This window comes from Centrocercus urophasianus, unplaced genomic scaffold, assembly GCF_019232065.1.
Source record: "Centrocercus urophasianus isolate 14NV4802_14NV808 unplaced genomic scaffold, USGS_Curo_1.0 seq_73, whole genome shotgun sequence".
Classification (NCBI taxonomy): domain Eukaryota; kingdom Metazoa; phylum Chordata; class Aves; order Galliformes; family Phasianidae; genus Centrocercus; species Centrocercus urophasianus.
Genome location: NW_024885344.1, coordinates 1697091 through 1767499, shown reverse-complemented (window position 1 = coordinate 1767499; position 70409 = coordinate 1697091). Strand labels below are relative to the sequence as shown.

Sequence of the window (70409 nt, the reverse complement as noted above, 5' to 3'; positions counted from 1 at the left end):
GATAAGGGCAGTAGGATGGTCTTTTTGACTACTGGAGTATGACTTCCATTTCTGTCTGATTTGTTGGAGCGAGAGCAAGAGCGAGGCTGGCCATTAGGATTCCTCTGAGTAATTCAACCATCAGAAAGCTATCCTGATTAGCTAAAATCCTTCCTTAAATCCTTTCTTATCCATTTATTTAGTTACTGCTAATGCTTATTTACAAAGAGAGAAGCAGACTTATGACCTTGTTGGACAGATGTTTGTCAAGTATTTCATTAATTAAAACTCTTTTTATTTTTTAAGGATAAGACACTAATAAAAAACCTGATTCCTTTAGGTTATTAGTACAGATTTGACTGAAACTGAAAGATGAGGAGCATTGTGGCTACAGGACACTTGACAACTGAGAGTTCACCTACATGAAAAAATAGGTTTTAGGGAGAATGTTTGCTTGGCAGCAGTTGTCATCTCAATCAGGCTTGTTTATGAGTAAAATAGGACCAGACTTCCCCATTGAAAGACATAAAAACTGCAATGTTAATTGGGTCTCTCATCCATTTTCACTTCTCAGACCACACATAAACAAATGTGAGCTGAATAATAAGGTTCCCCAAGTCCATACCTGCCAGTGTACCTGAAATTTTCAATGTTTCAATGTTAGTATCATAATGCATCACCAGTGCTTTAAAAGGTAAGCTTGTCCTTCTGCTCTCTTCTATCTGATGTATGTAAGCTGTACGACATCCTTTATTGCAGAATACATTCTAAAATTCAGAGTTTTCATTGATGAAAAATGTTTCTTTGGTGCCAGCTGACTTTTCTCATACATTTTTAGATCATCAATCTCTCACATAACCCTCTGGATTAATCTTTTTTTTCTCTGTCTTATTGGTGTTTATGCCTTCCATTTGATTTGCTCTAGTCCTTGCATTAGTCAGGTTACAGCCTCTATGCAGAATTACCTATTTTACATCTTTCCTCACAGATAAGTCTCTCTATGCCTGTAATAATTTTCTTTTTCTTGCTTACTTTGGTGTTCTTCCAGTTTTGTTGTCATTTTTTAGTGATAGGTATCTGTTATAGTTTCTAAACTGTTCCTGGGATATAAGCCAGGAGTGATAAATCTGCTTGAGTTTGCTGCAGTCCAAGACAGGTGTGTATCTATTCACATTGAATTTAGGTTTGAAACAACGATTTTAAATCTTAAAGAAAACCAACAGATATGTATATACAATATGCCTGCAGCATATTTCATATTAAAAACATTTTGAAGCGTTTTATAGCCATTCCTCACAACATATGAACCCTCCAGTTTCCCCTACTGGAAAGCTTAATGCTGACCTCACCTATGTGTCCACCTGTAGGCAGGATAGGAAGCCTTACAATGACATTATTTTCTTTGGTGTTGGTTTGTGTATGTTCTTTTCCTCCTTGCTTCTTCCTACAATATGCTAGGGATATGGTCCTCTTCCATATTAACTCTAAATAAAGGAATTACACTGCTATTATGTTAACTGAAATGATTAACTGCTCCGTATTACCATCAAATACTGGGATACTATAAACTATAAAATACTGGGATTCTAATGTATCAAAATGTTGTACCAGAAGTCTTCTGGAGACAAAGGAGTCAGTATTAGTTTGAATTACTATAACACATTCGGGAATTATGAGGAAGATGAAATATCAGTACTCACATTAGAAGTTGTCCAGAATTGTATGTTAAAACTGGAAAAAAATTCATCATGTTAGTGAGAACAACTTCCAAATTTTTCAAAGGATAGTAGTAAAAAAAAAAGTATATGGGATATATAGTAAGGATGTTACACCTATTACATTTAGCCTGCCATACAGTTTCCTAAGAATGTTGTGATACTGAGAGCTACAGTGTATGGGAGAGGGGAAAAGGCAGATTCATGAAGGAGAGCTCCATTGAAAGTTACCAAACTTATATGAGCCTGGGAAGTTCCTGAGATAAAGTGGTTGGGATCTGGGATGGGCTTTGGGAGAAGAGTCCCAGTGTGTTTCCCTTGTGCTTACCTGCCTCCAAAGACTTTCGTATGTGTCCACCACTGGGGACAGGATTCTGGAGGACAGGATACTGGAGAGAACATTTCTTTTTTAAGAGATATTATTTTCCTCTTATTTTCATTGGTGTAGTTTATGATAACCACACGTGTGAAAAGTGGAACAGTCAAGTGGAGAGAACACATGTGAAAAATACACCAGTTAAAAGAAAGACTGACTACCCCTGGGAAAAAAAATCTTTTTGCTCACTACAGGAGGAAATTTCCACACAGGAAACTTCAGTCCTTGTTCACTGTGACTTTTTATTTATATGCTGCTCTTCACTTCATATATGGGTTCTTTAGGCTGCATATGGGCATGCTTGTTCAGTTGTACCTATATTTTACACTACTACTCTGTGATTGAGAATCCTAGTTGTTTTGCATGTACTAATTATTGTTTTCTTCTGCCATATGGATTATATCAGACTGATGAGATGCTCCACCCATGGAGGCACTCAAGGCCAGGTTGGATGTAGCCCTGGGCAGCCTGAGCTGGTGGGTGGCAGCCCGAGCCCATGGCAGGGGTTTGGAACCAAATGACCCTTGATGTCTCTTTCAACTCAAGCCATTCTGTGATCCTATGATTCTGGCTTTTTAGGTTCCATTACTTCCTAATAATTCATGTAATTGACTATTCTTGGTTTGCCTGATAGAAGGTCATATTCCTAGGATCAAGATTCAGTAGCTCTGTTTTCCAGTGCGACTCCTCTGGTAATTGGCTGAAAAGCTGAAAATAGCAAATAGCTACAAGAGATACCCCAGACACCAGAAGCAGGTCACTCATAGCCCATGCCACCAGTGAGTTTTGGGAAATCTGCAGCTTGCATTGCAAATAATGTGGAAAAGAATGTGAAATGTCTTGAGCAGTATGACCCAAAGGAGATGATCCATATGGAAATCAGCAATAGGTGTTTCTGTGCAAACCCCTAGTGAGAGTTAGGCTCAGATTACCAAACACACAAAAAAAACTAGTGCTAAAAAAGGAGGTCTGTGTATCGTAACACCTTCTAGCAACTCTCAAATGGATACTTACAGCAGGAAAAAAAAAGCTGTTAGTCCCAGTGGGAAGCCTTGACCCTGGGTTACCTTAACATAGAAATATGTTAGAATAGAAACAGTTGGTTTTCTTTACAAGACGCTCGTGAGTATCAGCCATTTGTCATAATTGACACTCTGGTGGTGTTCAAACTGAGATGGATAAGCCCATGTAATTATTACCACAGGAGTTATATTCTAGGAAAACGGGCACAGCAGAAAGATGGCTTCATTACTTATTCCCCTTTGTATCAGGCTGCTGGAAGGGGAGCAGTCAAAGCATTCAGATCAGGGTAGGTGGCTTTTGGGGAAATTAGACCTCTGTTTTAGCAGCTGGAATCCTGTGGTAAGCCAAATTCTGTTAGTTCTTCTCTAATCTGCTATGTCTTCTTTCCCCCTTATGCTTTTATAATTTATTTCAGAGCTGTTAGCGCACAGTGCAATGGATTTAAAAGTCAGAAGTTTGTAAAGGACTCATATGTTTCTGGGTAAACATTAAGTGGGAAGAATTCCATGGCAGTGATGCTTGAACGGGGCTTTCCCTGCCAACCTCCAGGTAGAAAGTTCCCAGTTAGAAAGTCTATAACTAGCATCAGAAATGAGCAGGGTTACGTCAGCTCTTTGTTCGTTGTCAGTATTTCATTAGAAAACAGTTCTTCCACTTACAGGATTGGTAAATCTTCTCAGGCTCAGGTAACGATTTCAATCCCTCCAAGGAGAATATCAGCAAATAAAAGTCATTGTTCTGTAATATGGTTTGGTCATCCTAATGAAATGAGTTCAACAGTCCCAGGTTGGTTGTTAATAGATGCACACAAAATAAACATGCTGTCACCAAAAGAATGTCTCCATGTAGTTCTCAGACCGAATCAGACCCAGCCACCCAATTCCCCTGCACTTTCTCTCCTTCTTCCATTTGGGTTGCTGTTCTCTTCTGCCAAATCTGGGATTCCCTTGGGTGAATGTCAAATTCAGAATTTGAATTTATCTTTTGTAACACACTCATCCTCTCATCTTCTGGGGAGAATGTATGTCAAGGATTCTCTAGCATCTTCTTAAGGGTAATGGCCATTACTGGTGGACCACAATTTCTTACAACTCCCTTTTAAACACTACTTCTTATAGTGCGCTCATCATCTTGTTGATATTTCTCTGTAGAGGGATTTCTTTTTCTTCTCAGTGATGCGAAAAAAAAGTTATTTTTATGATTTATAGTATTACTTGCAAAAAAAAAAATCAAATAACTTTATTGGGCTAAATCATTTTGTAAGAACTACTATTAACTTTTTTTTTTTAAATTTATTTATTCTGCACATCTGAATTATTTCTTATTACAGACACATTTGCTTCCTTAGACACTGGTATACTGGTATTCTGGTATTCTTTCTCCTTCCTAAAGCAGTTCAGAGTGGCTGTTTCTTATGTAAATCACCTTACTATAAGGCTTTTTTGCATCTCACCTTTCAAAACACTGTGAATATTCCTTGTCCAGGTAAAAGCAATTTTGTAATCTAGGAGTGGAGCATCAAATGTAACGTGGTACAGAACTGAATGATATGCAATGAAGCTTTAGGTTTGTGCAGAGATGTTTTCACAGTCACTTGCAGGAAGCAGCAGCTCCCAGAACCTTTGGGTTTTGATCTCAGCAGGACAGGGAAGCTGCTGTCTTGAAGAAGAGTGAGATTGTTTGAGTGAAGTGTTCATTAATACCTTGCTTTTGCACAAAGCAGAGGCTTGCAAGATACAAGCAATGTAACTTTTGTCAGCGTATTGCCTCTTTGAAATGAATCATCTCTGTTATTTTCCTGCACTTCTGATGACATTTCTACCCCTCACCTTTTGAAAAAGAAAACAAATAGCAAAGTGTACTAAAAACTGCTGATCTCTGAGCTAATGTACCTCATGTAGCTTCATACAGGTCCTTTACTACTGTCTGACTGTCTTGGATCCTTGTATCCTTTCCCTTATTGTTGCTTTGGATCTCCATTGTGAGAAGTACAGCCCAAGGTAGTTTCACCTGGGAGGAGCGCAGGGATCTTCCCTGTCACAGAAGGGATCTGTTATGTGACCACTTGTGTGCCACTGAGTTCACACAGTGTACTGCACAGAATATAGAATCACAGAGTCATTAAAGCTGGAAAAGACCTCCTCGTTCATCTGGTCCAACCTCCAGCCCATCCCCACCATGCCCACTGACCACATCCCTCAGTGCCACATCCACACGGCTCTGGAACACCTCCAGGGATGGTGACTGCACCACCTCCCTGGGCAGAGAGGTCTTCTGTCAACTCGATTTCCCTTGCCTTTCTTTAATAGGGCTGGATTTCTCCCTCATTATTAATATTATTAATAAGCGTGTATATTATAATAGCGCTTAAAGCAGTAATCTCAAGAGGCAGGGGAAGGAAAGTGGCCCTTCTCTCAGGAGACAGAAAGTTTGCTAATGCCCTGTGAGGGAATGACAGATGATTTCTCTCTCAGGTTACACGCGCTCTAAATCCTCTTCACCATTTCTTTCCAGCAATGGGGAGAGCAGATGCTACTGTAACAGCACAGAGCCTGTGTGAGTCCCTTACAAGGACCTTTTATTACTGCAATGAGTAAAAACAAGTGGCTTAGATGGCCGCTCCCTATTTTTAGAGATGTTTACGTTCCTGAAGGATGTATTTGATCCCCTTACTTGGCTTTGGCTAGTTTTCCATCGTTGATTTTACTTTGATTTTTTTTTTCTTTTCTTTTAGTGTGATATGGGAGGATGAAGGTGGGAGAAAGCTAACGTCTGTTTCTCGGAGCTGTTGTGTTGGAATTTGTTAACCTGACATTTTGTATGCTGTGATGTGCTTAGTTCCCTTCCTAGCTGTTCCTAGTAGCCATGGGGATACAGACAGCAGAAATCACACCTCTCTCACACACTTTCTCTTCTGAAAAGCAAAACTGGTGAAAATGATAGACGAATGATTGTGGAAACAAATCTTTGATGTGACCTCAGATAAAAATGCTACGAGGTTTTTGAAGAAGAAATTTGCTTTCATTTCACCACTTTACTGTAACCCAGTGTGCAATAACTGCTTTTATACCCAGAGAGCAGTAGCCTTAACTCAGTTGCCTTTTTAGGACCTGAGCCATCTTCTACATTTGTCATTGAAACTCCTTCTGGTGCTTTCCTTGGAGATTTGACCAAACCTCTCATCCAGGGATTTCTATAGAAATTCCAGTGAGATAGGGATCGGTTATCAGCTCTGGATAATCACACTGTGGACAGAAGGCTGATCAGATATGAACTTGATTGAGACATTGGTCAATGTTGATACTGATCTCTTGTTAGATATTGGTGGATTTTGAGAACTTCTGATAGTTTATATCACAATTACTGTCCTACAGGTGGAAAGTTGCTACCTTATATCTCTTCCTCTTAAACATTCTTTTTTATATTCGATGTCTTTTTACATTTTCTTAAAAAGATTAAGATTCTTTTCCATTTCCATGTTTTGTTGGCTATTTTTTTTTTTATTATTATAAGGATATACAATAGTCCATCTTCAGATAGAGAAGTGCACAGCTCTGGAATAATAAGGAAACATGATATAGAGACCTCAAATCTAATAGGTTATTGATGTTATTTCAGACTGAGTATTTTACTACTCATCTTAAAGAGCAGGATGGAGAGCCAAGTTCTGACAAATGCTTTGAGTGTGAGAGCAGCAAGCGAGGGAATGATTGATTGGGTAAGGACAAGGTCTGAGGAACAGATACACATACACAGAGGCACACACACACACATAGATAAATACTGTTCACCACAAGTGTGGGCTGGAACAGACGTCTTGAGTGTGCATGCAGCCTCAGTGTGCAAAGACCTGCCTTCTCCACACGTGATGCACACACTTGTAGAGGAAAGTGTGAGTGTTTATGCACATGTACACATCTGATACAGAGGTAAATGACAGACAGCTTCAGTAGTTCATTTCTTGCTTTTATAAAATCAGGAAATGGTGGCGATCTTGAAAAATCTGAGGAAGCTTTGAGAAACCTTTGGAGAAAAGCACGATTCTTCCGACTCTCGTTAAGTAGAACACTTGGAGCTGTCTGCTCCACCTCCCCTACCACAAGTGCATCTGATACACTGTACAGAGATTTCAAAGTTTAATTTAGCTTAACTCTTGGCTGCAATCAACTGCTGATAAATTTAGTTGGGGGATTAGGGAACTTAAAAGGCTAATAGCTCCTTAGAAGGAGCCTGAAGATGAGAGAGCAAAACAAAAACATCTGCTAAAAATCTCCCTCAAACGGTGGCACACCACGCTCTGCTTACAGAAAGCCATCATTTTACAGAAATAAATGGGTGGTTTTCAGGGGAGAAGGGCTTTCTGTAGGTACAGACGCTTGGAGGAAGAAATCCAAAGGTGCAACTCTTTATGTGTTGTTACTTTTATGAAGCCATGGAGGTGATATCTTGATTGGAATCAATAGCGTGTAGCAAATACCCTTCCCTAGCTCTAGATACTTTGCTATCCCAGAAGAAAAAAGCTGTTGGTAACTTGTCGTGCCTACTACATCTGATGTGTAGACTGTCACGTTTAGATAAGGTCTTTGCACTTCTGTGGCAGTATTAATTCAAATGAGAATTCATAAGCAGGGCTTCTTAACACTTTCAGTGGATAGCAAAGGGGATGCATTGACCAGTATTTCCTATGTGCAGTCCAAAAAGAAGACTCAATCCAAATCAACCCATGAAAATGTGCTCAGCTATTCACTTGGAGAATAGCTTTGTTAGAAAAGATTACAAGTTTCTTTTCCTAAGTGTTCCTTCCTCATTTGTTTTTATATTGCATCATATTATGTAGATTCAACTGTAACCAGGGCCTTTCGTAAGTATTGCACTTCTGTGTCTCACAGAGAGAAACAACTCTTGTGCACTGTGATCGTGCATCTCTGAAACCTGATTTAGGATTTAAATGGGAATGGTCAGAAACTATTTCTTGCCTCTCCCTTCCTTCTTCTGCTATCTCAGCTATGTTTTCAGTTTTTCCATTGTCTGATGGCCCAGGAAAGGACTTATGTGAGAAAAGGTCAAAAAAAAAAAAAAAAAAAAAAAAAAGTATTTGAATAATTATTATTCAAATTAAGATGGAGTAATTATTCGATGAAAATTAAATCTGCTTAAAAAGAAATGCCCCTTCACACAGAGTTTAATTATCTGGTGACTTTAGCAGCTGGATGGCTATTATTCCAACAAAGGGTTCATTGAGATTTGAAAAAGGATTATATGTAAAAGTAGCATATCTGCTGTTTGCCTATCTAAGCCTTGTAGGCTTTGAAAGCATCAGTCAATCATCAGTAGGACTAAGTATGGGAACTATGCTGGCTGAAGCAGCCAAGTGTATTTTGTTATTTTTTTTCCCTGCATCATATAAATTAAGGCACTATTGGAAGGAAGAGACTCAAAGTAGGATTACAGGTCAACTCTTAGGAATCAAAAGATGGATTCAAGAATGAGAGAAGCTAAACATTTTGTTAGTACAAAATTTTCTGATGTTCATAAACTCTTTGCAGAGTTACATCATGACAGAGGTGGGCTGGTAAGCATTACGTCTGGCATGCAAACATACGTGAACAGTCATTTCTGATTGGACTGTAGATGTAAGAATCCAATTTTAAGCTGCATAACTTTTCCTGCATCCTTTTTTTTTTCAGCGCATCAGACATGTAGCCAGGCATGCTAGATTTATTTATATGATTTTATTTCTTTTAGTAAGTATCTTGATGTCTGAAGGCAACTGCGCTGGCAAGAATAAAGAGACTTATTAGTAGGAGCCAAACTACTTTGACAAAAGAGTATCTGAAGAACTACATTTATTACTGATATAACTAGTGCAGATTTAGTGCTTGTTCAGTGCATGTGTTTTGCCTCTATGCATTTTCACAATGGCTGTCTTCCACTCCTGCCCCATTTGCAACTGGGTTTCTAGCCAGCTAGTCAATATCTCTGTTTTTAGGATCATAGAATGGTTTGATTTGTAAGGGATGTTTAAGATCACCTATTTCCAAACCTCTGCTATAGGCAGAGGAAACCTCCCATCAGGTTGCTTAAAGCCCCGGCTCCAAAAGCATTATTCCATGTAAAGCCTTGTAAGCATTTAGTGGTGAAGAAAAATAATTTCTCATGACCTAATGGCTATTTTTTTGACAATTAATGAAGCTAGTCTTGTTAGTTATCATTAGCCTTCATCACCACAAATCACCACTGCTGACTCATGCTCAATTCTTGAGCATGAATTTTCCATCAGGCCCTCCCAGGTCCCATTTTACAGGGCTGCTCCACGGCCAGCTGCTCCCCACACTCTTTCTAACCTGGGTGCAGAACTTTACGTTTGCTGAATTTCATGGTTTTGCTGTTGGCCTATTTCTCCAGCTTGCCTAGGTCCCTTCAAAAGGTGGCTGTGCCCTCCTATAGGCCAACAGAATGCTGCAAAAAAAGTGCTTCCATGCAGTCAGGCAGGAAACAAAATACAGATCTGAATAACTGGAGGAAATGCTAAAGCAACCAAACACAAGTGCAGGCATCTTTGACATTTCCCTATCTTGGACTTGCATCCTTTTTTGTCAGTCAGAAAAACCACCTCTTAATAGTTCTCGTTTCCCAAAAGTACTCCTCTTAAAATAGCCCTTTTCCAGTGTGGAATTCAAAGAAAACACAGGAAATCAAAACAGAGAACATTGAGAATAATGGCAACAAACAGAAAACAAGAGAATGAGAACATAATTCAGGACTGGTTTCAGACTCTTTCTAAAGAACAAATCAATAACTAAAATATGAGAAGACAAACGATGAAGGTGTATGAAAGGAGAGGATTAGAGCAAAGTCGGTCAGCATAATTGCTAGCATCACAGAGCTGAAGGAGGGAGGAGGAATGCTAGGCAGCCATGCTGGCAGGCAGTGGAAAAGGGCTCTGATCTGCTGGCTTTAATAACAGGAAGGTCTTGGCAAAGAGCATTGTCACCTCAGGGTACCTGAGGCAGATTTTTGGGTGACAAGAGAGAATATCTCAAGCAGAAATAATCCAAGGAAGGAAAGGGAATGGTTCTTATTCCTCAGTTTTCTCTTCCTTTCTCCTAATATAAATTATCCCGGCTTATCTAAGAGAAATAATTTATTATCAGCCTGCAGGCTGGTCAGCTTCAGGTCTCCCATAAATTAGATAGTCAGACACATGTGGGTCAAGTGCGGAAATGCAAAGCTTGTCTTCAGAGGAGGGATGGATTCTTCTCAATCCTTCTTTACTTTTGAGTGTTCTTACACATCTCTATTTACTGCCTTTACAAACTTATGTTCCTTTTTCTGCCCACTGCCCTTTCTTCTCTTTTTATTCAGCAAACACGTTGACAGCTACATCAGCTCAGTATATCAAAGGAGCTGACTTCTATGCTTTTTGTTTATTCCATATTTTACATATGGAATAAAGAACTATGCTCCTCATCCTGGTATTTCCCTCTTTGTTCTCTCATCCTCTTCACACTGATAGGAGCTAAAAATGAAGTAGTCTGGAAATTAAAGCTCATTATACTTGATTGCAGCTGGACACCAGTTAGTATCTCATTTCTTTTAAAATTCTCAAGAAAAAATTTCTTTAATTCTCAGCTATATCTCTGAACTATGACTGTACAGCTGTACAGCTAAGTCTGCCTTCTTTTTCCTTGAGACCCGGTCTGCATTTAATACTGCAGGTCAGTATAATTATACCAGAAGAAGCATTTAGTGGGGAGGATATTGCACCATCCAAAGAAATCTTCAGGTAACACAGTTTATTTTGTTCTAACAGAAAGTGTTTGCAGTACAAGTGATAATAACTTTTTTTTTTCTTACTATTTAACCTGTAATTCAAGCAGTTTGCCTGCCTATTGGTTGATACAGTCAAGACAACTTAAAAATGGAGATGGGAGAAGAGAATGGTGTGGGATATTCTCCTGGTATTATCAGCACCAGAGTAGAAATAAGCAGTATTGAAAATTAGTCTAATTCAATGCTTTCTGTACTGTGGAAAGGGATGATTTCACTAAAAAGGTTCAGCAAAAGTTGGTCCAGTTGGCTGGAAGCACGAAAGTGTGTCTGGCACAAAAGTTTTTCTACTCAGTTAATGGGAACATATCCACTTCCAATTCCTTTTTGAGTACGATCAGGCCAGGTTTTGAAGGCTATTGACCATTTTGATTTTGATAGAATCTTGTATAATTCAGACTCTTGTCTGAGATGCACAGACATCAACTGGGGTGGGGAAAAAGAGACAGCAGCTTCTCTTTAAAACCTTTATTATAATGTTGCAGAAATTAGTTCTTATTCTGTCTCATTGTAGAATTAAAAAAGACTCATGGCCAACAGTCTGACTGAGTATAACAGCAGCTTCATAGGATTTAACATCGGCAAAAAAGGGGAGAAGAAAGAGCCTTGAGTTGACTTTTTGGAATTGTTGGCAGACCTATTGGATCAATGTGTTGACAAACAGCACAGGGGGAGATGGTGAAAGATCCCTTGTATATCTGAGAGCCAAAAATTAGCCAAACAGCTCTGAGAAGCTTGTTGCTTGTCTGGCTCATTTCCACCTCCCTTCCCCCATTTCTCCACAGCAGAAGTGGTGTTGGAAGGTGTGTACTCTGGCTGGCAGGCTGTCGGAGGAGACTGGCCTCAAATTACACAGCATGAGAACTCTGTGCATAAAATTAGCAGCAGAGTTCTGTGTATTAGGCGCCAGGGAAAAATGTCACATTCAGCAGAACGCAGAGGCGAGAGGTGGAATAGAAAGAACTGGAATGGGGCATCATATCCCCCGCCACTTCTGAGTGTTTCACAGCAGGATGAACCGAGAGTGTCCCAGCCAGACAGCCTGAAACAAAATTGTTCAGATAGCAAATACATTTTATTGTATTTCATAGTAAAAAGATTGATTTTTCCTTTTTTCTCCTTCGCTTACTCTTTTTCCTTTTATCTGCAGTGTCTTACTTTATGTCTTTTTGCACAAGGAGATCCCTCTTCACTCATGAAGAAGAGCTACTGACATTTGGTTTTCTGCCCTCCTTTCCACTCTCCTGTTATCTGATTCCCAGTGAGAAACCCACTGTGGTGGCAATAAATTCCAATTCTATGGCAGATACTGCAAGCTGTTCGTAGTGGAATCTGGCAAACAGGGCAAAGGCATTGAAGCAGAGAGACACAGCTCTTCAAGGACTGGATTCTCCAGATGCTATCTCAGTAGCAGGTATGTCATTCAGAAAAATCATTGCAGAAAAGGTCACGGCTGAGGTTGTGTTTTGGCTCCCTCCTTACATCATAAAACCAGGAATTTTTTTTTGCTGTGCCAGTCTTAGATTGCCCTGAAGCACACGTGGTGGATGCTGCATTTCAGTCTGTATGTAGAGGTGAATCAGCAAGAGATGTGAGGTGTAGGTGCACCTTTGCCTGACTGTTTGGAGATGTAAGTAGGTCACTCCAAAAGTAATGCTTCCTATTTATTTCCATGGAAACTGCTACAGCTACAAAGAGCACAATAACACTAGTTGATAATGCAAATTCTCAGATACAAAATACTGTTTTTCAATATTGTCACCACCATGAGCAATTCATTTTCACCAATGATGAACAAGAGCCACTGTCACTATTGCCACAGCTGAAACACACCACCCACTGCCTCACGGTGCTTGCATCCACTGTTTGGTCTCCACACATGTTCAGCAAGCACTGGTGAATGTCAGTGGGTGCCATTTTTTCCACATGAAAAAATTCAGTGACACACTTTTGCTTCATATGCACTTCCATGGCTGAGGCCGTTCTGTCAGACCGCTGCTCTGCTGCCATCTGTCACACAACTACAAAATGTAATGTAATGTTGGTGGGAAGGCTCAACTTCTACTGCCATTTCACCAACATCTGCAAGTGATGTTGTGGGCCAACATCATAAAATAGAAGGCATTACTTTCAGAGCAGCCCTCGCGCATGCACACAATACATACATTCACTCTGCAGTCAGAGCGTGTTTTTATAAGACAAAGTCGGCAGCAATGTCAATTTGATGCATTTCTCCCCTTTTATCCATATTTATTTCTATATTGTGAGTTGATCTGAGAAGCTGATCTGTGGTTTATTAAGAGTTTTCACATCTGGATCCATCGGCTTTATACAGCACAGCCTCACATGTGCCTTCCTGAGGGGCAGGAAAGAGCAAGACTATGTGAGGACAGGGTATCTCCTAAAATACACCACCATATACTCATTTCATGAAGCCACATCAGCCAACAGCCATTATTTTTGTTGGGCTCAGATTACTGCAGCAATCCACAAGCAGGCTGATGCCACTCTTGGGCAGAAAGCTATTCCTCATTTCCTTTTCTTGTTCTCCTTTTCTGTAGTAGAGCAGGCCCAGTGGCTACTGCTGTTTAACAGATGTGATATTTTAGCAGCTGTATTACTTTGTAATAGATCAGGAATCAGTTCTAAGACCTGACACTAGCACATACGTTACTGGCACATTTTTAAAGAGCGCTGTTTCTGTATTTTCAATTTACGTTTGATTTTGAGAGCAGGTGGGCTGCTAAGGATGATAGTTGTGGTTTACCACTTTTCACCTAGCTTTCCCAGAAAATGATCACTCAGTTGAGTTTTTCCCCACCTCACTATCTTCTCATGAAAAAAAAATATTGCTGTCAACCCTATTTTACAGGTGACAGTGTTAAGGGATAAGGAATAACATAGCAAGTCAGAGGCCGAACAGAAAGTATTTAATTATGAGCTCTCTCATTTAGACCCATTTTTTATGTAACGAGGCAGCGTTCTGCCTGTTGAGACGTGGAATACAAAACCTCCAGCTTTCACACCTGAAATGGACATTCTGGCAGCTGACTTGGGATGAGATTGCTTACTTTTACAGCTACTTCTGGGCTCATTCCACAAGCTAAAGGCATAAAGGCTGAATTAATGGCCATTATTTGAGGCAAGCTCTAAGCGTACACCATGAGGAATATTAGCAGAGCAAAACTTTGAAATTTATAGCATCTTGATGCTTGTAACTTCTACATTTGCCACTCGCTTCCCTATCCTAATCTTTGCTCACCAGTTTTATTGGGGAATACTGTCCCAATTTATGAACCACAATCTCTCTGTAATAAGCAGACTGGATATGTCTGCGTCAGAAAATTATGCTTTTTTGACTATATCATTGTAGCTTAAGTAGTACAACTCCCCTAGGGTAACGACAATTATACCAGTGTAAAAGTGCATATCCAAATATAGCTGAGTCCCACATGGGAAGTTACCTTTATACCAGTAATAACTAGGTCCACACTGAGGCACAGATTTATATCCCTAACCTTAGGAACCCGAGGTGACCAAAACAGGAATATGGTTATTTTATAGTTCACATATATTTCAAGGAGCTATATAAAACCTTTAGGGATGGAGTTGGCCCACTTGAGGTGTGATTTATTGACCAGAGGTGTGTGTGTGTGTCTCTTCATTGTCTATTCAGAGAACTTCCACTTAACTAAAAAAAGCATTCATCTGAAGTTTCTAAACTAAGTTAAAGGAATTTAGTCAAAGGATTTCATCAAATAGATGGGGAAGTTTAACAATTAGGAGTGGTGTAGGATGGTTTGAATGCAGCACCGCAAATCCTAGCCCTAGTTTTGAGATTTGGGGAGGTGCAGTGAAAAAGAAATTGAGTAGATCTTTTGAACTAATGAAACAGATGAAGTAGAATCTTCTTTTCCTTGAATAGCAATAACTATGACTGACAAATTTCTGACTCTTTAGAGACACTTAGGAATCTAAAACACAGAGAATCTCCTGCCACAAAAGGTCACTGCTGCTGTGCACTTGGAGCTATTAAGCTTCTGGAGGAATGGCTGTAGGCATATGGTTACCTCATAGAGACATTCTACTTCTGTGCCTGCAATGACCATTTACCAGTTTTGACACTGGTAGTTAACTGGACTATCAGTCCAGTCCACCTCCAGCTCTTATCTGTCCTACACAGTATCAGTGACAAAGTCTGCATATTTCTTCTCTCTTTCTTCTCCTTTTGCCTCTTTATCCTGTAAGTGACATGCTAGTTGGTTAAATAAATGCTTTGTTCCTGTTTCCAAGCTTCCGTTTATTCTCACTTAGCCTAATCTTGGGCATGAGTACATGTCTGAGCTCTGCAAGAACAAAAAACCCACCCATTGCTTATCAAGAAGTTACTACTCTGGTGGTAAGATTTTCTTGAATTCTTGCTTTCTTAAGCAATCTGTTGTATCTTACCTCTATTTAAAGATCCACGGTAAAGGCTGAATTGTTTTCCACAGTGAGATGGCTACAGCACCAAGAACTAACAGAATCCAGAGTGATTCTGAGTGATATGCACTTGAGTGCATATATACAAAATAGCTGATAGAGACTAAAGAAAACCCACACTTTTGGAGGGTGCTTTTTATTCTTCAATCACCATTCCTTCATGAGTTGCTTTTGCTCAAGCAGTTAAGGTGCAAAGTGCGAGATTTAATTATGAGATCTGATTTGATATCCCAAAAACAGTTTCATTTTAAAAGATGGCCACTGTTTCTTTAGTATTTGTCTCTGCAGTATATATTTGTCTTGAGTATTAATTTCTACTATAAACTGCATGATCAAACTCACTGTCACGAAGAGTGGTAAATGTTCACCTTTACATTTCTTTGCTTTGAGATGGATTGTTTTGATAGCTTTGGATAGCTTTGTTATGTCAGCAGGGCATGATCATAGTCTTTTTCTGCAACTTTCTACTTTTCACCCCAAATAGGCTGTCATGGAAACTGTAACCAGCTTTAAATCAAAGCATATTTCCTAAACTCTACATATCTGTTTTCCTCTACTTTCTTCCTCCCAATTCAAAGTGCTCTCAGCCAACATGGATCGAGCCATTACCTGATGAAGAATATAAAAACAATCCAATCTGTTTCTTTTTCATCTGTCTTCAAAGCATGTATCCAAGGAAGAGAACATTGCTGCTGACCAGTAGAGCAACTGCCTCCTAAGGATTTAGTATCACTACCTGCAAGAGAACACTGACAGTCACAAGAAGGCAAACATAACAAGCTTATTTTATGTAACTTTTATAAAAAGTTTTGCACATCCATAACTCAGTTATTGGCACAGGATGCCCAGGGAGGTGGTGCAGTCACCGTGTGATGTTCCAGATCTGTGTGGATGTGGCACTGAGGGGTATGGTCAGTGGGCATGGTGGGAGTGGGCTGGCAGTTGGATCCTACTGGTCTTTTCCAAATATTTTAGAGGTCCTTTAATGATTCTCTGATTCTATAATTAGTGTGCTATTATAATAATGATAAGAAGTTTGAATATAACTGTATCTTAAATAATGTAAATGTGCATCAAGGCCTTCCTGAAAGAAGATGGTGACTATAAAAGCAAAATCCATACAAGTATGTAATATGAGTATAGCCCCAAATCACTTTTTCCCAAATCAGTTTGTCGGTTACAGCTCAGCCTCAAGCAACCACTCAGCTACTAATGTTCTGGTGCGACAGAAACAAATATTCTATATATTTTTCTAAAACAATAGATTGAATGAAAATGTTGTGCAAAACAACTCTTCTTTTTGTGTTTCTTTTTGCTGTTCAGATTTCTTGGACTGATTGTTGCAATATTCTTTCCTTTATAGATTAATACGTGATGGGACAAAATATCTTTTAATCGTATTATTCTTGTTCACTTTGTTCTGTCACTTAATACATTCTTTCTATGGCTTATGATTGAATGTGGTTATGCAGTACTTTTATAGGAAGGTGTAGAACAGATAGAAGTTATGTTTCTAGAGCTTACTGGTGTACACAACCAAAACGATACATTAGCTGCTGATGCTCTAGTAGTGTATGTAGCACTGTCATCAGAATTCTTTCACATCAAAATTTTGGAATACATCAAATCTTAGCATCCTTCCAGCCTTTCTCTTCTGTTGAAGTTTGCCTAGTTCTCGTGCCTTCTGCAATCTTTTTGCATATAAGGAGAGTCCCTCTTAATTTTCATGAGTTTATATACACTGATCTTGTAATTAAAAGTTCTGGTCAAGGTGATCTTCTTCTATTTCCTCCTGAAGGTCAGGAGATAGCAAGAAGATTGCAGTTAGAAAATTTCATTATGGTCATTCTCATTCGGGGCAAAGGAAAAAGAATAATTAGTCTGCCCTCAGGTTACATGAGAACTGCACATTTAGCAGGCCTAATCAAGAAAATGAAATACATAGCAGAGTGTGGAGATCTGGGAGATACTTACATCCAACATCAACATATTAAAAGTTCACAAGAAAGAGATGGGTGAAGAATTTGTTTCATTAAAACGCAGTAAAATGGAGCTTACTCTTAAGTCTGATGATTACAGTTGTCAATAAATTTTTACAGTGAGGGATGCTGGTTGACTTTTGTTCCATTGAGATGAGAATTTTTTGATGCTTGATGGCAGAAGGATAAGAAGAAACAAGGCATGCACTGAACATGGAAGAGAGTTAGAGGCTGAAGTGTGGAGGCAAATGTATTACAAATGAGAACTTTTTGGCTAGGGTGGATAAGATTTGTCACAACTTATTCCTTGCATTAGGAAATGATGGTTTCTCTGTCACTTCATTCCTTTTATTTGCTTCTTGGAAGATTTTAAACTCACATTACACAAATACTGCCCTCTGTGTATGAGGCAGAATGGTTAGGATTCTCCTTAGGTGATCTGTGACCTTGTCTTTGTGGATGGCAAACGTGGATTGTTTGGGACATATGAAGCTGAAAAATCTCTGGTCTTTGCAGGGCTTATGTCTTACTTGTGTTGATCACTCCTTCAGAACTCACTTTCTACCTCCTGTGCCTGATTTCTTGGCACCTGTGTCTTTGACAAGGTTGAATTTCCTGACCATCCTTTCTGTTCCCCCTCAAAAATTTATTCTTCGGCTCCACCTCCTGGCTCATGGTCTAGGGGAAAGAGGATCCTTGGGAATCACAGGGGCTCAAGAAGGGATCAGAGGTATTAATTCTAGCATATATGCCTTGTTAGTGCAGTGACGTTATAGCTGGGGCTATGCTGGCCTACTCATACTGGCTTCCAGAGACAAGTGGTGAACAATGAAGAGGTGAACAATGTCTCACAGTTTTTGCGTTTTGCTGGGCTTTTGGTTTCTCAACAGTGGCAGTTTCAATACGTAACGGAACTCACAAAAGAATCTTTCTTTCTGACTGGTTTTACTGCAGTACTTCCTCAATTCAGTGGGGGTGGGGAAGTACAGAAGACACTGACACTGAAACATTAGAAAAAAAGATCTCTGAGGCCTTGCAAAGGAGTCTTGATTCATACAGGGACAAGCACTGTGAGCAGGCTTCTCATATTCATTCAAGATCTACCTAAGAAGTAGAGGAACAGAGCTTAGCCATCTGGATTTGTGAAGCTGAAAAGCATGTCTCTTCCCCGACAGCTGCGAGAAAAGAGGTAACATGTCTGTCCTTCCTTCCTACAAGCCTCCATGTAACCTCTACGATCTGCACGTTTAATTTGGCAGCAAGCTTCGTTGATGAGTCTAACAGGCTTCTTGTTACCATAGCTGCCTGGCTATTAGGTTTCTTAGTGTTGAGCACGCTATGTAAAAAGTTGGAGTGGACTTTCTTTCTCCTTTCCTAGGAAATGTTCACGACCTGGGACAACAGTGAGTCACTATCCTCTTTATAGCCACAAACAGTTTTGCTTTCACTGGGATTTGTGACATGAGTGTTTGTAATATGACTAGTTCTATCTCTTGATCTCCATGGCCACATCCCTCTTAACAGTACGTGGTGGTATTTACGGTATTGTGGGTGGTGTTGATTCATGCCATTCTCCTTGTACAGCAAGGTATCGCAAGACTTTGCATCATTACTTCAGCCCTCCAGAAGAGCTATGTGTTGCGGAAACCTCTGCTTGGAATGTCTCATAGCAGAATAAATTAAGCTTTTCTTTTTTTTTTTTTTTCATAAGACCAGAAGACGTAAGATTACTTCAACTTGGCATTCCCTAGTGGATCATTTTACAGTTTGTTTTTTCTTCCTATCTCGCTCTTGATCCTTTTTATTTAAGTGTTAATATAAATATCACTCAAACAAGTGGTACAAGATGGAAGCAAAGGCAAATGTCTTCTGTTCGTTGAAGATTTTGTGCCAGTGACAAGGTCCCATAGGAGAAAGCACCAGACAGTTCATTTGTTTTATTGTGTGGACAATGTAGACAATAAACATTGGAGTCTGGTCACACAGCTGCTCTTTAGGTGTTCCTTCAGGGATCCCCAATCCTCTCCCTCCTTCCTGAGTGACTAAAATCATTTCTTCTTGCTTCACAGTGATTTTGACCAGCTTCCAGATGATGTACCTGTTTCAGCTAACATTGCAGATATTGAGGAGAAGAAAGGCTTTACTAATTATTATGTAAGCAAGGAGATTTATCTCTATATGTTCTCATCTCTGACTGGTTTGGTGAACCTGGTATAGCTGCTTTTTGGCATGAATAGTTCCATGCTGAAAACATCTCAGTGCTTGTGTTTTCTGAAGGGGAGACTAGTCTATCACACATTTAGTACATTTTTTTTTGCTGGATGAAACCTGACAAAGGTGTCCTCTAATACTTCTTAGTTTCTAAATTCTCACCTAATTGCTGATTTATTTCCTGTTAGAATGTTGTAACCTTGGTGAATATAGGGAGGAAAGGAATTCAGACAGTGTAGAAGGGGAGGGTATTAGCTCCATCTTCCCATGGTTCTGGCAAGTTAGGATTCTGCCATATACATGGTCTTCCATATATTTAGGTCTGACAGTGAGTCATGAAAGTGTGCACAGAAAAGGAATAGTACGAAAAGGGTGGAGATTTTCTGAAGAGGGGTTTTGCATGAGACCAGCTCAGTATGACCTCTGCAGACTGTGCTTTTTTTCCTGGAGACATTGCTCATAAAATCTTCCCACAGAAGTAAGCAGCTTTTACTTTAGAATGTAGTGATATTTTGCTGCTCAATCTCTGTGTTTCCTGATGGATCCAACTGCAATGTGACTCAGAGGTCAGTGCATGGAAATCAAGGACTCTTACAGCAAACAAGTTTGGCAACAGATAACACCATAGGAGTTTGAGGGAAGTCATTAAAAGTAAATAGTCTAAGGTGTTTTTTTATTTGTTTGTTTGCTTTTGTTTTTCATTCTATCCTTACTTGTGTTCAGATTACATAGACCAGAATTTCTGAAAATGTGTACTTCAAAGTCAAAGAGAAAAATGAATGCCTTCTACTTTGAAAACCAGTTCATTTACATTCCTGTCCAGAGATAGAGATGTACATTCTACTATTGAAAGTGTTGGCTTTGATTCCTTGGTGTCTTCATTGTATTTCAAATGACAGTATTTATATTTACCTCCTTAATACGCTTTGCTCCTCTCTGAGGGAAGGTGTGTAAGCACAAAGTGTCATCTATTTGTTTCTGGTTTTCATGTGATAGAAAGCAGCCACAGAATATGATGTACAGGAAAGTTGAACCCATACTTATACCACGCTATGTGGTATTAAGCTGTTAATTTCTAGTACTTAAGCGTGCAGATGCTTAACTGGAACCTTGCCTTCCACTCTGCCTCTAAGGCAATATTCCCACCACTGTAACACTGCCTATTGTATGCCTCACTCTAATTTTTAAACTATTTTTAAGTCTGAATGTCAACCTGAGTCCTCTCTCTGTTTCAGATGTTTGTCATTGAAGTAAAGATTAAAAGTGGTGGCAGATACCTGATTTTCCGACGCTATCGTGAGTTCTATGCCCTACACACCAAACTAGAGGAGAGATATGGGGGGGAGAACAAGAATAGCCCTTTTAGCTGCACACTCCCCGTATTGCCAGGTAAGCTGTGAGTAGCAAATCTGCACAATTAGTAGCTTTGTCCTTTCTTAGTCTGTCCTTGCGAGGAGGGCGTTGTATGGAAGTACGCAAGATAGCTATCTGGGACAAAGAATTAGTTCCCAGCTGTGGAAATTAGAGAAGTCAAGGCCATTGATGTCCCTCCGCAATGTGGTAAAATTCATATGGAAACCTAAAATCCTTTAGAAAATATCTATTTTCTTGGAGTTCCTGCTTTCTCTTAATTGCATTATTTCTCTGACAGCTTCCTTTTTTTTTTTTTTTCCCCTTCAATAACTGCCACTGGTTTTATGTTTCCTAGGGAAAGTTTATGTTGGGCTCAAACGGGAAATTGCTGAGAACAGGATTCCTATCCTAAATATCTACATGAAGGTAAAACTTTGTTATAAGATAGAGATAGCACTGAACACTGCAGATACTTTACCCCTTGAAATCAACAGAAAGAGATGTTACTGTTATAGTCCTTCATATCTGCTGCTCTCTGCACCTTTTTTCAGAAGACACAGTGTCCACACCACGGGACAATCTGCAATCCTAGTCGCCAGATTGTTCAGACTGTAGGGATCCATTGGAATACGCACTCCACAAAGGAAGTGAAAACCTGCCTTCATGTCTAGATAGATATATTTACAAAACAAACAAACAGGATGTGTTTGGTGAATCTTAGGTGAATCTTAGGATGTTGCATGAATACGGGGTTAAGTTCACCTAAGGGATTAGTAAAGCAGAGTGAGCTTTGGAATATACCTGCTTCACAGTCAGGATAAAGCCAGCAACTTCAAGGTGAGAAATTATTGACTGCAGGTTAACGGGAACTCTGACTTTAAATCGGTAATGGTCTGAAGCATAGGTCAAGTCTGCCAGTACTTAAGATTGCCCTCTTTCCACAGTCATTCATGTTCTGAAAGGAAACACAAAGGAAACAATTTACTCCTGCAGTAAATCAGGCACACAAAGAGTGAAGCAATATGTTGGCCAACCCTAAGAGTAAACAGGAGAAACTGTCAGCTGTTCAGCCTAGTCCTGCTGAGGGAAAAGGGAGAGGAGGAAGATTTTTCTGGCAGCAATAGTGATCTTGTAGATCAGAGAAGCATATTTGGTACATGCAAATAAATAGAGAATTGATCTTTCCCACTGTTATTACTCCACTTCCTACTTGCTCTTGGCACAGAACCTACTCTGCCTACCTGTTTGGGTGTTGATGGATGAAGAGGTGCGTCTGTTCTTCTACCACTCCAATTTTGATAGTGAACAGGTGCCCAGAAGGCTGAGACGACTTCGCCCACGGACGCGTCGAGTGTAAGCGATTGACATGTTTTTTTCAGTTTGATGTAGGAGATGCTGTCCAGTTTTGTGAGGAAAGAGAACTGATGATCATCACTGTGTTTCCCAGAACAAAGGCAATCCATGAAGTCCTAATATAAGGATTTCTGTGGGAGAGCAAAAGAATGGCATTTCTTGCTTTCAAAAATGTAAAGTTTTTAAAGCGCAGGTGGTATTTCATTAAAAGGGAAATTAAAAATTGATGTTATAGTTTGCTTTTTCAAAAAAAAAAAAAAAAAGCTCCCTAACCATTGATAATTCTTTAGAGGTAATATCTTGTGGTTTTAAGTTGAAGGAAGGAAGATTTAGATTGGATGTCAGGGGGAAGTTCTTTACAGAGAGAGTGGCGAGGTGTTGGAACAGGCTGCCCAGAGAGGTTGTGGATGCCCCGTCCCTGGAGGTGTTCAAGGCCAGATTGGATGGGGCCCTGGGCAGCCTGGTCTAGAATTAAATGGGGAGGTTGGTGGCCCTGCATGTGGCAGGGGGTTGGAGATTCATGATCCTTGAGGTCCCTTCCAACCCAAGACATTCTATGATTCTATGATTCTATCTATTATAATGTTCAGGCCAAGCATAAGGATGCAGGCTTGCAACACTAAAGTCAATGTGAGTTTTGACACCAAACCAAATAAGATCTGGTTCAGACAATAAATGAAACTGAATATTCAGTCTGTTCTTGTCTTTTGTCTGAATACAGGTCTGTCTTACATGCCAGTGTCAGCACCCTTTGCTAAGTAGATGTTGTACCTCATTACCCTCCACAGAAATTAATTTGCTTTTCAACACAGAAAAGATGGACTTTCTTCCTTTTCACTTTCCCCAAAAGGTGCAAAACCTGTGAGTGTGTATGCATTCCTGAGTGTATGTATGACAGCAGTTTGAACTGAGTGCCATAAATGCTAGAAACAGAAATGCCCAGAAGGTAGAGTGGAGCAGCTGAGCAATGCTGTAAAAGACAGGTCCAGCATACTGACTGTATTGAAAATTCCATCTGTTCTCAGCAGCAGACATCATCAGATTGCTGCTGCTCTGCACTGAAACCAGGAGAACTAGGGCAATGTTGTTGCATCCATATTTATTTACTTCCGTGCTGCACGCAGTCATGCACTTTCTCCAGTGATCTGTGGCTCGTCTGCATTATAAATAATGATAATGTGGACACTGTACTGATCACGTAGTGTTTCTGATGACTAAAAAGACAAATTTACCTCCCTGTTTTCTCTTTCCAGTAAAAGCATTTCATCCCAACTGCCTGTTTTGGACCGTGTAACAACTCCTCGGGCTGAGGTGAGTAATTCGCACAATCTGTCATTGAGGACAGAGATTAACTCTGTTTTGCTCTGGTATCTCTTTGATCAAGATGCCTTTTCCAATTAGAGCTTTGGGAAGAGAGGGAAAGTGAAATCGACACAGGAAAGCAATTGCTTTTAACAATAAGGAATGAAACACAGAATGGAAAGAAGGGCTCTGTTCCTCGTTACATAAATAATAAGAAGGGCTGTTGTGAAGTCAGAATAACAGGAGATTCAAAACTGAGAGACATGTACTGCCAAATGGTCCACATTTACATAGTTACACCCATAAATTACATTTAAAGCAAACTGAAGCTTCGGTCTCATTGAATTCAGCATATGTTTGAAAGCTTTGCAAGTGAGGCATCCTGGCAATTTATGTAACATTAGAGTTCTACTGAAAGTGCCTGTACTCTTCTCTTTTGCTGTAAATTGTCTTGGTATTAGACACATACAACTACCTTGCAAGTGGTGCTTGTGGACTTGCTTTCCGGAACACGTGACTTTTTCACGTAATGTTAATAAAAAACATGCAATTGCTTTGAGGTTGTTTTGTTTCTATGCTGACGATAACAGCTGTCAGATCTGCCCATATCTCTTGGGTTTTATGTATTCTTTTATTAATATTTAATCTACCTACCAAAACTTTTCGATAGATCAAAGAAAAGCTTTTGAAGGAGCTATTAAATAGACATATGAACTGCTAGCATGATAGTTATTGTCTCTTTTTATTAGGAGAACCGTAAAAGACAGCCTTTAGAGGCTCTGAAATTTGGCATTAACAAGACCAAAAGAACCATCACAACACTGAATAATAGGGAACATCTTTTCATTTTTGCTCTTCTAAGAGCATTTAAATGACTGCTGTGTTCTCAAAGGACAATGGGTAGATGCGTGTTTTTGATAACTCAGCAATTTTAATTATTCAAGAACAGCTTGTTAAGATGGTGGAATATGTTTGCCTCTTTTTTTTTTTTTTTTTTTTTTTTTTTTCCTGAAGGGGGCATCTAAGTTCCACTTTAACCACACATTAGTTTCATGGACTTTCCCAAATCTCTCAGTTCAGCACACAGGCCTGAAAGCTAGGTGTAGAAAGAACATTTAGTTACCTTTAAATTAGGACACAATTCCAAAACTCCCTAAGGCTCTTTGTGACATTTTGCAGCAAATCACAAAGCTGTAAAACTACAGAAATAATACATTTTTGGTTTGATTCTCAGGATTTCAAGTTGTCAAGATTTCAAGCTGTCAATCGTTTTCAACTCTGCTGACTTACTTGCTTTAATGTGTTTTCAGTGTCTTCAATTCTCTGGTGCTCCATGTCCTGACACTTCTAGAATCGTAGCATGTAGTCCTTTCAGAGCCACACTTATCCCGATGCTCTCACTACTCCCACAGAGCATTTCTGTGTGTGCAGAGCAGGAGAAGGAATTGTGAGAACTGCACACTGCAGTCATTTATGTGACCTTAGTTCAGAAATAGATCTGCGCTGACAAAGTGCATGCTATTCTGCTGCTTACCTTCTGTCTGTGCACTTCAGGAGCAGATTAAAAAAAAATAATAATAATCACATGTATAACTGTGAATTAATAATTTCAGTGTTATTGCTTTCCGTAGGCACTATTTGATTTCTCTGGAACCAGTAAACTGGAACTCAGTTTCAAGAAAGGAGACTTGATCTACCTACTTAGCAGAGTAAACAAAGACTGGTTGGAGGTAAGGCTGTGGCAGTGGTACTGAATTATTGGCATACCTTTACATGAGTAGAAAGGGGCTTTCCTAGTCCTTGGGATCTTTCTCCTTCTTTCAAGGGGAAACTGTATCATAATTGTGTGTCACAGCCAGGAAGAAATCCTTGACTCCATATTTGAAATTGTTTTCTCCTGTAATGGTTTTTAGCTTACAAATTTCCTGCCCTCTACACTTCAGTTTTCATTTGCATTTTCTTCTGCTGGAATGTCCTTTAATTCTTTGGAAGTGATTAGAGCACAAAAAGGCCACAGAAAGGAGATGGAAACTCCATTTCAGCGATTAATTGGTTTCTTGCCTTGGGGTGAGTTGCTATATACTTCATGCTTCATACCGCAACACACGTCAGCTTAATTACAGAGAACTTGGGCAATGCAGCAGTGTTCTGAAAAAAGGATGAGGAGAACATACTGTGTGTTTGTTGATATGGCATCTCTGCTTGCTCGAACACCACAGCATTCCCTAGTAACCATCTGATGTTCATTTTTTTTGCACTCAGTTTCACTCATCTGCCTTTTTTTGGACTATGCAATTGTGTAATCCTTGTGTAGAGATAGCGTAAGGTCACTCCCATAGTCTGTCTTTTCTTGCTTATAGAAGAACAATTCTTACTGTTGTTTCCATGGTAATTAATTAAATTTCAGAACTTATCACACGTAGCCAAAATTGCAAGTTTTTCTTCATGCTAACCCTTCCTGTAATTCCAGGGAACAGTTAATGATGCCACTGGGATTTTCCCATCTGCTTTTGTGAAGATCATAAAAGATTTACCACAGCAGGAAGACACAGTTAATAAAATACGCTGTTATTACTATGATGAGACAGTAAGCACTATCAGGTAATAATAAAATAGTCTTCCCGGCTTCTGCTGAAGAGATGCCAATATTCTGTTTCATGATATGCAATTATTAGATTTATCTGTGTTACAGGGATATATCAGTGGAAGAGAATCTGAGCAGCATTCCATTATTCAAAGATCTTATGGAACTGATAAAGTAAGTGGAAGCAGCTGGATGCCTATTTAATATCATTTGTCAAGTCCCTTCCAGTCCTAAATTTTCTACATTTTACTTGGCCATCACCATGTTTTGGATGTGAAACTCTTTTCAAGTGTTTCACTTAAGAGTGTGTAATGTGATTTGGCTGAGGCCCATCTGTGCAGACAGCAGTTTGCTTTGGGATTGTCAGCAAGTGTTGCATGCCACACACAAATGCCACACATGTTCTGGGCAGCATTTTCTATTTCTTGCTGTAAGATCAGAACCATGCTCCCAACCAAGGGTCTGTTGTCTAATATACTTGTTTAGGATGCAGGACATTACCTTATAATTTGTAAAACCAGTGTTGAAATAGTTTGAAGTAGCACTGAACATCAAAACGTTAGAATATTGAATATCAGTATAGTGATATGTGTAAATATTCTTCCATTCCTTAGCCTGCCCTTCTCTCATAAAAGGGAACAGCAAGCAGGCAAAAGTGGTGAGTAACCACAGTCAACTCATATGTATGGGAATTTTTTCCAGCTCACAGAGTAATCATGCTGTGCACATGGACTTACTGGAGATGGTTCTGTCAGGCTTCTTAGCTTAAATATAACCCAGCATGAATGTGTCTGTAGAATTTTTAGTACTAGCTGTATTAAGAATGCCAAAACACCCAAGGCTTAATGTGACTTTTAGAAAAATTAATTAGATTGCCTGTATATCGTTCATCATGCGTCACCTCCCAGGCATTCCTTGACTTGTGGAAATCAATTCATTTCTTTTCTACCAGGCAGGAGTTTGACCTACATGACATTGTTTTGAATTACCGGGACCTCGATGGCGATCTGATCCGGCTGCTCTCTGATCAGGACGTTGAACTCATGGTGTCTCAGAGCAAGAAGAGGTCTGCTGAGAAGCATTTCTTCCCTTGGAAGTTGCACATCACTCACAAGGATGACTTCAGTGTCTACAGCACTAGTCCAGGAATAGGTGATACACAAACAGTTAGGGCAACATGAGTGCTGTAGGGTAGCAGTTCCAGTAGGTAGCTACATCATCCCTCAGGAATCCTTCTCTGCAGACAGTTTCTTTTAACAAGGCTTTGAACAGAGCTTGAAAAGAGTCAACTTCCCTTTCAATGTAAAATCTGTGCTTAGCTTTTTGAGCTGTTTAGCACTTCTCTGTAACAGAGATATCTTTATGCAGACCAGGGAACGAGAGGAATAGAGAAGTAAAATTACTGGATTTGTTCACAAAGCAAGCCAGTGTTACGCTGCAATAAATGTTGAGTGTCCTGAGCCCAAAATCTGCTCTAATCTCCATCCTTGCTTCTAGAGCCAATTACTTGCCCAGAGTGTTTTCATAAGCTTTTATTTTATTTATTTTATTTTGTCCCTGACTGCAGTTCTGGAAGCATGAAGAAAACTTTATTTCAGCAAAGAAATTACAGCCTGGTTTTGCTTTCTTCTTTCCTTTGGCCCATATTTTGAATTCTGTAAATCAAATCTAGTATACTTGCAGTGTTACTTATTGACTTCTCATAATTGTACAGTCTATTTGCTTCCACATTCTGGGATAAGTGATGTGATACCTGTCCAAGTAGTAATCTCTTCTTGGTCTCTCTTCTTCTGCTTTCTAACCCCTCACAGCAAAACAGAACTAACAATAAATGACTGCATCAGATTTTTCCATAAATAAACTTATGCATGTGTTTATTTTATCAGTTTCTGTTACATTTTTAAATTTTTATTTTTGGAGGGGGTGAAATAATGCTCTTTTAATTGATTAGTTAATTAATTTTGTTTAAGAAGGGAACTTGGAGAAAGAATTTAAATGTTACCTATTTAGCTTTTCTTAAGCAGGAGTTTGTTATTTAAAAAAGCCCCAAACCTTCTGGTCTTTTATTTATGCATATTAAATAAATAAATTTATGCAATTAAAATGTTCTTCTTGAACAAATTTATTGCTGCTTGCTAGAATAAGAAGTTACGTATGCTTTATGTAAATCCTAGAATACCTAAAATACTGTATTATAAAAATACCATGCAGTCATGGTGCTAAAAGGATACCACCATGCGTAAATATAATCAGGAAGAAGTATTGTACTTTAGATTCATTTCTTAATTTCTGTGGCATTATACTATACTTCCCCACTGAACCTCCCCCACTTACGTGTAGCTTTACATTAGTGCATATTTGTGCTGTAAATAATTAATTTATATTGAAAGGCAAGCATTTAGTTTCCTTAATTGAGATCAGTAAATTTCTTACTTGATTCTTTATAAAGTATATAGATCCAGCAATATATTACATGTGTACAGACCTGTATAAGAAAATACTCCTTTTCCAAAGCACTGTTACATGCTGCAGGACACATCTGCTTTTCAGGCTCAAAAGCTCAATCTGAAGAACCCACGCATGTTCAATTTCAGTGCTAGATTATCTATCACAGAATTGTGAGGGTTGGAAGGGACATCTGGGTATTGTCTACTCCAACCCTCTGCTAAAGAATCTTCTCTACATTGAGCCTACAGTAGGCAGCTTTCTTAGGGAAGAAGCCAGGCAGATTTTTAATATCTCTGTAGAAGGAGATTCCACAACCTTTCTGTGAAGCCTGTTCCAGGGTTCTGTCACTCTCACAGTAAAGTAGTTTTTTCCTCGTGTTCATATGGAACGTTCCATGTTGCAGTTTGTGCCCATTGCCCCCTTGTTCTGCCACTGCACAGCATTGGGAAGAGCTTGGCCCCATTTTACTCCCACTCATTAGATATTTACACGCAGTAATGAGATGCCCCCTCAATCTTCTGCTCCCCAGTCTGAATAGTCACAGGGCTCTCAGCTTTTTCTCATAAAGGAGGTGCTCCAGGTCCCCATCATCTTGGTGGCCCTCCCCTGGTCTCTCTCTAGAAGTTTCCTGTCTTTTTTGAACTGGGGAGCCCAGAACTGGACACAGCACTCCCGATGTGGCCACAACAGGGTAGAGGAGTGAGGGACAAGAACTTCCCTTGACTTGCTGGCCATGGTTTCTGTAACGCACCCTAGGATGCTGTTGGCCTTCTGGGCCACAAGGACACACTGCTGGCTCATGGCCAACCTGTTGCCAATCAGCACATCCAGGTCCTCTCTACAGAGCTCCTCTCCAGTAGGTCAGCCCCTCACCTGTATTGCTGCAGGAGGTTATTCTTCCCTACGTGTAGCACTCTGCATTCCTCTTTAGGTTTCTCATCAGGTTCCTCTTCTTCCAACTCTCCAGCCTGTCCAGAGCTCATTGAATGGCAGCACAGCCTTCTGGTGTGTCAGCCACTCCTTCCAGCTTTGTATCATTAGCAACCTTGCTGAGAGTGGACTGCATCCCTTCATCCAGATCATTGACAAAGATGTTGAACAAGAGCAGGCTCTTCCCTGTGGAGAACATCACTAGCTACAGGCCTCAGACTAGACTTTGTGCTGGTGATCATGATTCTCTAAGATACTCATGAGAGACACAGATTGTCATCTTTTTTTCCAGTGATGTAAGATTTTGATGGACATTATTTTATCAAAATGTTATAAACTGTAACTTCTCACTTTTAAGGCAATGTAGCAATAGGGTTTGGGATGGAGATGAAATGACATGCAATGATAATGTTAATAATCTTGCATTGTGTGATATTCAAGAGAATACATTGTAATTTGAAAACTAATTGGCAAATGTGCATGTAAAAGTTCTGGCATGCAGGAACACAAGTTATTTGTGTAAGGAGTTCAACAGGGCTAATAATATCTGAAGGTTTTCGTGGGCAGCTAGATGCTAGTGTAACCAGAGGCTTATCAAGTCTGTTTGAAGATGGAGGAGCTGAGGAAGAAAAGAAAGGAATAATGTCTTCTGGAAAACAAGAAATCTATTTTCTATGGGTAGAGGAAGAACCATAAAAACTTACTGGCCTTTGAAAGTCAGTGCAGGAGAATAGTTTTCTGCATTTGTACCGTAATGCAAAGTAAATTCTGCTCTTCCAGTAGAGTAATGTAACTACAGCTTTTATATGAACACATCTTAGTAGTCAAAATGACACAGTTTCCTCAGATTCTCTCACAACCTCCTAGCTCTGTACTTGCTTCCCTTATTCAAGGAATATATATTTTTCCCCACTGCACACTGAAGTACGTAAATACGTTATATAGCTAAATCTGCAAAGTATGGTTTTGATCAGAGTTTTATGGTCTAGTGGCAGTGCAGAACAAATAGACTTAGGAGTCCTCTTCTGTTTCTGGGGACTCATCTCAGCCCCCTGAAGTTTACCCATAGAGTGCAAGCCTGAGTTTTTTTCACAGAACCACAGAATGGTTGAAGGAACTTCTGTAGATCATCTAGTCCAAAGCCCCACTGAAGCAGGGACACAGTCCATGGTACGATGATAGATGACACAGTACCAGAAGCACAAAATCCAGAACCACGTCCAGGTGGATTTTTAAGATCTCCAAGGAGGAAACTCCACAGCCATTCCGGGCAACCTTTGCTGGTGCTCCATCACCTGCACAGTAAAGAAGTGCCCTCTGATGTTCTGACGGAACCGCTTGTGTTCCAGTTTGTGTCTGGCACTGGATATCACTGACAGGAGCCTGGATCCATTCTCTTTGCATCCTGTCTTTAGTTATTATACACATTGATGAGGTCCCCCCTAAGCCTCCTTTTCTAGAGGCTGAACGGTTCCAGCCCTCTCAGCTTCTTCACACAGGAGAGATGCCCCAGTTCCTTCATCATTCAATTAGAACTCAGTAGGGACTGTTCACAACCCTCTTCTACCAGTACTACAATCACTAACACGTGGATTAGCAACGACATATTTCCTTCCTAATTTAACAGTTCCATCTAAGTAAGTACTTTGGGGCTTAAAATAGGAAGTACAGAATGCAGTTACAGGCAGCTGCTTTCCCTGAAAGGGTGTGGTCTGCTTCTTAGAAATTGGCATTTCAGTGTATAGCAGGTATATAAAAAGTATAGTACTTATTTTAAAGACTTAATTATCAGGAAAATCTTGTCATTTATAGATTCCTTTGCAGGGAAGCAGCTGGTTGCTGCATCAGAAGATTCTCACACTGCTGGGGAAGCTGAACAGTGAGGGTCATCCATCAGGTTTTATCATCTGCCTCACAGACAACTCTGGATGCAGGTAAGGGAACTGCTTCATTCTGGAGAAGGCAAAATAGCAGTCTTCTATCCTGGAAAGTCTTGAGAGCTCTTAAGGGAAAGCTTTGCAATGATTATGCGAGGGCTCATACCGCTGTTTCTGGTGTCAATAAGCAACATTTAGGAATCTGAAAGTCAACAGAGATTTAAAAGGAGATCTCTCCATGTTCCTCTACAGTAGAAAAGAGCTAGAGACTGCATGTTCCCTGAGTACACGGGTCTCAGCTCTGTATATTTATCATACTTTGGAGAAAGCAGTGAGAGATGGCCAGAAGAGCTAGTATTCTGGTACCAAAGAATGTGGGCCATAGTCTTTGAACTTCTCTATGTACTCTAGATCTTGACAGCCCCCAAAAGAAGAGAAATAATTTGTTTGAAATTGTTGCTAAAATTTGCAGCTTGTCTGGGGAGTAGCTGGAGCAGTTGCATGCTGAAGAGAAACCTGAAAGCAAATGAGTACAGCAATTCAATCACAAACTAAGGAAGTATGTGGTGGGGAATAAGTCTTTATGAAAAGCAAGAAAAGGAATTAACTTGGGGGTTCATTAAAAAGAATATAAACATAAAGAAGTTAAGGATGAAAGAATTTGCAGGTTGACATTATTCACAGGATAGGCCACTTTCTGATTAGTTCTAGCTGAAAGAATTCCTGTGCTTCCTTAGATATACGCATTTTTACTTCTTCATTCTTTGCTCATGTTGCAGGAAAAAGAAAACTGGGTTTTTGTCTGTCAGTAAAGGCTTTGTAGACATTCTGTCTGAATTTTTACGAAGTAAATACGTGGAAGGAGGTCTTTCTGAATGTCACTCTGTAACAGTGCAACGCTTTAAGTTCCCTAATTCAGTTTTACTTCTCTTTACATGAAATGAAAACAAGAAGCTCCACAACAAGACAAAAGAAGAGTGGGCAATGAAAACGTTTATTTTTAATGAAAACACAATTTCGAAGGACAGTGTAAAGATGAAAGGGTTTTTCATCTTTTTGCTAAATCTGTCATTGGCCTTCAGTGACCAAGCCATTAATGGTGAGTTTCGGATTTATAATTTCTTTTATTTGACTCCTGCCTTTTTCCTCTCTTCTTTGTACCTGACTCACTCTTCCCCATTTTCTACTTTCTTTTGCTCCTATCCTCTCTGCTGTAGGACAACAAGCATTCTGATCAAAAGCAGTCAGTTTGTGGCAGGTGCAGGTGCTGGTGCAGACAAATAGGTGAGAGTATGGAAATTGGTTGCAAAGAAGTCCCACAGAGATGAAATAATCAGCACATCCCCACTAACTGTGATATTCACTATGCCCAGAAAGCTGTTTCTGCCTGGAAGTGATACTTTGGCCAGAAACATGTCTTGCAGGCTCAAAGGTCTCGCTTCACCGTTGTTGTACTTTGGCTTGACTCTTTGGTATTGTGGAGATGTGGGGAAGGAACACAACTTCAAACATATTTTCACCAAGGGTCATTATTTGGTGCCATCAGAAGAGTGCTGTTCTTGACGCCTTTCCCATTCTGATGGCAGAATCACTGTCCTTCCTGCTAGCTCTCACTATTTCCATTTGTAAGCAGTGCATCTTTATTTTGGCTGGCATCCATTTCAGAAAGCGTTCCGATGGAGAGCTTGAGGTGCCACAATGACTACAGCTCACTCGTGACGTGCACATGGAAGGAACACTCCGAGGCTCATGCCCTCCTTGGTTTGACTCTGTACCAAAGGAATGTTATTAAAAAGTAAGTACCTGAAATGAACTCTGCAAGAAGAACATCCAAAGGGTGTTTGGCCACAACACTCTTTTGGAATCTCTGGGCCGGCAGTCGGGTTTTCAGAAAGTGACAGCTGTTCTTGGGTTACAGTCAAAGTCGCGCTTGCTTCTGATGCCTGTCCTAAAAAGGGAGAGAGAGGACTTCTAATCATGTGCCAGTGGAGTTAATTTGATCCTAGTTTCAATAATTTTCCCATAAGTTTGTAGCAGAATCCTGGATAGGATATAAGAAGGGGCACGCGGATGGCCGTCCAACGAGGTAGAGAAGATAGATTGAGAAGAAGAGCGGGCTCAGGAGCGATTCATAAACCTACCAGGCAGAGACGTTTCCCCAGTTATTTTGCCTGTTTAGGGTCATCACTGAGAGTATGGTGTTGATCACTTCTGAAGACCCTGAATAGGCTATGCTTGTGAAAGTGTGGGTATGGGTAAGTTCATCTGTGCTATCAATCTTCCTCCCAGAGATACCGGTTGTTTATGAGAGTATCTCTATGCTGCATCTGTTTCCTTATGAAAAGGGAACAGCATCAGCAGACTTGATCAGCTGTGAGGATAAGAAAGGCCAAATAGAGAGGAAGTTAAAGATGGAAAGCCGAGAAGAAAATGTATTAGCATCTTGGGATACAGAAAGGAAAGGGAGAAGAGGGAACACTTGATTTTATTGTAGGTAAGAGAGTACTGGTACACCTAAAAGCAGGTGAAATGAGCTGAAGGTCTTTGGAAAAGGACCTTGAGGGCAATTATTCTGGAAAAAAAAAAAAAAAAAAGAGAAGGAAAGAAAAGATGAAAGAAAATTGCTCTGCTGTTGGGAGTCTGCTCTGGAACATTGTTTTATGATGGAGGGTTTTCAGTGGCTGATACAGGAATCATGACCAATCAGTCCCTCCCTTTCTTCAGAAATATGCCTGGCTTCCTCACTAGTACCCAACTTTGACAGCTATCAGCACTGCTGAACAATGCCTGCTGACGTATGGTTGGCTTGGAGACCTCATGCTGTCCTGAAGGACAGTAGCTGAGCTCCGATCGCCACGGCTTTATCTGTACGGGAACAACGGGCATGGATTCATAGGCTCATGCAGAAGTTCAGAGGGTACAAAAAGGAGAACTGCATCTCTTCAGCAACTCAGACCGGTGCAAGCACACAAAGCTTGCCTACTTCTGACTACCATAATATATTGTTTTTAATCTTGATGATGCTTTTTGGCCTGGAGGAAGGCCATCTAAAGTGATGCCTAGCATTCTGGAGGAAGTTAATGAATACATCAGGTCTCTTGACAGAACAGAACTGCTAAGGCTTGAGAAGTACATTTTGGCTGAATTAAAAAAACGCTTAAGTGTCTTCCTGGGACTGCCAAGGGAATTCCTTCAAGAAGCTCAGGAGCGTCAGAAACTTCCTTGCCTTTCACTCAAAGTAAACAATGCATTTCTCTGATGTTCTTTTCCATCAAACGACTTCTCACATAGAATTGTGAGATTATCAAGGCTTAGACTGGAAACTAACAAAACTAGCCTGACTTGAGAACAGAATATTATGTTGCGTACTTTGAAATGAAAACACATTTGATAAAAGATTAATGGTGATAAAAATGTTAGTAATGGTAATAGGTGCAAAATGGGGCTATCAGTGGTAATGAGGATATAACTTCCCACATAAATTAGATAATCATTAGGGATTGGAATTATCTGCTGACATTTAGTTTTGCCTGAACTATATAGGACCAGATCAGACCGTTATAGATACTTTTTCTATTCACACAGTGACAGTGAGGAAATGCATTGTCAAAAGGAGCTGGAAGAAGACTTACCTGAGGCTTCAGACCCCTACAGCCATTGGATTTGTTGGAAAACAGTAGAATATTTTGGAATAGGGGTGGATGACTATTACAGCTTCAAACCCAAGCAGAATCTTGAAGCACAACTACAAGTTCATCTTTTCCAAAATGGTAAGGAATAAATTCCAAGGCAAACTTTCAAATGCTTTTGGGGGATCTTTGAGAACATTTTTAATGTTCAGTTAGGAGATGAATCGCGATGATTTTGCAAAAACTGACAAACAGTTCTGCCTTGAGATTGAAGAGGGCGAGTGTGGGAACAGGTGAACGTTGGAGGGACACACAGCAAGCAGCTTCCTACTGCAGGAAGTGATAAGATATTGTGAAAATGGGGAAGTTGAGGGCGCTTAACTTCATGTTTTGTTCCCCTCTTCATGTTTCTCTCCTCCGTATCACATCTCATGTGTTGTATCTTCATCTTCCAGTTCAGCCCCTTCCCCCTCAGAACCTCTCACTCCGAGAAAGTTCAGGGGACTTCTTGCTGACATGGACAGCACCTGATGGAAGCCAAGGGCTGAGCAATGTGTTGGAGTATGAAGTTGCTTACAAGCGGGACTGGGAGTCCTGGGAGGTAAGAGCAGGAAGAGTTGGCCTCACCAGGCCATGGCTGAAGCCTTGTGGCTGGTTGAGAACTTATGGTCAGTGCCATGCAAATGGGCAGCCTTTCTGTTCTCAGGCACTATGAAGAGTTGCAATAAATGCTGATTTAGGCCATGTGGAAGAGGCTTTGTTACTGTCTGCAAGTGACTTTCCTGGTAAAATACCACTAGTCCTGACTTGAATGCAAAAATCAATTCTTCACTGCGAAAAAGCAGTGCAATTGGGTTTTGAGTTGGAATTTATTTAACCCTGCATCCCTCCATCATGAATTCAAAGCACGTTTGAAGAGCAGCCTGTGGGCTCATGGGGGAGAAAGGCAAAACACCTTGGAAGTGTTTCACGTGCACAAGACAGCTTGAGATGCATCTGTGCTCCTTCTCTGTCTTCCTTCCACCCCTCACCACTGATTCCTGTTCTCCCTCCTTTCCCCTGCTGACAGAAGGCTGCTTCACGCCTGCTCTCCAACATCACTCATTGCCACCTCAGCCACCTCATCCCAGGAAGCAGATACATCGCCCATGTGCGAGCCAGACCAGAGCAGGGCACAGGTTTCTCCGGGCAATACAGCGAGTGGAGCACAGATGTGTCCTGGGAGACCCCCGAAGGTAAAGGGGATGGAGTAGGGCTGTGCAAGGGTAGGAGGTCACCCTGAGAAGCCAGGGCAAGGCAGTGATCCTTGTGGGTCCCATCCAAAGCCAAAAGTGGCAAGGGAAGCCCCACCTATGATGGCTTTCTCTCAGGGAGCCTCAACACTTGTTTCACTGGGATACTCCAAGCAATAATGAAATGGCTGGGGGCTGTGCCCCCTGCAGGAGGTCTGAAGCCCTCCATGGGTCCGGATTGTGACTTGGGATGTAGGTCATGAAGAAGTCTGCTTACTGTCTTCCACTGTGGTGCTGGTCTTGCTTTCACTTGGAAGGATTGCTATGTCCTAGAAGGGCATGGAGAAGTTTGAAATGGGAGCAGGAGCAAGAGCCTATCTTGCCCCTTTCAGTGTGCTTTGTGTTCCACCCCATTGTATGGTACCTGCTCATGCAAGACAAAGGCTTTCACTGGACTTTTCCTGCCTCTTAGCATGCTGTGATCTTCTCTGTAGGTGGCATTCATCCCAGGAACCTTCGATGCCTCTTCAATGGTGTGTATCTGAAGTGCAGCTGGGAAGTGAAGGAAGCGATTGCCAGCTCTGTCATCTTTGGCTTGTTCTTCAGGGCCACTCCAGCATCAGCGTACGTGATCTGCCAGTGGCAGCATACTTACCTCTGCCCGTGCTGCTGGGCTGCTGCTCTGTGCCGTTCCTGCTGATCTCAGCACCACCTTCTTTTCTCCCCTCAGGGAAGAGGAGTGCTCTCCCGTGTATGAGAAGGCTTTGCCCCATGTCCCATATGTGGTGCAGAGCTGTGGGATCCCTGTTAGCAACATCAGCAGTCAGAGCCAGTACCAAGTGTCTGTGCGGACCAAGATGGAGGAGAAACTGATAGAAGCCTACAAGAACAGTGAGTTGCTTTGGAGAGTCTTGCCTCTCCTGGGATTTTTTTAGGAACAGTGCCTGTGTGGGCAAGACGTGATGAGAGCAGTGGGAGTGAGGAAAGGTGTTTGGGAGGAAGAAGCGATGTGACTTGGTAAGGGAAGCACGTGGTTGATGATGTGGGTCAGACCCAGAGGAGCTCCTGGGGTTTGTGAGGTGATCCCTGGAGCTCAGCATGAGATAGGGCTGATGTGCTGCGTGAGGTGTGCCAGGTGGAGCGCCTGTACATGTGAGAATCTGGAAGTATTGGTGATGTTTTCACAGACAGGAGCTAGGGAGAGGTTCTTGCAATGGTAGAAGCTGGGTGTGCTTGTTGATATGTACTCTGGGATATTCTCTGTGTTCTAGTTAAGGTGCTGCCACCTGCAAATGTGTCTGTGGAACTGATGAGAAATCAGGAGTATGAACTGAGGTGGAAAAAACACACTTTACGGTATGGTTTCATAAAACAGCAGTACGAAGTCCAGTTCTGGAAGCACAACCAGTATGAAAAAGTGAGTGATAGCAAGTGCAGGAGTCCTGGGTTTCTCTTTGCTTTGCGACTGGGAATGTCAGTTCCTCTCACCTCTTTCATTTGTGCTTCTTTCCTCTCCCCAGACCTTGAAGACCATAAAAATTACCAATGATGAACCTCCCTTCATCTTCACTGATCAGATGTTGTCAGCGTCTACCAAATACAGGGGAAGAATGCGTGCAATGGTGAATAATCAGGATTACCAGGGATACTGGAGTGAATGGAGTGAGGAGTTCACCTGGGAAACTGAGAATGGTACTTTTCACCCGGGCGGATTTTGTCAGGTTTTTGTACGGTTCGTGGATGAAATTCCTGTAGAGAAACACCTGCATTCTTGTGATGAACGTTGCAGGCAGATCCAGCCATGTAACTGTGGTGGGGCTGCTTAAAGTGGTCACTGTTCTGCTTGCACCCTTTCAGTGCAGCAGGAATGCTAACAAAGGCAGTGAGCAGGATGCAGCTCGTAAGCACCTTTCCTGCTTTCCTTCCCTAGGCTAATACAGCTAGCTGTAAAGCTTTCCACACGGAGAATCAAGAAAAGATCCTAGCCAAAGACCACTGCTGTTTCCTGATCCCAATAATTGATTCTGCTTTAAGGAACTGAAAAGCTTGAGAATGCAGGAAGACAGGCTAAAAATCAGCCTTTCCATTTTACAGAGAGGCCGTGGAGTTGAATAAAAGACACATTGGAGTGTACTGGAGATGCACACCATATCATGTTCTTGCAGTTTCTGGAGTTAGAAGCAGAATGCCCATGATTACTATGATCACATGCCCAAAGATATGTGACATTCTAGAATTTGTCCCTGGGCAGCTTGAAGTACCAAGATGTTCACCTCGATGTTCATCTACATCCATTAGCGGAAGGAGCTCAGGAGAATCTCTGAGATTCCCATCTCTCCAGGACTGTACAAAGTCAGGCAACCTAAGACCTTTGTAGACCTCTAACGTTCACCGTGAATTCTGCTACCTCACCAGGCTTTTGCTGGGATAAATTATTTTCCCTGTGGAGTCAGTGAAGACTAGAAAAAGAATCAGTGAGGGAAAAGATGACTTCCTTTGGTCATCAATAAGGTATTCAGGACACATTTCTTCTCTTCTACTTCCCAGATATGCTTTCACGAAGAATCACCTGAATGCAAAACTTCTTATGGGAAGGGATCCTCAGACGTTGACTCCCCATTTCTTCTTTCTCTCTTTCAGTTCTTTCACCAGTGGTTCTCCCATTGATGCTGCCAGTTCTCATCATCACTTTGCTCGCTGTTGCTTACTGCAGCTTTAAGTACTTACTCAGGTAAGTTTGTGCCCTGAGAATGCAATTTAGCTGTGTGTTGGCCACGGGGAGTGGATAAAGGGTGAGGCACTGCTTGTCTGCTATGAGAGTGGTCTATGCAAAGAGAAGCCTTGGTGTGCAGTGTCAGCCTTGTACACGGCTGGACACTGGTGCGAGTTTGCTGCTGGCCTCCCAGGCAACCATGCAGAGCAGCATGGTGCATGAGGTGCAGTCTCTTCTTGCCACACTGAGACACTAACCTTGAAAACTCTGTGTTGCTGCAGGCAGAAGAAGCTGTGGGAGGAAAAGATTCCAAACCCCAGCAAGAGTCTGCTGATCCAGAGCTACTTGAAGGTAAGAGGCATCTGTATCTTTGAAGGTTCATTATTTCTTTCTTCTTTGTGAATCCCAATAATTCCAAGAGCTCTTCTTTGTCACCTAATCTGCGAGGAACGTACGCTTCAATTAGTCTGTTCCTTCTTGCTCAGTCCATATGTAACAGAAGCCAGATTGTGCATTTATACCTGCAGACTGATTAGTGTTGTGCTTGTCAGCATGACAGTGATGGAAAATTAAACTAGGAAAATTTCAGTATTATATCTCCTGTGTCTGAAGATAAACTGTTTCTGTTTCTACTAAAGACTTATGTTGTTTTTTACATGATCTTTCAGTAAAATCTGATTTTTCCTTCCCTCCACATTCAAAGAAACAGCTTAGCAGACTTGTTTTTAATCCTTTATATGTTTCTCTATTTGTAAGTGCTGTCATTTCATGGGTTTGAATTTGCATGAAGCCATAGCTCTGTTTATTGTAGTGAGATCCTGCAGCGTTTGTACGATCTTTCAGAGAACAGCTCCAACCACCCGAGCTATATAGTGTTATGTAAGGTCAGTAGAAAGGCAATTTGGCTTTGAATCAAGATTCTTCTGGAGAAATGAAAGCATCTACCAGTCATCTTATTGAAGTTCTATCCAACTTTACTAGAGTGCATTGCCAGATGCTTTCACCTCTGCTAGCTATTTTCCTTCTCCATGATTCTGCTGCTGATAAGACACTTATCTTTCCCCATGTCTGCTTTCTATTATTTTTCCAGAAAGTTCCTCTAGGAAACAGGCATGCAAGCAGCCAGCTGGATTTCAACAAATGCAGCCTTATGGAGAACGTGGATCAGCCTAGCTTCCTTCAAGTTGTGGACAGGTAAATGAAGAGAACATTGTAGTCACACTGTGAATGACATGTTCATAGAGCTCCCTAACTCTAGGGAAGCCATAGCCAAATGTTCTGTCACCAAAAAGCCCATGGCAGTAACTTTTGAGCTTCGGATACAATTCTGTGCGCTCTGGTGTAACTTGCTCACCTGCACAGATCATTCTGACCATATGCATAGCTACCTCAGTGTTCTACTAAGCTTGTGTTTCTGCTTTGTGTTTACCACAAATACATATCTCATGAGCAATTTTAACCGTCCCTCCTTCAGGCAGAAGAAGATTTTGGCGGAGTCCCCTGAAGTGCAGACTGAAAGGACAGAGGTTTCTTCTCCTGCATTGGACCTACAGAACCCATACCATGCTTTAAATGTGCCAGAGCATGCCCCAGTTGTCTGCCCAAGTCCGATTCCTGGCTATTCATATTCTGTTTCAAGGACAAACTGTGCTGACACAAGTATAACTTCCCAGACAGCAATCACTTGCTTTGCTTTCAACGGCCCATACTTGTACAGCCCAGTGAGGTCTTCTCAGCCTGAGATGCATCAGACCCTGGAGGTGAGCTTGAATCCAATGGGAAATCAGGAGAAAGCAGTGTCCCTGCAGTACGTGACCCTTCCAGACAAAGCCAGCCCCCAGGCTGCACAGAGGCAGGAGCAGCTGGGAGCAGGTCCTCTGCAGCCCTTCCTGCTCCCAGAGCAGAAGGAAGCGACGCAGTACCTCAACAAGAAGGAAGTTTCACCACTTCCCTCCACCTGTGGGAAAAGCACAGACATGAGAAGAGAAGAGCAGAAATGTCCAGAGGCTCCTGGCTGTCCGGCCTTCCTTCAGCAGTGTCCCTTGGAGTACATCACCACAGACAGCCTGTCACTGCCATCAGCCAGCGGCACCACACACCTGCCACTCGCCACTGCTGGGGGGAAGCCCTGTGATACACAGGAGCCCCAGCCCTCCAGTGACTGCTCTTGCCATGAGGTTTCTCCTGAGCAATTTGGTGTCATGCTCCCCCCTTCAGGCCAAGTATCAGCCTCTCCTGAAATGCACCTGGATGCATTTGGAGACTACCTTGATGTCCGTTCAGGTCACCACGGACCTTCAGAACTCTCAAAGATTTCTTTGCCCTTTCAGCAGAAGGGAAGCACTCTCCCTAAAGAGCAGCCATTGTCTGAGGGTAATCTTGTGGTGTTAAATCCTGACAGCACTGAGCCAGTTTTCCTTTGCCAGGTTGGTGACTATTGCTTCCACAGCCTGAAATCTGGTGAGAAGATGCATATGAGTCAGGAATATCCCCAAATCAAGAAACCTTCTGGAGGCAGGACAGTACCTGGGAAACCTGTACCAGATGATGAATTCATCACTGGCAAGGAAGGGGGTGTATCAAAAATGCAGGCCATTCAGCTTTTCAAAAGCCTCAAGTCAGATGATTATTTCTCCTGGCAGCAATCTCTGAGGATCACAGAAATCTGCTAAAGGAGAAAATATCAATGAATAGCAAGGCTAAGAGTAACTGAAAGAGGTGGCAGCTATCTGATATAAACCAACTCAGCAAATAAACAGAAATTCCTTTTCTGTCTTCCAGTGCAACATGTTGAAAGCCATGCCAATCAATAGCTTGATCTCATCCTCGATTTCCTTTGCAATTTTGTCATGAAAGACCATCCAAATATCATCACTATGAGATAGTTCTTGTTTTCTTAGATTCTTGGATTATCTACAAAATACACTTCAGCCTTCTTATGGTCCTGCACTGGTTGCATTCATTTTACCATAGCCCCAGACTGCCTGGAGCAAAACCTGTTGGAAGAAATGCTGACTTGAGTTTGTGAAATGATATCAGGTTGCAAGCCATTTGGAGACCTTTGTTATATAAGATTGTTTCAAGTAATTTTATAATCTTCTGTGTGTGTGAAATAGGTCAAAGACTCATGAAGGACCTTTAATTATTTCTACGTTTTCACTACTAGCATAGGTTAGGTATCATCTCAGATGAAAAATCACCAGACAGTTATAGAAGCATAAATAGAAAATGAGAAAAAATGGCCAAAGTCCAGGAAAACTTTCTTAATTTAAGATGCGTTGTATCACAGTGTATTCTTAGGATAAGAAGAAAACATTACTGAGATACATGAAATAGGCTCTGGGGGACCATAGGGAAGATACATCACTAGAAGAAAACCCAAGGACTCATTCAGTGCAGAGAGGAAGGGAAAGGGACAATAACAGAGAATGACGAGAGAAAAGCTGTGAAGGTGCAGAAGCCTGTGTCTGGTGGGGCTTTTCTATTTCTCATTGTGTGATTTTCTTTTAAGTTCATCAGCTGTTCAAGCACGATATAATTCATCTTAACCATGTGACGTGTTCTTTCTTTTCTTGTTCTTCCTAAGCTGTATTGGAAAAGGAACCACTTTTTTATTTATTCTGCTTCTGTAAAGAAAGTGTTGCAAGATAGGAGCACAGAACTGCCACTCTGTGATTAGTAAAAGGCTTTGGTTTTAGATCTGAAGATAGACTTGCCATTCCAAATATATATATAATTTTATCTAATAAAATACATTATTTCTTCTTACAGATCTCTTCTTGCATGCCTTAGGAATGTTGTACTTACAACATTACTATTAGCTCTTTTGAATGGACCTTAAAAGATTCTGTAAGTTCAGAACTGTCACCTGCAAGTTGACCTTGCTGTATTATTTGGCAGACCTGATGAGAAGGAGTTCTGTGTTTGTGCCTGCTGATTCCTCCTGCTGATTTAATGGGACAATGCTGATTCAGAAATTGCAGAGAAATGCATTATTTTTCACAATTTAATTGCTTACTAATTTAAAGGAGGCCAAATTCAATTTTCAAATTCAACATTCTTGATGGGAATAGGCATACAGTTGCAGCCTCTAACAGAGAATATGGAATGAGGAACACCTTAAATGAGTTTCAAGTTTTTTTAGTCTCTTTGGCCTTTTATGTGTAAGAAGGCTAATTTCTTCTAGGCTGTATGGTTGTGCTCTAGCTAGGCTGGTACAAAAAAGGAGATGTTCAAATTCATATGCAAATCAGGTATCTGGATTCTGATCTCTGATATGCATCACCTTGGAATCAAAGCGTCCACAGGCTTTGTTTTTGTCTTACATTCCTTCCTGAATAAGCATCTCAATTAATAGTGTAGATCACCTTTTGCAACTCTCTGATTCAACTTCAAAGATTTCTGCCTGTGTTTTGACAGTAAGAAATTTTCTCTTTCTTACTCTTAGGTAATAACTTCATTATTGCTTCATAAGAATAAACCTCAACCAGAAATGTATTACCTGACTTTGCATGAGATTAAGTTGCAAAGTACATTGTGACCTCAATAGTTCCAATGCCAATCCATGTGGAACGAGTCAGTTGTTGTGTTTTTGCAAGTCTGGGGGTTGTCTTTTACATGAAGAAGGAAACTGAGGGTGAATGGTTTAATAGAAAAGGAAACAGTAATGGAAAGCCCACCGAGGTCTCAAAGAACAGCAGCTGGATAATTTCTGAGAAAATTGTATCTCTACAGCGTAATGCAAAACAAGCCCAACCCACCCTGACAATTGCTGTAGACTTTCTTGTTCACACAATGTCAAATGCATTTGTACACAGTCTTTTTCCTATACATGTCCAATGATTAATCTCTGATTCCTCTCACTCCCTATGATGCTGTTTCAGCACCTAAAGACATTGTTTTCTATGTGGAGGAAAGTCCGTGATATAGGAACACAGATGAACACAACGGGGCCAAACAGTCATTTCATCCTGTCTGATATTCTGCCTCTGACCATAGCTTACAGTGGATACTTAAAGCAAGAGTGTAGTAAGCACAGAAAAGTGCACAGTAAATAATTACATCCTTACCTGATATCTTTTCCAGAACCTGACCCAAAGCCTTCCTGGCTGTTAGCACAGGCCACAATGCCCTCTGCTCTTCTGGGCACACCAGGGTGCAGCACTGTGTCACAACAAACACGGTGACCACGATCCACAACAGCAGGGCTGAGGTGTCTTGTGAGGACTCCTCAGATAAGATAACATTACTAGTAGCCTAAATGAAGTGCCTCTACATCAATGCATGCAGCCTGAGTAATAAGCAGGAAGAGTTGTAAGCCACAATGCAATTAGAAGAGTATGTGGTCACAGAGTAATTGTGATCACAGTCATGCGGGTTGATATACATGACTGGAGTATGATGATTGAGGGCTAGAAAGTTTTCAGAAGAGATAGGTAGGGAAAGATAAGTGGGGGAGTTGCTCTCTATGTTAAGAGTTGGACAGAGTGTGAAGAGCTACATCTGAGAAATAGCCATGTTCAGGTTGAGAACTCGTGGGTGAAAATCAGGGACTGGACCAAGAAAGGACATTTGATGGTCAGGGTCTATGACAGGCTGCCTGATCAAGGGAGAGCCTATGGATGAGTCATTCTTGCTTCAGCTATGGGAAGCGTTGCACTCACAGGAGGAACTGGCAGGGAATTTAGCTACCTGTATGTCTATGGAAAAACAACATGGCAGGTTGCAAGCAATCCTGAAGACCCCTGGTGCTTGTTGAGGAGAACTTCCTGCTCCTGGTATTAGACAAACAGACTAGAGAATAAGCACTTCTGGACCTGATTCTTGCCAATTCAGAGTAGCTCATTAAAGAGGCTAAGATGGGAGGCACTCTGGTCTGTAGGGACTGTGACTTGGTAGAGGAGGATGGGCCTGGCAAAAAGCAAAGTCAGAACCCCAAACTTCAGGAGAGCAAACTTCAGGCTGTTTAAGGAATCAGTGGGTGAGTTCCTGTGGAAAGATGTCCTTAGAGACAAAGGAGTGGAGCAGAGTTGGCAACTCTCTCTGGTTGTCTTTCTGTGAGCACAAGAGTTCTCTGTTTTCCCTTATATGAAAACAAGCAGAGGAAGCAGGAAACCAGTATAGCTCAGCAAGGACCTGTTGATCAAATGGGGGTAAAAAGGACGTGCACAGGTAGTAAAAGCAAGGATGTATCAACCAGAAAGAATCATAGAATCATAGAATCATAGAACTGTAGAATCATAGAATCATAGAATGGCCTGGGTTGGAAAGGACATTAAAGGTCATCTAATTTCAGCACCCTTGCCATGGGCAGGGTTACCACCCACTAGACAAGGCTGCCCAGAGCCAGATCCAACCTGGCCTTGAATGCTTCCAGGAACAGAGTATCCACAACCTCCTTGGGCATCCTGAATATTGTAGCCAAAGGGTTGTGGTCGGTGGCTCTATGTCCAGGTGGAGGCTGGTGATGAGTGGTGTTCCACAAGGGGGTCTGTCTCTAGGAATTATGCTCTTTATCAGTGACACAGATATTGGGATCAAGGGCACCCTCAGCAAGTTTGCAGATGACGCCAAGCTGAGTGGTGCAGTTGATACGACAGAAGGAATGGATACCATCCAAAGGGACTTTGAGAAACAAAAAGGAAGGGCCCAGGTATACTTGATGAGGTGCAGCAAGGCCAAGCGTGAAATGCTGCACTTGGGTTGGAGCAATCCCAGACATGTATGCAGATTAGAAGAATTCCTTGCGAGTAGTCCTGCTGAGAGAGAATTTAAGTGTCCTGGTAGATGAAGAACTTAACATGGGCCAGTACTGTGCATTGGCAGCCTGGAAGGTCGACTGTATCTTGGACTGCATCAAAAGAAAGGTGGCCAGCAGGGTGAGGGAGGTCATCCTCCCTCTCTTTTCTGCTCTTGTGAGGCCCCATCTGCAGTATTGCGTCCAGACGTGGGGCCCCCATCCCAGGAAGGACATGAAACTGTTGGAGCAGGTCCAGAGGAGAGTCGTGAGGATGATAGAGGGTAAGAGAACCTCTCCTATGAAGACAGGCTTAGGGAGTTGGGCTTGTCTGGAGAAGAGAAGGTTCCAGGGAGACTGCATTATAGACTTCCAGTACTTAAAGTGAATTATAAGCAGGAGGGAAAACAACTTTTTACAAGGATAGATAGTGATAGGTCCAGGGCAGCAATTTTAAACTGAATGAGAAGAGATTTAGATTAGATGTTGAGGGGAAGTTTTTCACTGAGAGGGTGGTGAAGTACTAGAACAGGCTACCTAGAGAGGTTTTGGATGCCCCATCCTTGAAGGCATTCAAGGCCAGGCTGGATGGAGCCTTGGGCAGCCCTATCTAGTTCTTGATCTAGCAGTCAGCAACTCTGTCCATGGCAGGGAGTTTGGAACTAGATAATCTTTGAGGTCCCTTCCAACCCAAGCCATTCTGCGATTCTATTATTCCCTTATTCACAGAATATATATATATATATGTATGTATATATTCTCTTGTATATTGAAGGAGTTCTTGTGAGTGGCTATATCTGCTAAGTGTGGTTTTGGTCAGATTTTAGAGGTCTAGTGGCTGTGAAAAACAAACAGACTGAAGAATTATATTCTGTATCTGGGGACCCATCTCAGCCCCTTGTACTTTACTCCTAAATGCACAAATCTGAGTATGTCTTTCATAGAACCACAGAATGGTTGAGATTAGAAGGAACAAAGCCTCAGTTTTCACTTTAATCTACGTATTATAAAAATCATCATCAATTATTAATTGTTGAAATCAGTAAAACATAAATGGTTTTAAAATATTGCTCAAATTAAAGGATTGCAGTGATAAAGGTAGTCTCTCTAGTTTCAAATTACATATAAACATACAAGCACAAAGTGAAAAATGATCCCACTCTTGGAGCTTTTTAAGACTACAATAAAGCAAGAAACAATACTTGAGCAGAAAGAATTCCTTCCTATACTTTCATACATTTACTGCAGTCGATCCTTTTTCTGCCTCTTTTTTCTTCATAAATACACTAATCCCAAGAAAAGATAATTCTTAACATACAGATTAGCAGTGACATACTTCCTTCCCCATATTTCCCACTTAAACAGTCCGCACGAAGTGCTTGGGAGCTTAAAATAGGAGGAACGTAACTGTACAACTGCACAAGCATCTATTTTCGTTGGAAGGGTGTGGTCTGCTTCTTCAAAACTGACATTTGAATGTATGGAAGGTACAAAAATATTGTATAGATTCCTTTGTAGGGAAGCAGCTGGTTGCTGCATCAGAAGATTCTCATACTGCTGGGGAAGCTGAACAGTGAGGGTCATCCATCAGGTTTTATCATCTGCCTCACAGACAACTCTGGATGCAGGTAAGGGAACTGCTTCTTTCTGGGGAAGGCAAAATAGCAGTCTTCTATCCTGGAAAGTCTTGAGAGCTCTTAAGGGAAAGCTTTGCAATGATTATGCGAGGGCTCATACCGCTGTTTCTGGTATCAAGAAGCGGCACTCAGGAATCTGAAAGTCAACAGAGATTTAAAAGGAGATCTCTCCATGTTCCTCTACAGTAGAAAAGAGCTAGAGTTCACTGAGTACAGGGGTTGCAGCTCTGTAAGTTTATCATAGTTTGGAGAAAGCAGTGAGAGATGGCCAGAAGAGCCAGTATTCTGGTACCAAAGAATGTGGGCCATGGTCTTCCGCAAAAGAAGAGAAATAATTTGTTTGAAATTGTTGCTAAAATTTGCAACTTGTCTGGGGAGTACCATATTCAAGAGAAACCTGAAAATGAATAAATATGGAAATTCAATCATGTATTCTGGAGGTATGTGGTTGTGGAATGTATTTTTAAGGAAAATAACAAAACAGAAGGAAGAGTAGGAAGACTAGAAAGAGCAGAAGGACAAATGAATTTGAAGGATAAATTTATTCACAGAATATGCATGTTTCTTCTCAAGAGCTGAAAGAATCTGTGCACTTCCTTGGATGTGCACATTTACTCTACAGTCCTTGCTCATGTTGCAGGTTCACACAATAAGAACAGGTTTGCCCATCAGTAAAGGATCTGTAGATGTTCTGTCTGAATTTTATCACAGCAAATTAGGGAGTTCTTTCCAAATATCACTTCAAGACAGCAAAATGCCTAAGGTTCCCTAACTGAGTTTTACTTCTCTTTACATGAAATGAAAACAAGAAGCTCCACAACAAGACAAAAGAAGAGTGGGCAATGAAAACATTTTTTTTAATAAAAATGTGTGTTCAAAGGACAGTATGAAGATGAAAGGGTTTTGCATCTTTTTGCTAAATCTGTCATTGGCCTTCAGTGACCAAGCCATTAATGGTGAGTTTCAGAATTATAATTTCTTTTATTTGACTCCTGCCTTTTTCCTCTCTTTTTTGTACCTGACTCACTCTTCCCCATTTTCTACTTTCTTTTGCTCCTATCCTCTCTGCTGCAGGACAACAAGCATTCTGATCAAAAGCAGTCAGTTTGTGGCAGGTGCTGGTGCTGGTGCAGACAAATAGGTGAGAGTATGGAAATTGGTTGCAAAGAAGTCCCACAGAGATGAAATAATCAGCACATCCCCACTAACTGTGATATTCACTATGCCCAGAAAGCTGTTTCTGCCTGGAAGTGATACTTTGGCCAGAAACATGTCTTGCAGGCTCAAAGGTCTCGCTTCACCGTTGTTGTACCTTGGCTTGACTCTTTGGTACTGTGGAGATGTGGGGAAGGAACACAACTTCAAACATATTTTCACCAAGGGTCATTATTTGGTGCCGTCAGAAGAGTGCTGTTCTTGACGCCTTTCCCATTCTGATGGCAGAATCACTGTCCTTCCTGCTAGCTCTCACTATTTCCATTTGTAAGCATTGCATCTTTATTTTGGCTGGCATCCATTTCAGAAAGCGTTCCGATGGAGAGCTTGAGGTGCCACAATGACTACAGCTCACTCGTGACGTGCACATGGAAGGAACACTCCGAGGCACATGCCCTCCTTGGTTTGACTCTGTACCAAAGGAATGTTATTAAAAAGTAAGTACCTGAAATGAACTGTGAAGGAAAAACATCCGAAGAGTGTTTGGCCACAACACTCTTTTGGAATCTCTGGGCCGGCAGTCGGGTTTTTAGAAAGTGACAGCTGTTCTTGGGTTACAGTCAAAGTCGCGCTTGCTTCTGATGCCTGTCCTAAAAAGGGAGAGGGAGGACTTCTAATCATGTGCCAGTGGAGTTAATTTGATCCTAGTTTCAATAATTTTCCCATAAGTTTGTAGCAGAATCCTGGATAGGATATAAGAAGGGGCACGCGGATGGCCGTCCAACGAGGTAGAGAAGATAGATTGAGAAGAAGAGCGGGCTCAGGAGCGATTCATAAACCTACCAGGCAGAGACATTTCCCCAGTTATTTTGCCTGTTTAGGGTCATCACTGAGAGTATGGTGTTGATCACTTCTGAAGACCCTGAATAGGCTATGCTTGTGAAAGTGTGGGTATGGGTAAGTTCATCTGTGCTATCAATCTTCCTCCCAGAGATACCGGTTGTTTATGAGAGTATCTCTATGCTGCATCTGTTTCCTTATGAAAAGGGAACAGCATCAGCAGACTTGATCAGCTGTGAGGATAAGAAAGGCCGAATAGAGAGGAAGTTAAAGATGGAAAGCTGAGAAGAAAATGTATTAGCATCTTGGGATACAGAAAGGAAAGGGAGAAGAGGGAACACTTGATTTTATTGTAGGTAAGAGAGTACTGGTACACCTAAAAGCAGGTGAAATGAGCTGAAGGTCTTTGGAAAAGGACCTTGAGGGCAATTATTCTGGAAAAAAAAAAAAAAAAGAGAAGGAAAGAAAAGATGAAAGAAAATTGCTCTGCTGTTGGGAGTCTGCTCTGGAACATTGTTTTATGATGGAGGGTTTTCAGTGGCTGATACAGGAATCATGACCAATCAGTCCCTCCCTTTCTTCAGAAATATGCCTGGCTTCCTCACTAGTACCCAACTTTGACAGCTATCAGTACTGCTGAACAATGCCTGCTGACGTATGGTTGGCTTGGAGACCTCATGCTGTCCTGAAGGACAGTAGCTGAGCTCCGATCGCCACGGCTTTATCTGTACGGGAGCAACGGGCATGGATTCATAGGCTCATGCAGAAGTTCAGAGGGTACAAAAAGGAGAACTGCATCTCTTCAGCAACTCAGACCTGTGCAAGCACACAAAGCTTGCCTACTTCTGACTACCATAATATATTGTTTTTAATCTTGATGATGCTTTTTGGCCTGGAGGAAGGCCATCTAAAGTGATGCCTAGCATTCTGGGGGAAGTTAATGAATACATCAGGTCTCTTGACAGAACAGAACTGGTAAGGCTTGAGAAGTACATTTTGGCTGAATTAAAAAAACGCTTAAGTGTCTTCCTGGGACTGCCAAGGGAATTCCTTCAAGAAGCTCAGGAGCGTCAGAAACTTCCTTGCCTTTCACTCAAAGTAAACAATGCATTTCTCTGATGTTCTTTTCCATCAAACGACTTCTCACATAGAATTGTGAGATTATCAAGGCTTAGACTGGAAACTAACAAAACTAGCCTGACTTGAGAACAGAATATTATGTTGCGTACTTTGAAATGAAAACACATTTGATAAAAGATTAATGGTGATAAAAATGTTAGTAATGGTAATAGGTGCAAAATGGGGCTATCAGTGGTAATGAGGATATAACTTCCCACATAAATTAGATAATCATTAGGGATTGGAATTATCTGCTGACATTTAGTTTTGCCTGAACTAAATAGGACCAGATCAGACCGTTATAGATACTTTTTCTATTCACACAGTGACAGTGAGGAAATGCATTGTCAAAAGGAGCTGGAAGAAGACTTACCTGAGGCTTCAGACCCATACAGCCATTGGATTTGTTGGAAACCAGTAGAACATTTTGGAATTGGAGTGGATGACTATTACAGCTTCAAACCCAAGCAGAATCTTGAAGCACAACTACAAGTTCATCTTTTCCAAAATGGTAAGGAATAAATTCCAAGGCAAACTTTCAAATGCTTTTGGGGGATCTTTGAGAACATTTTTAATGTTCAGTTAGGAGATGAATCGCGATGATTTTGCAAAAACTGACAAACAGTTCTGCCTTGAGATTGAAGAGGGCGAGTGTGGGAACAGGTGAACGTTGGAGGGACACACAGCAAGCAGCTTCCTACTGCAGGAAGTGATAAGATATTGTGAAAATGGGGAAGTTGAGGGCGCTTAACTTCATGTTTTGTTCCCCTCTTCATGTTTCTCTCCTCCGTATCACATCTCATGTGTTGTATCTTCATCTTCCAGTTCAGCCCCTTCCCCCTCAGAACCTCTCACTCCGAGAAAGTTCAGGGGACTTCTTGCTGACATGGACAGCACCTGATGGAAGCCAAGGGCTGAGCAATGTGTTGGAGTATGAAGTTGCTTACAAGCGGGACTGGGAGTCCTGGGAGGTAAGAGCAGGAAGAGTTGGCCTCACCAGGCCATGGCTGAAGCCTTGTGGCTGGTTGAGAACTTATGGTCAGTGCCATGCAAATGGGCAGCCTTTCTGTTCTCAGGCACTATGAAGAGTTGCAATAAATGCTGATTTAGGCCATGTGGAAGAGGCTTTGTTACTGTCTGCAAGTGACTTTCCTGGTAAAATACCACTAGTCCTGACTTGAATGCAAAAATCAATTCTTCACTGCGAAAAAGCAGTGCAATTGGGTTTTGAGTTGGAATTTATTTAACCCTGCATCCCTCCATCATGAATTCAAAGCACGTTTGAAGAGCAGCCTGTGGGCTCATGGGGGAGAAAGGCAAAACACCTTGGAAGTGTTTCACGTGCACAAGACAGCTTGAGATGCATCTGTGCTCCTTCTCTGTCTTCCTTCCACCCCTCACCACTGATTCCTGTTCTCCCTCCTTTCCCCTGCTGACAGAAGGCTGCTTCACGCCTGCTCTCCAACATCACTCATTGCCACCTCAGCCACCTCATCCCAGGAAGCAGATACATCGCCCATGTGCGAGCCAGACCAGAGCAGGGCACAGGTTTCTCCGGGCAATACAGCGAGTGGAGCACAGATGTGTCCTGGGAGACCCCCGAAGGTAAAGGGGATGGAGTAGGGCTGTGCAAGGGTAGGAGGTCACCCTGAGAAGCCAGGGCAAGGCAGTGATCCTTGTGGGTCCCATCCAAAGCCAAAAGTGGCAAGGGAAGCCCCACCTATGATGGCTTTCTCTCAGGGAGCCTCAACACTTGTTTCACTGGGATACTCCAAGCAATAATGAAATGGCTGGGGGCTGTGCCCCCTGCAGGAGGTCTGAAGCCCTCCATGGGTCCGGATTGTGACTTGGGATGTAGGTCATGAAGAAGTCTGCTTACTGTCTTCCACTGTGGTGCTGGTCTTGCTTTCACTTGGAAGGATTGCTATGTCCTAGAAGGGCATGGAGAAGTTTGAAATGCGAGCAGGAGCAAGAGCCTATCTTGCCCCTTTCGGTGTGCTTTGTGTTCCACCCCATTGTATGGTACCTGCTCATGCAAGACAAAGGCTTTCACTGGACTTTTCCTGCCTCTTAGCATGCTGTGATCTTCTCTGTAGGTGGCATTCATCCCAGGAACCTTCGTTGCCTCTTCAATGGTGCATATCTGAAGTGCAGCTGGGAAGTGAAGGAAGCGATTGCCAGCTCTGTCATCTTTGGCTTGTTCTTCAGGGCCACTCCAGCATCAGCGTACGTGATCTGCCAGTGGCAGCATACTTACCTCTGCCCGTGCTGCTGGGCTGCTGCTCTGTGCCGTTCCTGCTGATCTCAGCACCACCTTCTTTTCTCCCCTCAGGGAAGAGGAGTGCTCTCCCGTGTATGAGAAGGCTTTGCCCCATGTCCCATATGTGGTGCAGAGCTGTGGGATCCCTGTTAGCAACATCAGCAGTCAGAGCCAGTACCAAGTGTCTGTGCGGACCAAGATGGAGGAGAAACTGATAGAAGCCTACAAGAACAGTGAGTTGCTTTGGAGAGTCTTGCCTCTCCTGGGATTTTTTTAGGAACAGTGCCTGTGTGGGCAAGACGTGATGAGAGCAGTGGGAGTGAGGAAAGGTGTTTGGGAGGAAGAAGCGATGTGACTTGGTAAGGGAAGCACGTGGTTGATGATGTGGGTCAGACCCAGAGGAGCTCCTGGGGTTTGTGAAGTGATCCCTGGAGCTCAGCATGAGATAGGGCTGATGTGCTGCGTGAGGTGTGCCAGGTGGAGCGCCTGTACATGTGAGAATCTGGAAGTATTGGTGATGTTTTCACAGACAGGAGCTAGGGAGAGGTTTTTGCAATGGTAGAAGCTGGGTGTGCTTGTTGATATGTACTCTGGGATATTCTCTGTGTTCTAGTTAAGGTGCTGCCACCTGCAAATGTGTCTGTGGAACTGATGAGAAATCAGGAGTATGAACTGAGGTGGAAAAAACACACTTTACGGTATGGTTTCATAAAACAGCAGTACGAAGTCCAGTTCTGGAAGCACAACCAGTATGAAAAAGTGAGTGATAGCAAGTGCAGGAGTCCTGGGTTTCTCTTTGCTTTGCGACTGGGGATGTCAGTTCCTCTCACCTCTTTCATTTGTGCTTCTTTCCTCTCCCCAGACCTTGAAGACCATAAAAATTACCAATGATGAACCTCCCTTCATCTTCACTGATCAGATGTTGTCAGCGTCTACCAAATACAGGGGAAGAATGCGTGCAATGGTGAATAATCAGGATTACCAGGGATACTGGAGTGAATGGAGTGAGGAGTTCACCTGGGAAACTGAGAATGGTACTTTTCACCCGGGCGGATTTTGTCAGGTTTTTGTACGGTTCGTGGATGAAATTCCTGTAGAGAAACACCTGCATTCTTGTGATGAACGTTGCAGGCAGATCCAGCCATGTAACTGTGGTGGGGCTGCTTAAAGTGGTCACTGTTCTGCTTGCACCCTTTCAGTGCAGCAGGAATGCTAACAAAGGCAGTGAGCAGGATGCAGCTCGTAAGCACCTTTCCTGCTTTCCTTCCCTAGGCTAATACAGCTAGCTGTAAAGCTTTCCACACGGAGAATCAAGAAAAGATCCTAGCCAAAGACCACTGCTGTTTCCTGATCCCAATAATTGATTCTGCTTTAAGGAACTGAAAAGCTTGAGAATGCAGGAAGACAGGCTAAAAATCAGCCTTTCCATTTTACAGAGAGGCCGTGGAGTTGAATAAAAGACACATTGGAGTGTACTGGAGATGCACACCATATCATGTTCTTGCAGTTTCTGGAGTTAGAAGCAGAATGCCCATGATTACTATGATCACATGCCCAAAGATATGTGACATTCTAGAATTTGTCCCTGGGCAGCTTGAAGTACCAAGATGTTCACCTCGATGTTCATCTACATCCATTAGCGGAAGGAGCTCAGGAGAATCTCTGAGATTCCCATCTCTCCAGGACTGTACAAAGTCAGGCAACCTAAGACCTCTGTAGACCTCTAACATTCACCGTGAATTCTGCTACCTCACCAGGCTTTTGCTGGGATAAATTATTTTCCCTGTGGAGTCAGTGAAGACTAGAAAAAGAATCAGTGAGGGAAAAGATGACTTCCTTTGGTCATCAATAAGGTATTCAGGACACATTTCTTCTCTTCTACTTCCCAGATATGCTTTCACGAAGAATCACCTGAATGCAAAACTTCTTATGGGAAGGGATCCTCAGATGTTGACTCCCCATTTCTTCTTTCTCTCTTTCAGTTCTTTCACCAGTGGTTCTCCCATTGATGCTGCCAGTTCTCATCATCACTTTGCTCGCTGTTGCTTATTGCAGCTTTAAGTACTTACTCAGGTAAGTTTGTGCCCTGAGAATGCAATTTAGCTGTGTGTTGGCCACGGGGAGTGGATAAAGGGTGAGGCACTGCTTGTCTGCTATGAGAGTGGTCTATGCAAAGAGAAGCCTTGGTGTGCAGTGTCAGCCTTGTACATGGCTGGACACTGGTGCGAGTTTGCTGCTGGCCTCCCAGGCAACGGCGGGGCCACGCAGAGCAGCATGGTGCATGAGGTGCAGTCTCTTCTTCTTGCCACAGTGAGACGCGAACCTTGAAAACTCTGTGTTGCTGCAGGCAGAAGAAGCTGTGGGAGGAAAAGATTCCAAACCCCAGCAAGAGTCTGCTGATCCAGAGCTACTTGAAGGTAAGAGGCATCTGTGCCTTTGAAGGTTCATTATTTTTTTCTTCTTCATGAATCCCAATAATTCCAAGAGCTCCTCTTTGTCACCTAATCTGCGAGGAACGTACGCTTCAGTTAGTCTGTTCCTTCTTGCTCAGTCCGTATGTAACAGAAGCCAGATTGTGCATTTATACCTGCAGACTGATTAGTGTTGTGCTTGTCAGCATGACAGTGATGGAAAATTAAACTAGGAAAATTTCAGTATTATATCTCCTGTGTCTGAAGATAAACTGTTTCTGTTTCTACTAAAGACTTATGTTGTTTTTTACATGATCTTTCAGTAAAATCTGATTTTTCCTTCCCTCCACATTCAAAGAAACAGCTTAGCAGACTTGTTTTTAATCCTTTATATGTTTCTCTATTTGTAAGTGCTGTCATTTCATGGGTTTGAATTTGCATGAAGCCATAGCTCTGTTTATTGTAGTGAGATCCTGCAGCGTTTGTACGATCTTTCAGAGAACAGCTCCAACCACCCGAGCTATATAGTGTTATGTAAGGTCAGTAGAAAGGCAATTTGGCTTTGAATCAAGATTCTTCTGGAGAAATGAAAGCATCTACCAGTCATCTTATTGAAGTTCTATCCAACTTTACTAGAGTGCATTGCCAGATGCTTTCACCTCTGCTAGCTATTTTCCTTCTCCATGATTCTGCTGCTGATAAGACACTTATCTTTCCCCATGTCTGCTTTCTATTATTTTTCCAGAAAGTTCCTCTAGGAAACAGGCATGCAAGCAGCCAGCTGGATTTCAACAAATGCAGCCTTATGGAGAATATGGATCAGCCTAGCTTCCTTCAAGTTGTGGACAGGTAAATGAAGAGAACATTGTAGTCACACTGTGAATGACATGCTCATAGAGCTCCCTAACTCGTGGGAAGCCATAGCCAAATGTTCTGTCACCAAAAAGCCCATGGCAGTAACTTTTGAGCTTCGGATACAATTCTGTGCGCTCTGGTGTAACTTGCTCACCTGCACAGATCATTCTGACCATATGCATAGCTACCTCAGTGTTCTACTAAGCTTGTGTTTCTGCTTTGTGTTTACCACAAATACATATCTCATGAGCAATTTTAACTGTCCCTCCTTCAGGCAGAAGAAGATTTTGGCAGAGTCCCCTGAAGTGCAGATTGAAAGGACAGAGGTTTCTTCTCCTGCATTGGACCTACAGAACCCATACCATGCTTTAAATGCCCCGGTTGTCTGCCCAAGGACAAACTGTGCTGACACAAGTATAACTTCCCAGACAGCAATCACTTGCTTTGCTTACAATGGCCCATACTTGTACAGCCCAGTGAGGTCTTCTCAGCCTGAGATGCATCAGACCCTGGAGGTGAGCTTGAATCCAATGGGAAAACAGGAGAAAGCAGTGTCCCTGCAGTACGTGACCCTTCCAGACAAAGCCAGCCCCCAGGCTGCACAGAGGCAGGAGCAGCCAGGAGCAGGTCCTCTGCAGCCCTTCCTGCTCCCAGAGCAGAAGGAAGCAACGCAGTACCTCAACAAGAAGGAAGTTTCACCACTTCCCTCCAGCTGTGGGAAAAGCACAGACATGAGAACAGAAGAACAGAAATGTCCAGAGGCTCCTGGCTGTCCGGCATTCCTTCAGCAGTGTCCCTTGGAGTACATCACCACAGACAGCCTGTCACTGCCATCAGCCAGCGGCACCACACACCTGCCACTCGCCACTGCTGGGGGGAAGCCCTGTGATACACAGGAGCCCCAGCAGGCCATTGAGCTGTTCAAAAGCATTTAATCAGCTGATTATTTCTCCTGGCAGCAATCTTTGAGGATCACAGAAGATCTGTTAAAGGAGTAAATATCAATGAATAGCAAGGCTAAGAGTAGTTGAAAGAGATGGCAGCTATCTGTTAAAAACGATCTCTGCAAGCTAGGAGCAAATAAACCATTCCTTTTTTCTATTTTCCAGTGCTGTGTGTTGAAAGGCATGGCTTGATCTCATCCTCATTAACCTTTGCAATTTTGTCATGAAAGGCAATCTAAATATTGCCATGTTGAGAGACATGGTGTTTTTTGAACTTTCTAGCTTAACATGGAGACATTACTAAATATATATATTGTTGGAGGAATTCCCAAGGACTCACTCAGTACAATAAAAGGAGTGGAATGGGCCAGTAAAAGAGAACAAGACAAGAGAAAAGATATGGAGGTGCAGAAGCCTGTGTCTGTTGGGGTTTTTCCATTTCTGTATGTTAAAATATAAAATGATTTTCTTTTAAGTTCATTGGATGTTTATGCATGATATAATTCATCTTAACTATGTGACGTGTTCTTTTCTTTTTGTCTTCGTTCTTTCTAAGCTGTATTGGAAAAGAGGAACCACTTTTTTACTTATTCTGTTTCTGTAAAGAAAGTGTTGCAAGATAGGAGCACAGAACTGCCACTCTGTGATTAGTAAAAGGCTTTGGTTTTAGATCTGAAGATAGACTTGCAATTCCAAATACATATATAATTTAATCTAATAAAATATATTATTTCTTCTTACAAATCTTGTTGCATATGTGAAGAATGTTGTACTTACAAAAACATCAGTCATTTGAACAGGCCTTAAAAGATTCTCTGGGTTCAGAGCTGCCGCTTATGAAGTAGGATGTTTTCTCCTGAGCTTGCTGTATTATCTGACAGACCTAATGAGAAGGAATTCTGTGTTTGTGCCTGCTGATTCCTCCTGCTGGTTTAATAGGACAATGCTGATTCAGAAATTGCAGAGAAATGCATTATTTTTCCGCAATTTAATTCCTTACAAATACTATTTTAAATCTGAAAGGAGTGAAAATTCAATCTGATATTCCTGAAGGCAAATGGCATACAGTTGCAGCCTCTAATAGAGAACACTGAGGAACACCTTAAATGATTCTCAGTTGTTAAAGTCTCTTTGGCTTTTTGTGCGTAAGCAAGCCAGCTTCTTCCAGGCTGTGTGGTTGTGCTCTATCTAGGCCGGTACAAAAAGGAGATGTTCAAATTCATATGCAAATCAGGTATCTGGATTCAGATTTCCGGTATACATCACCTTGATGGGCCTTGAATTGCTACAGTTTTAATAACCAAGAAGAATAGGCAGTGGAAGAATTTCTGTTCTGCTCGAAGTTCATTTATGTTGTGATCAGAACTCTGAGCGCTGCCTTTTCCTCCTGCACTTCACTGGGCATTTGAAGAGACAGCTCTTGGAGACAGGATTTATGGATACAAAGACGTTTATAGGGACAAGAACATGATCTCACAGAGCAGCATGAATAATGTGAAAATTACTTGAGGAGCATGGAAATTGAAGAGTAACATGCCATTGTCCAGGTAGGGGAGCTGAATGGTGGTTTTCATCACAACTGTAGCAATCATATTGGAACAGAAAGAATTTCTGCTAAAAGTATTAGCTGTACAATATCCAGCTAAGCATCATTAAAGAAAATATGCAACGGACAGTGGAAGCAGGAGAAGAACTTATGGCTTCTCTGTGCTAGGGAAGTCCCTTATTACAGAGTTACAGAATCAAAGCTTCCATAAATTTTGTCTTTGTCTTACATTCCTTTCTGCATGAAGCCTAGCTGCAGTTGGAATGCTAAAATCATGCAGTTCTGTGTCTTGTTGGCTTTGGGACTGTTGCATGTCCTAGGTCTTCGCTTTCCTGACCAGGAGCTCAAGCCCCAGAGTTACTGTGCAAAAGGAGGTTTTGGCTACCTTCCCTTATGCTAGTACTCATGTTCAGGAAAGGAAGCATTATGATGGTTGGGCTATATGATCTTACTGGTCTTTCCAACCTTAATGATTCTGTGATTCTGATGACACAGGATGCACTTGTAATAGGCTCTAGTGATTAGATTTGCCACAAAGCAGTTTAAGTCCCTCACCCTTTATATCTGAGAGGTGATTCTCCTGTATTTCCCAGGTAGCCAAAAAAGGAGAAGTGGACATCTCAATTAATAGTGTAGATCACCTTTTGCAACTCTCTGACTTAAACTTCAAAGATTCTGCCTGTGTTTTGACAGTAAGAAATTTTCTTATTCTCAGATAATAACTTTATTATTTCTTTATAGGAATAAACCTCAACCAGAAATGTATTACCCGACTTTGCATGAGATTAAGCTGCTAAGTATATTGTGACCTCAATAGTTGCAAATATGATCCATGTGGAATGAGTCAGTCGTTGTGTTTCTGCAAGTCTGGGGGTTTTCTTTTACATGAAGGAGGAAATTGAGGGTGAATGGTTTAATAGAAAAGGAAACAGGAATGGAAAGCCTGCGAAGAACAGCAGCTGGATAATTTCTGAGAAAATTGTATCTCTACAGCGTAATGCAAAACAAGCCCAACCTATCCTGCCAACTGCTATACGTTTGTTTATACACTGTCAAACACATCTGCACACAGTCTTATTCCTATACATCTCCAATGATTAATCTCTGATTCCTCTCACTCCCTATGCACTCCCTCTGTTCTTACTGCAGAGCTGAAAGTTCCATGAAAAGAAACCCACAGAATCATCTTACGTAAATGGAGAAGAGCTCTGCTCATAGCTTACAGTGGATGCTTAAAGCGAGAGTGTAGTACGCACAGAAAAGTGCACAGTAAATGATTAAATCCTTACCTGATATTTTTATCCAGCCCAGAATCCTTCAGAGAAGACTTCTTCCTTTATAAGAAATAACGAATAATCATTCCTTATTTACAATTTCACTCCTGTTTGTGCTACTTTAATCCTCTGTCATACCACCTCCGGGTTTTGTTTTGTTTTGTTTTTTTTTCCCAAGATGAGGAATTCTGGTGGGATTACCCTCTCTTCATATTAATTCAATATTTCTGATATTATTAGTTGGGCTTGTGCACCCTTTCTATTTCTTCAATGTATTCTACAGTATTAATTTAGGCATGAGAGGACAAGAACTGAATACAGGATTAAAGAAATAAGTTATTGATCCAGTCAGTGATGACAGGACTCTCTCACTGCCATTATTGTTTGTCTACTCTTACACCTTCTTTGATATTGTTCTGTAGTTAGAATTATTTTTCTGCAAAGTGAATTACACTGCACTTACTAACATTGAATTTAATATCCCTTTCATACCTAGTAACTCAATGTTTTCCATCAATATTAGATTTGAGTACTCCAGTTAAAACTTTGGACCTCTCAGTTACCCTCTTTTCCAGATCACTTATTATGTTGAATAACATAAATTCATGGGGGAATTCACTTAAAGCTTTTTCCAATATGAAAAATAACCACCTGTTTTCTGTCTTTTGCTGCCTTTAATCTACATAAAGGAATATTCCATTTTTATTTTTTATTTTTTGAGGGAATTCATGAAGCTTTTCAGAAATCTGAATAGAATACAGCATCAAGATGACCCAGTCTCTGTTAGCTCCTGGAGTTCTTTCAAGAGCTCTAGTAGTTTTGTGAAGCAAAACTCTCTATCTTCTACTTCTGTTTTTCATTACGGTCTATGTCAGTTACTCAAAAGCCAGTATTTCCCTGGATTATTCTTTGAGTCCTTCTCAAAAAAATCTCATTTGGTACTTCTTTTTCTCTGGTACTGAAACTAGCCAAAGCCTTTGATTTATTTGCTGTAATTACTTGGTCAGCAATTGCATTTTGAGTTCTTTTATAGATTTATTATAAGAAAGCAAGTGAGTACAAGTATAGGTTATGCAAGGCTTGTAGGAAAGATACTTGTATTTTATTAAACCAAAGGATTTATTTGGAAAACAAATCATAAGTTATCATTTTTCTTTACCTGTCTTGCCTCGTTTACCCTTTCAGAAAATTGAGGCTACAGAAATCCTACCTTTATAGCATGGGTGGGTTTGCAGAAGGCTTAAGATCTCTTCTGAGTTTTTAAATGATTCTTTTAAACAGCTCTTTTGTTTCTGCAGACATTTGGCACTTTAAATAGCTTTTTGGGCTTATTGTTGTCTCTTTATTTTGTTGTTGCTGTTTCAAACTGTACTGGGTCTTGTTTATTATTTAGGATTAAATAATAGTTAATCATTTTTTTTCTTGCATGTACTTTCATAAAACGACTCCAAGAAGCAACTATTTACATAGCCTAATTTGTACCTACATCAATTCTGGGAAATAGATGTCATAAGGTTAGAAGACATGGAGCAATCATGGAACCTCCACATACCCAAACTCTTTTCCCCAGTAGTAGGAGGGGGACCTTTTCCACACTGTGCATTGGAAATTGTCCTTGACTTGCTCATTGAGATGGATAGCAGACATATTAAACTGTTTGCTAACAATTGAGAGAAGCTTGTGATCACAGTCCAGAGCTCAAGCCTTTGTCTTATCCTGGTGTAGTCCTCCACTGCAGACGAAGTCTGTGTCACGGTGCACTATTACATTTACCTTGTCTAGTATGATTGGACTGTTCCATTGTTATTGATTGTCTGCCCTTCAAGCTCTCTGATTGTCTCTAGCACTTCACTCACCTCAGTTTGGTCAGATGATTGATAGCACAGCGCCAACAACATACGGCTCTTTTTATCATGGAATGAAATTGCACAGCCATTGAAATTCTGTATTACAACACATACTGTTGTTTGTCACCATATGTTCTTTAGCATTAATGTGTAAAAAGAAACAACTTGTCTTGTATGAAATCTGTTTTCCTTTATTAATGTTCCAATGCACACCTTCCTGTCATTAAACTTTCATAATCAAAGTTTCATTTTAAAACAAATATGGGCATTCCCCAGTGCTTCTGCCATTTAATCTACTTTAAAACTGAGGTATTTGAATGGAGATATTTAGACATTTGACTTGATCTGGTTGCCTATCTTGATGTGAGCTAATTACTTGGAGTATTAGTTGCTTTTCTTTGTTTTGTTTTGCTTGTTTTTCATTCCATTTTATTTTATTTTATTTTTATTTTTTTTTAAGTCATAGGTTTTCTGTGATTTCAGACCACACAGATATATCACTCTGAACAATTTACTTTCCACACTTGGCATGTTTTCCTCGGTTTTCAGTTTAAAATTATCTCGCAGCACTTTTAATCTTAAATGTCACCTGCACCGATTCTATTTTGATTAGGTAGAACCATCTTATATAAACTCTGTCTACCTCAAAAATTTACCAGATACTAGTAAATATAATCTCCTTTTCTGTACAAGTTTAATCAATCATGCACTGAGCCTCTGCTGTCTGTCACAGTGTACGTGACAAGGACCATTTTGAAAAATGCTTCTATGTAGTAACTGATTTTTTAGTTTCTTGGTTTAAGATTTCTTTCAGGACCTCTCCAGCTGATCCTCTGTTATTCTTGTTCATATGGTTAATTACCATTGAGTGTTTCTCTTCACTGAGTGTGAAGATGTCTGAATTTCTCATGCTATGTGCCATGTTTTCAATAGTATGTGCTTTTTATAGTAAAATGTTTGCTCATGTTTGTAACTTTTTCATGATCCTGCTTAATTTTGTTAGAAATGAAGGAGATCTTTTGCTCCTAAAGAGAGGCCATCTTGCTTAGGACACTCAGCTACTTTTGAACCACGCGATACCTGTTGGGTAACTCTCAGTGAGCACACATAGCTGTCAGGATACCCTTCTTGAAGATGATGTTGTCCTGCAGGTGAAAATCAGATCATCAGATTAGATCCATTCTGCCCTCCAGGGATACCTAGCTGCTGCCCTGTCTGTGATATAGCAAGCTGGACAAGCTTCCATTGAGTGCAAGGAAGGCTATGGATGACCTGTACAGATATGACAAGATTCACACTGTGTCTAAAGGATCATCTGGCTTCATCCTCATGTTCTGTCTCGGAGGTGAAAGTCCTTGTCTTGTCTATCCTTTCAGCCAAAGTATAATTCATTTTTAGGTTAAAAAATACTGTCTTGCTAGTAAATGGCTTTTTTTTTTTTGTCTTATCAGTTTGTGAGTTTGAGTTTTCTAAAAGAATTTAACCCTTTCTGGTCAAGGATCCCATCCCAAGTGGAATTTAGTAGTGGTCTTGTACATGTTGCCATTGAATTTGAGGCTGTCTGCTCACCATTTTATACAACCATGAAGATTGCTTTCACTGTGGCTCTGCTTGCAGAGCAGTGGAAATTCAGGATTTAAGACTCATCCCTCCTACCTGGTCTTTTTACAAGAAGAGTTGTCTTCAACATCTATCCTAAGCTGTTGTTTGAGATTGTTAGTGGATTTCACTTTAGGTAGGAAATGAATATGCTATCACTGATCTATGCACATTCCATGCAAGCTCAAGTCATTCTAGCAGTCTTACTGAAGAGACGTGTTAATTCCAACCACAGGAACTTCATGCTCAACTTTACCAACCATTGTTCTATTGCAGAAGTGCTGCACCTGAAAGGAGACCCTTCATGCTTAGGATACTAAGATCTCATTTGACTTAAATTACGTGAGAGGCGTAATGGAACATTGCTTGGAGACTCACACATTGTGAAAGCGCTTAACAAACATGAAAAGGAGAAAAAGCAATTATGAATGATTGAAATATAAAGAAACAGAGTCCATGGTTATTCACTACCAGTCTTTTCTCCTTTAAAGGCTCTGCAAATCAGTGGAATGATTTCTGTCCATTAAGAGTAAAAAAAGGATAAACTTACATCTTTTTCTCGTCTGTGAAAGGAGTGTGAAGAGAAGGACAGTGCAGATGTGACCTTCAGCAACTGCAAAGACAAGTCTCCAGTCTCAAGCTTGTGTGCATGTAGTGTGCAGTATTAGCTTTTGCAGCATGGCCTGAAAATTACTGCCAACCAGATTCTTCTTCCTTTCTTTGGCTTACTCTGATTTTCTTCTAGTTACCTTTTTTAAAAAATATACTTCCCCCTGCCACTGATTCATAAAAAAAAAAAAAAAAAAAAAAAAAGTGGAAAATTCTGAATTGCCTGAATTCTGCCTGAACTCTGTTACTTTCAATGCATGAAGGCAAGGTACTTTCAAGGGATGAAGTCCCCAGCTCTCCCCTTCCAGAGACTGCACGGTTTAGGCAAGAGAAAGCTGTAAGAAACTTCACATCTTCCCACTCTGCTAGTTGCCACCACTTCCCACCACTATTCTTCCTAAGATTAAAAAGATCTAAATACATGTAAAATTACATTGTCTCCATCTCAGTGCATTTTCTTCACTTCTACTGATGCAGCGTGATATTATTTAAATTGAAGCGCGACTTGAATTTTAATCCCTTAACTGTGGTTTTCTTATAAACGGAATTAGCACTTCTGATGCTACTATTTTGTATGGAGACAGCATTACAGGAGTCAGGTTGCATCAGCAAGAAAACATTCACAATGCAAACTAATGTTTTATTTAATGACTATTTGAATTTTCCTTTCAGAAAACATTGTACACAAGGAGGACGGTGAGTTAAAGGGGAGATTTTGAGTACAACTCAGCGGAAGAGAGAACAAATTACGTATCTTTTGCTGAAAGATTAGTCTCTTCTTGGGAAGTGTTTAAGCAGAACACTGAAAAGTACTTCCTTCCCTCTTCTTCAAAATTGTGTGACATCTGATCAGGCACTTTGCTGTTGAACTTAAGCTGTAAGCTGGAAGGTTAGAGATGGTGAGTCACACATCTGTCTCTTCGCTAAAGACAGTAACAGCGTAATCAAAGAGGAAAGAAAGTGCAGGCTTATGTGAAAGGATAAGACTGTAGGTGTCCCACCAGCAGTTGTATTCGCACCAACTCCCTGTGAGTGATAAATAAGAAAGTCACATACCCACTTCCTCTCTGAAGCACCTGTCTTGAAGATCACTCAGCATTCCTTTAAGGCAAGTGGGAGGAAGGAATTGGCAATGAACATTCTCCCTTCAAACAAACAAGGGCTTAAAAGCCCTATGAATCAGGGCTTTTTGTAATGGGAAGAAGTACAGGGACGATATCTCTCAGCTTGCCAGAACTACATTATTGTAAGGGGGAGTGGTAAGAAAGATAAGGAAGTGCTTCCTTTTGAACAGGTTCATTATTCAGTGGAACAGAGGGTGTACTGTGTGTGGATTGGGAGGGTGAATCAGCGTGGATAATTAATTCCTTCTCATAAAATAGGGTTTATTCCTTACTCTCAAGGTGAAAGAAAGTGGTCAAAAACCTTGTCATTAGTTCCAAAAAGCAAGTTTTGATGTTGTCCTCTGTTGAAGTAGTAGAAATTTTTCCTCTTAATAAGCATCTCCATATCAAACTATGTTGAACAGTGTTGATAAAAAGGTAGTCTGGGGCCAAGAGAAGGCCCAAGGCTTATCCAACAAACCTCATGAGTTTTGCTTCCAGCTATAGCAGATGGCAAAGAAGGATGTACAGTAGCTGTAGAGCATAAAGGAAAAACAGTCAGTGATGCAGGGAGTTGTTGCCTAACAAATCATGCTTGTGTGTAAAGATGTGAAGATGACAGAGTTAATCATTCTTCTGGCTCTATGCACTATTTAGAGAAATGTAACAATTAAAAGTGAATTTCAGGCTATTTGTCTTTATTTATTTCCTTTTTTCTTTTCTATTGTTGTTTTTCTTTTATCAGGACATTTCTCCATCCTACTTAGTGACAGAAAGAGAACGAGACTTTGAGTGCACATGTGTAGTTACCAGAGCTATACCAAGGGCTCCAGATGTGCATTAATGGCAAGGCTGTGAACTGTATTTAGGTATGACCTTGAACTTTATGGGCCACACAACATTCAGTCTGCTGGTATTTTTATTTAAACTGAGTAGTCATGAAGTTTCACATCTAGGTAGGCCTAACTATTGCCTGGGTGCTCAGCTTTTTGTGTGCTGTAGTTCCGCAGAGCACTGCAACTCTGCAGTTCAGGAAAAGAAACAGAGGTACAACCTCAGAGCTTAGGTCACACTGAGTGTCAGATGGGGAATGGAAAAGAAAGGATGTTTTTCACATTTTAATCAAAGGCACAAAGACCAATGAGGTTTAAAAACATCAAGCATAGGACTTCATACTCATCTTTTGAATCAGAATGTTTTGATACATTTAGAAAACAAATTTTACTGTAATGAAACAATTCTAGCTTTTCTTCAGAGCCTGTAGATCAGATTCTTATTCTTCTTGCATAAACATCTTGATTTGTAGACAACCAATAATCAAAAAGTTGAGGCTTCCTAAGACTTGCAATGAAATTCTGATAGATTGTAATATAACAACAGTCAGGCCTACTCTAAGAGCTGCAGCTGCTATTGGAGACTTCTTGCCTCTGGGTTTCTATGCAAAGGGCCACAATTTATTGGTGAAATCTCAACAGCATGACTTGTACTGCATAGAGGGTGTCCCAGCAAAGACCATAGGCCTGTTTTTCTCTCCTCTTTCTGCTTTATCCAGCACAGAAGCAGAGTTTGTGTTCCTTTTACTACTACTTGTTTCCTACTAGTTTCATGCCCAATTTGTCTTTATTTTCTCCTGTCAGAGAGCATCCCAATGCAGACTTTATACTACCATGATGACCACAACTGTCTTGCAACATGCAGAGTGCTAAGAGGCACATTGCATTCCTGAATGTGGGTGAACTCTAACTATAGCCATGGAAAGTAAATACCTGGCTAGTGTTTTGTGAAGAGTTTGAAGTGGCTTGGCTGCTGAACCTGGGAGATGGAGATGGGCAATACAACAGTGGCCTGGGCTTCAGCTAGTGTAGTATCCAGCATGCAGATGCAAATGTTATGTTCTGGCTCGGGAGAAAGTTGAATCACTACAGGATAAGAAAAACAGTATGCGCAGCATGATGATCAAGGACACATTAATTATTTTGCTTGAGTGCAGAAGGGTGTGCTACATCAGATACAACGTTGTTAACAGCTAGTTAGTATGGCATAAAAGGCTTCTTCTCTGTCCTTATGCTGGTAAGAGCATAGCTACTTGGAAATAGTTTCTTGAAAACAAGCCGTGAGAAAGTCACAAGTTGTACATGTTTGTCTCGCTGGGCTTCCTCTCAGAGATACTAGGTTGTGTCTGTCACTATCTTTTCACTACTTCTGCTTCCTTTTAAGAAAACACAGAGCCTGTGAACTGGAGAGTATGAGGGAGAGGAAGGGACAGAGAAGGAGGAAATAATAGAGGAAGGAGAAAAATAGATAGCAGAAGCAGGAGATGGAGGGCTGAACGTCAGATAGATTGAAGGGTGTTCAGAAAACATGTGAAATGAGAATGGAAATAAGTCGTCTTGGTTTCAGCTTTGAGAAAGAGCTATTGGATTTGGTCACAATCTGACATGACAGCTGATGAAGCCAATGGACATAGTGCCCCTTGCAATAAAATAAAAACTTAATGGAGTACAGAATCACATTCAGAATTTGAGCAGTTCTACATTTTAGGGGGGAGTGTGTCACTGTGCAATCTTTCAAGAACCCAGTGGAGCTCCTGGAGGTTTGTGCAGTGGTCCTTGGAGCACTGGATGAGATAGGGCTGCGCTGCTGAGAGAGGCATACCTGCTGGATCACGTCTGTCTGCATGCGTCTGGAGGTTCTGGTGATGTTCTTCTCAGTCTGGAGGCAGGAAGAGTTCCTGCACTAGGTGAAAGTAATAGGTTCACATAAGTGCCCCTGGAGATGAACATGCTGTAGAAAATTTGCCAAGAACTGGGAAAACACCCTGAGCACTAGTAGAATTTACATGCATTCATCAGTATTGCTTCTTATGTGTTTCACTCACACAGAGTAATCCTTTTAATGTTTCATATGTAAAAAGGCACTCTAATTGTTTCCTCATAGCAGCTTTTATCTCCTTGAGAGAATATGTTGTTGTTCAGGCATGTTAAACCTGTAGCCTACATGTGGTTCAGCACAGCTGGTTCTGGTGCCTGCCCCGGGCATGGAACCATCACTTAGTACTAATGGAACACTTAATGCTGTCTGGACTGAAAACAGTGCATGGGGAGGGTGCAGTGTAGTGCTGACTCAAATTATGGCAAATAATTGTATGCCACCAATATTCTATCACATTGTGTAGCTGTGTGACAGATGGCAGAGTGGCAGTCTGACAAAATGGCGTCATTTATATATATGTATATACACAGAGAAGTGTATAGAGAGCAAAGACATGTCACTGAATTCCTCTGTGTGGAAAAAATGTCACTCACTGACGCATGCTGAATGTTTATGGAGATCAAACAGCGAGGTGTTTGCACAGGCAGCCCAGAGAGGCTGTGGATGCCCTGTCCCTAATGGTGTTCAAGTCCAGGTTGGATGGGGCTGTGAGCAGCCTGGTCTAGTATTTGATTCTTGAGGTCCCTCTTAACACAGGCCATTCTATGATGCGAGCACAGTGGGGTAGTGGATGCTGTGTTTCAGCAGTGGTGGCAGTAGTGGTGGGTCACCTCTGCAGATGCAGATAGTTATAAGCACAGCATGCAGGCTCTTGTTCATTGCTGGTGAAAATGCGTAGCTAATGGTGGTGACTACATTACAAGAAAGTGCTTTGTGGTTGAGAATTTGCTCTACGTGTTGTAGTTTCCACGGAAAATGTTAGGAGGCATTACTTTTGGAGCAACCTTCATAGCTGTGATCCAAGTGGATTTCTCTTCACACAGTGAAGAGTTCACAGCAACCTTCTGGCCCAGGCAAGCCAGAAGGTTGGACACCCATGCTGTTGTTCCTTCTATTGATGGCCTTATGCCTATTGCTTCTTTTTGAAAAGATCATGACAGCATAGTATGACCAAACACATCCCCAGGAATGGAGCCAGCAAGAACACTTTCTTCCATGTAGGAAAGGAGAGAGCAAAAAGTAGTGTGTACTTTGTACAGTCTAATCTTTGGAGGCACTTTAAAAAGTAAATGGCTTTCTATTCTCCGTATCTCTCTCTCAGCCATTTCCTGATCTCATCCGTAAGGGCCATGCAAATCTTGTGATCCAAATAAATGATATCCCAATAGGTGGATATCACCAAAACAGGCATGGTGTGATGCATACTTCAGATTTTATGAAAATAGTGGCTGAGTTCCACTGCAGTTGACTCTTGTGTGTCTGTTTCTCACTAGCAGAATTCTGCAGCCTTATCTATCTGCACGTCTCTCTTGAACTGCTGGATTTGTTTTTGATCTCACATCTGTGATGTCTCTATCTCCTTAAGGCAATGTTGCTAATCTCCGTTCCACAGACAGAGATCGTGCTATTTTTGCCTCTGTGTATTATCTTCTACTTACGCTAATTGACTTCCACCTGATCTCTGGCTCCCTGCAGTCTAAGTCAGTGATGCATAACTCTAGAGAAAGGGTCTTCACAAAGATTAACTTCTCTGTTACTTCTCCAATCCCAGTACTTTTAGCTTTCCACCCCTATCTTCGCAATCAGCCTGACCCCTTGCCTTGAAGATCCTTCTGTCCCACTTCATCCCTTGCTCTAAAGAGGAGCTTTGCTTCCTTTTTCAATCCCAGCTTTCCATGCAAAAGTGCTCTCTGTTCTTCATCACATCGTTTAGAGAATTTGGATGCGAAGGAAAAGTTTTCTGGAGGACAAGAATGTATTCTGTAGCCATGAAAGTGTGATTGCTTTGTGTTTTGCTCCTTTGTGGCTTGAAGATTGAAGACAAACAGATCTCATCTTGTTTTGACAGGAGAATGAGGGCTGAAATGTGAAGAGGACCTGCTGTTGGAGCAAGGACAAAAAAGGGAAAAGCTGGTAGATAATGTTAGAACAAATTGAAGGGGTATGAAGGTGCCAGGAATTTATTCACACTGACAGTTTTTAAGCCTGTGTCAAACTATTAAAGATGGCCTGTAGCAATGTTACTGCTGTGTTTAGATAGGGAAGCAGCATGGCCCCTCAGATGAGAATACCAAGGTTGTTGGGACAGAAATTTCTTTGGAAAGATCTCTTATGAAGCACAGGTTGATAAACTGCTAATACTACAAAATGCATTGACCAACCAGAATGGAAATTTTGGCTGAATTCCTCCTTGCCTCTCTGAGCATAACCTCTCTCTCAGGCAAATATGTATATTTCTTTACCTCTTTCTCACTTAGAAATGACACACTCAGCTCATTCAAGCAAAGACTGACTTTGATAGTGGAGAGTGTGCACATGATTCAACCACCGTGAGTGATCAGTAATAGTTCCAAATTGTTCATACAGCCTCAAGTTTGTGCCAGGTCTTCAAAGGTGGAGGGGTGACCACAGTGCTCTGTTAGAAGCTGCAGAACAGTCAGGGGGAAGCTGGCATAAATAAATTGGCTCTTGTATTTTGCGGTTATATGCTTCTTGAGAGAGAGAGATCAGCTCTTTTTCACTTTTG

General features: G+C 41.3%; 3 protein-coding genes across 7 annotated transcripts; all 3 read left to right on the top strand.

Annotated features, from left to right (window-relative positions):
- Positions 1-18307: 18307 nt before the first annotated feature.
- Positions 18308-28069, top strand: NCF4 (neutrophil cytosolic factor 4). The gene is made up of 10 exons (XM_042838027.1): positions 18308-18573; positions 19454-19538; positions 20831-20984; positions 21304-21374; positions 22174-22301; positions 23555-23612; positions 25235-25333; positions 26074-26204; positions 26296-26361; positions 27140-28069. The coding sequence occupies exons 1-10, from the start codon at positions 18542-18544 to the stop codon at positions 27366-27368; spliced, it is 1053 nt and encodes a 350-aa protein (XP_042693961.1). The 5' UTR covers positions 18308-18541; the 3' UTR covers positions 27369-28069.
- Positions 28070-31223: 3154 nt separating this feature from the next.
- Positions 31224-42784, top strand: LOC122170676 (cytokine receptor common subunit beta-like). Of its 3 annotated transcripts, XM_042837767.1 has the most exons (15): positions 31224-31313; positions 31390-31499; positions 32394-32541; positions 33108-33237; positions 35028-35212; positions 35527-35672; positions 36141-36306; positions 36798-36927; positions 37034-37194; positions 37575-37720; positions 37824-37995; positions 38944-39034; positions 39298-39367; positions 40107-40210; positions 40491-42784. In XM_042837767.1, the coding sequence occupies exons 2-15, from the start codon at positions 31494-31496 to the stop codon at positions 41686-41688; spliced, it is 2853 nt and encodes a 950-aa protein (XP_042693701.1). In that variant the 5' UTR covers positions 31224-31313; positions 31390-31493; the 3' UTR covers positions 41689-42784. The 3 variants fall into 3 exon arrangements, with proteins under 3 accessions (XP_042693701.1, XP_042693702.1, XP_042693699.1); XM_042837768.1 differs by having other exon boundaries at positions 31237-31499; positions 32397-32541; XM_042837765.1 differs by having other exon boundaries at positions 31237-31499.
- Positions 42785-47109: 4325 nt separating this feature from the next.
- On the top strand, positions 47110-57717 carry LOC122170677 (cytokine receptor common subunit beta-like). 3 transcript variants are annotated; one of them, XM_042837770.1, is made up of 14 exons: positions 47110-47380; positions 48202-48345; positions 48912-49041; positions 50830-51014; positions 51329-51474; positions 51943-52108; positions 52600-52729; positions 52836-52996; positions 53377-53522; positions 53626-53797; positions 54746-54836; positions 55075-55180; positions 55920-56023; positions 56304-57717. In XM_042837770.1, exons 2-14 carry the CDS (start codon positions 48276-48278, stop codon positions 56962-56964), a joined length of 2268 nt encoding a protein of 755 aa, XP_042693704.1. In that variant the 5' UTR covers positions 47110-47380; positions 48202-48275; the 3' UTR covers positions 56965-57717. The 3 variants fall into 3 exon arrangements, with proteins under 3 accessions (XP_042693704.1, XP_042693705.1, XP_042693703.1); XM_042837771.1 differs by having other exon boundaries at positions 48199-48345; positions 55111-55180; XM_042837769.1 differs by having other exon boundaries at positions 48199-48345.
- Positions 57718-70409: the final 12692 nt, after the last annotated feature.

What these genes read in the sequence shown, in the direction of transcription:
- NCF4 (XM_042838027.1), top strand. Translation starts at nt 18,542, where the DNA reads ATGTCTCTTCCCCGACAGCTGCGAGAAAAGAG. An exon ending in GAGACAGTAAGCACTATCAG is followed by an intron (nt 26,205 to 26,295) that starts GTAATAATAAAA and finishes TCTGTGTTACAG; the next exon opens with GGATATATCAGTGGAAGAGA. An exon ending in GATCTTATGGAACTGATAAA is followed by an intron (nt 26,362 to 27,139) that starts GTAAGTGGAAGC and finishes CTTTTCTACCAG; the next exon opens with GCAGGAGTTTGACCTACATG.
- LOC122170676 (XM_042837767.1), top strand. An exon ending in GTCCTGGGAGACCCCCGAAG is followed by an intron (nt 36,307 to 36,797) that starts GTAAAGGGGATG and finishes TCTTCTCTGTAG; the next exon opens with GTGGCATTCATCCCAGGAAC. An exon ending in AGGGCCACTCCAGCATCAGC is followed by an intron (nt 36,928 to 37,033) that starts GTACGTGATCTG and finishes TTCTCCCCTCAG; the next exon opens with GGAAGAGGAGTGCTCTCCCG.
- LOC122170677 (XM_042837770.1), top strand. Translation starts at nt 48,276, where the DNA reads ATGAAGATGAAAGGGTTTTGCATCTTTTTGCTAAATCTGTCATTGGCC. An exon ending in CAGTGACCAAGCCATTAATG is followed by an intron (nt 48,346 to 48,911) that starts GTGAGTTTCAGA and finishes CATCCATTTCAG; the next exon opens with AAAGCGTTCCGATGGAGAGC. An exon ending in AGTTCATCTTTTCCAAAATG is followed by an intron (nt 51,015 to 51,328) that starts GTAAGGAATAAA and finishes TTCATCTTCCAG; the next exon opens with TTCAGCCCCTTCCCCCTCAG.